Source organism: Mauremys mutica, chromosome 22 (genome assembly GCF_020497125.1).
Source record: "Mauremys mutica isolate MM-2020 ecotype Southern chromosome 22, ASM2049712v1, whole genome shotgun sequence".
NCBI classification, from domain to species: domain Eukaryota; kingdom Metazoa; phylum Chordata; order Testudines; family Geoemydidae; genus Mauremys; species Mauremys mutica.
The window spans coordinates 21,636,970-21,707,142 of record NC_059093.1 but is presented as its reverse complement, the minus strand read 5'-3'; the positions used below and the strand labels follow the sequence as shown (position 1 = coordinate 21,707,142).

Sequence of the window (70,173 nt, the reverse complement as noted above, 5' to 3'; positions counted from 1 at the left end):
AACCCAGGAATTCTGACCAGCAACCCCACCCCCCGCTCTGACCACTAGACCCCACACTCCCCTTTTAGATTTTAGACCCGCTGCCTCTTCTATCCATCCACCCCAGCTGTCCATCCCTTTGCTGCAGGTTTTTGGGGTGTCACCCCTGCTCTGCACTCCCCCAGTGCAGCCCAAGGCTTTTCCTCCCCCCAACCACACATCCTCTCCCCCTCGTGCTGGATCGTCTCGGGGCGCGCTGTGCGGCGTGGCTGGGGATTGTGCAATGGCCCAGCACCAGGCAACGCAGAACGGACACCACACGCCCTGCCCCACCTCATCTGAGCTGCTCTCCAGGTACATCGGAGCCCAGTGCCCCGCACCTTGGCACTGCTGCCCCACAGGGGGTGAGCTGCAGCCCCCACCACACTCCACAGAGGGGAGAAGGGTCAGGCCAGCCAGCCCTTGTAAGATGGGGAAATCACCACCGGGGTCGACGGTATGGGGGCTGTGACATACAGAGAAACGGTTGTTGCACTGAAAGAGGGCAGCAGAGCACACACACACACACACACACAATTGCAAACATACACAAACACATGCATGAATCCAGCCACACACACACACACACTTGCTAATATACACAAACACACGCACAAATCCAGCCAACATCAACACAACTGCTAACAGATGCAAACACCTGCACAAATCCAGCCAAATGAACACACACACCTGCACAGCCACAAACACAACACCCACAGCTGTAATAACACCCCCCCCACACGCACACGCACACACACACACACACACAAAACCCTTACAGAAAACCACACAAACACATGCAGAAATCCATCCATCCACCCCCACACACACACTCCATCCCCATTCTGTGCACACACCTTGGGTCACTGTGACACTGAATACTTCAATTGGATGGGCGGCCCAGCACCATGGCTATTCCCTGCTCCCCAGGGCTCACAGGGGGTGGATTGGGGGCGTACAGGAGGCACGATCCAGTGCCAGCCAAGGGGGGATCAGAGGTGGGGATGGGGCCGTGGTTTCTGCACCACCCGGTTCCTGGCACAGGCTCCTTCCAGGATTTGCATTTCTTGGTAGTTTTCACCCCATCACCGCTTCCTGCCCAGCCCCCTCCTACTGTGCAAGGTGGTTCGGGGGGGATGGGAAGAACCCAGGAGTCCTAGCTCCCAGCCCCACCTGTGCTAACGTATGAGATTCCACTCTATCCCCAGCGCTGGGACTGGAACCTAGGAGTCCTGACACCCATCATCCTTTCCTCTAACCACTAGACCCCACTCCTGCCCTTTTTGGGAGCCAGGACTCCTGGGTTCTGTCCCCAACTCTGGGATCAGAGTGGGGTCTAGTGGTTAGAGCAGGAGGAGCCAGGACTCTTGGGTTCTACTCTCAGTGCTGCTGTGTGACACTGGGCCTCTGATTCTCCTCCCACTTTTTGGGTATGGAGCCTGTAATCTCTCTGGGGCATGGCCTGTCTCTCGCTGTGTCTGGGCAGCGCCTGGCCCAACGGGGGCCTTGATTCTGCGCCGGTCTGTGTAGGTGCTGCTGTTGTACAGATAAATAATCATCATACTAAAAGGTGTGGCAGTGCGTGAGTGCACCACCATTGCTGTGCAAGGGCTAAATGTGATTCTTATCCCTGTGACCTCCCGTGCACCCTTCCCCCTCCCCGATTCTCCACCCTGGGCCCCTTGTGCCGCTGCCCTCGTCAACGGCAGTGCAGGAAGCCACCCAGCCCTAGCCCTAAAACAAGAAGATGAGAGGAAAAAAAAGAAAAAGCTCACACCAACAGGAAACCAGCCCCAGCAGTTTGTGACTTCACTTCCCAAAATTAGATGCGCACACACACACGCAAAGCCCTGCTCAAACAGCCCCCTTTGCCAATGCACCACCTCATCTCGTCCAGGGAGGTCTAGGTGGGGAGCTCAGTGTGGGAGCGGTGATGGACGGCACCATCAAAGTAGGTTCTGGAGATGGTCCTCCAGGTGTGGGCGTCTCGGCTCCAACTGGCACTGGGCTCACACTGGGCTGTGTTCAGTTCTTCTCTCTGGTGTGCGTCCCGGCTCCACAAACGCCCCCGCCCCCTGCTCTTTCCTTCTGGTACAAAAAATATCCTCTTCCTTCGCCCCAGAGAGAGACACCCACGGTGCTGCTCAGCACACGCCTTCCCCCCCCCCATTCCCAGGAGCGTGCGGGAAGGGGGTCAGGATTGGGGAGAGCCCGTGTCCCGAGGGGAGGGTATGGGGGGGGCTTGCCCCCTCCACGGAGTATGGGGGTCCCAATAGGCACCTATGGATGGTCCCCCCAAGCAGGGCCAGGAGGGAAATGGGGGGCCTGTTCCCCCAACATGGAGAATCTGGGGTGCAACCTTACTTAACAGGTCAGTCTGTCCTTTCTCTAACTCTCCCATTCCAGCTTCAACTAGCGCTTGTGGTTCATTCGTTCTTTTTCATTCCTTTCCTTCTCTAGCTTGTATGTTCTTGCTTTCTTTTTTCCCCTCTACCTTTCACGCTCTTGCTTTCTTTCCTTCTTTTTCTTATGTTTTTTCTCTCCCTTTATTTCTTTCTCTGCCTTTCACGTTCTTTTCGCTTGCTCTCTCACAAGTTATTTTTTTCACTTGCTCTTTTTCCTTGCCCCTTCCGAGCCAAGCGGGTTCTCCTCGCACACAGGTTTTGACAGGTTTTCCTCCTGATCAGCAAATGGATTAAGCACGTCTTCAGTGGGGGTTTGGCATAGCAGGGAGCAGGCTGGCCGGGTGTCTTTGTGGCTATCTGCTGTCCATGCATAGGCATGGTCCTGCCATCCTCTGGCCCTGCCCTCAGTTGCTCTGTAGCTTTTAAGCCTTCCCTTGGAGCTGTCAGCACCAGCCGCCTCTGCTCCAGGTGCCCAGAGGAGGAGAGGTGCTGGGCTCCAGCCTGGGACTCTGCCTCCCTCCTGCCTAGCCCTAACTATGAAGCCTGGCCCTGGCCCTCCTTCCTTCAAGTGCAAGGTGGACAAGAGGTAACGTGGCTGCAAGCAAAATGGCCAAACTTGTGGGCATCAGGTGAAGCTGTGAGAATCCCAACCACCTGGTCAAACCACAGGACTGCAGGCATCAGCAACCAGGGTAACAAGTTCTAGAGCCCCAACCCATTGTGGCCATCCCAGCCAAAGACCTGGCTCCAGTGGACAAGTCACCCAGCAGCAGCAGAAAGATTCACTCTTGCATAGCTGGAGACAGGGAAGTTAAACACTTTGAGCTACAGGGCTTTACCACAAGGTCCCACTGAGATTTGAACTCAGATTGCAGAGTCCTGAGTGCTGCCCATTACACCATGGGACCAGCTCATGCTGCTGTGTTTGTGCATCGGTGACCCTCACGGAGTTGGCTCAAGTAAGGGACTGTTGGCCCCTTACTAAAACTTAGTGGGGGTTTGGTTGGCTAGTTCCCAGCACCAATAGAAGGGCGAAGGGCCAATGGGAAATCAGGACCCTGAGACTGACAATCCCCAGGGGCAATGGGGAGAGGCCAAAGCTCCAAGTTAGCCGCACTGACAGGCCAGGCAGTGTAATGAGGGAGTCACCAGGCCAGGGGGGCCCATCCTCCGTGGGAGCTGGAACTGCCTGGGCCAGAGTGGGGCAGAGCTAAGGAGAGAGCAGGAGCCCGAGAAGAGCCGGGGAGCAGAGCTGTGCAGGTGTAGTGCCAGAAACTGCTCCCTGTAGGACTTTGCTACCTGCAGCAGCTACTGACACCTGAGGTTGTTCTTATTTGCTGACTTGTCCTAATTGGCTAAAACTTGACAGTGGTGGGGGATGGAAGCATAAAGGCTTCATCCTCCAAACGACCCTGCCTGGTGTCCATCTGTATCTATTACCTCTTAACACAGGATTGTAAACAACAGAGTGAGGTCATTTAACCATCATTTATTTTGCAGCTTCATTTACTGTGCTAACAATGTAGCATCCTGACACCGATACTTCTGCCCATGTGCTCTGTGGGTTGGATTCATTTTAGTGGGACATGGGACATGTGGAGGATAATTTAAATTCTTAATTTCCTTACGGTTTCCCTTTAATATACTTCTATGCTGGTGCAATTTCTGACCATTGCACATCTATTGTATTTATTACAATAGCACAAGTAAGTCACACAAGTGACAGAGTCTAGGGGCTTGGCTACACTTGCAAGTTAGAGCCCATTAAAGCAGCCCCAGGTACCCTAACTCCTGAGGTGTCCACACTTGCAAGGCACATGGAGCACCTGGGCTCTGCAGGTGGAGCGCTCCTGGTAATCCACCTCCATGAGAAGTATAAAGCTCGCTGAGCCCTGCTGAAATACCCGGGCATCAGTGTGGATGACGTGTTGCATCACTGCACTGTGTTTGGCCTCAGGAAATGTCCCATAATCCCCTGAAGTCAAGTGCCCACTCTGGTCATTGTTTTGAAATCGGCTGCAGGCATGCGGAGATCCCCTTTCAAAGCTCCGTTTCTGACAGCCGGCTGCTTATCTGCTCTGGGACAAAGCAACCATTAGTGTGGAATGCTGCTGTTGTGAGTGTGTATGAGGGGAGGTGGGGGTCTGCTGCTGTCCGAACACACAAGACAGCATGCTGACACACTCTCAGCCCCCCAAACACACTGTCACTCCCCCCACGTACACACAACACACTCCCTGTCACACTCCATCTCCGTCCCCCATTAGAAAAGCACGTTGCAGCCACTTGCACACTGGGATAGCTACCACAGTGCACTGCTCTCTGTGGCATTGCCAGAGCTGCTAATGTGGCCACTCCAGTGTGCTTGCAGCTGTCAGTGTGAACACACGGCAGCGGTTTCCCTGCTGTGGTTTAACTCCCAGTGCTCTACATCTGCAAGTGTAGCCAAGCCCTAAATTTGCCAGACCAACTGAACTAAGTAACTGCCCTCCACCACCATGTGCAGGGAGTAGGGGCACCATGGAGCACACACCACACTTGCTGGCTCAGCCTTGTGCATGCTGGGGTGGCCACCTCCCCGCTGATGAGACCTGGTCCCACCATCTCCGTGGAGCTCCAGTCTGCCCTGCTGCCATCCCTGTCTGTGCTGTCTTCTCTAGCAGTTGACTGGAAGGTGAGCATTGGCCGCATGCCATGTAGCCGTGTTGTCTCGAAGGGTGAAAGCAGGAGGAATGGTGCCTTCATAGCCCACCTAATATTCCATAACATAGTTAAGGAAAATATTTCTCAATGAATTCTCAGTAAAACATCAGAAACAGCCAGTGTCCGCATCAGTCTACGAGCATTGGTATTTTCTTGAAATTTGTCAGACCAACCTATCTAACACCTAACACACATTTGAAGTTCTTCTTTTCACACTGTTGCTCATTCTCATGTTCTGCTTTGTCTCCAGGGGAATCCATTCTCTTTCAGGACAGCCTTGCTCTTTCTGTCTGTTTCACTCACTGAGGTGTCGGAGTAAACACTCCCCTTCCTTCTATTCTCAGACAAACACTAGTATTAAGTGTTTGCTACTGATGGGTCTAGAAAGCATTTGTCATAATAGAAGATGCCATTTCTGGGGGATTGCTCCCAAGATCCAGTACTTTGGGTTCAAACGTCTCCCAGCTTCCTTGGTGAAAATAACACCAAGGCTTCTTTGCAATATACAAGAAGAAGAGAGATTTTCACCCCAGATGAGACTTGAACCCACAATCTGTGGTTTAGGAAGCCAATGCCGTGTCCATTAGGCCACTGGGGCCCTGAAAAACAGTGGAAAGAGGGATGGAAATTCTCTCTCAGGATTGCACATTCCTCACATTCACTCAGAAGCCAAATACCCCATTTAATGGCCTTACATAAACATCTGTATCCCCTGGCAGTGAGGCAACTGGGCAGGTCGCTGACAGAGCTGAGCACCACCTTTCTGCCAGCCATCTTTAGAGAAGAACCCCACCCTAGAGTCACCCCTCCCTCCTTCAGCACCTCCACGGCTGTGGCTCTGAGTGGCAGTAGGATGATTAGGGGGTGAATCCGGGGCTGGAAGGGGGGTAAGGTCGGCCTGTAAGGAGGAACCAGGTGGGGCAGACCCAGGGGGAGGCTGTGGGCTTCTGGTCGGTTGTTGGGATCCGAGCTCTAGATCAAAGCTACACAGTGACCTGACACCCAGGGTTACAGGGATGACATAGTGACCCCCTTACTGGCCTCGGTGACCCCCAAACCCTTGTTACTAAGGGCATTGAGGAGTCTCTGTCCCTTAATAACTTCTGGGAGCTCCCCAGCAGGCTGCGGGCGTCAGCCACCTCCTGCCACACAGGTTAGACCCTTGGTGCTGTGCCAGCCGCCCCCTCGCTTGCAGGCCCAGTGTAAGAAGCAGGAGGCCCGGTGCTGGCAGAAGAGGGTTTTGATTAATCGACCTCTGTGTGATGGGCACAGGACGCTTCCACTCAGTAGCACAGCTGGAGGGGAGCAGGGGAGCAGCTAAGGGTGTCGGGTTCCTCCGGTGGGGGTGTGGAGCAGCTGTTCATTTTCCTGTTTGCACTCCTCTGCGGTGTGAAAATCGGGGAGGGGAGGCAGAAGCCCCACTTCCCTCCCGAAATGACGCCCAGTGGGGGAAGCCAGGACAACAGGGTGGGGCGGCAAGTGGTGGCCAGACTCTCACCGCCAGGGTCTAGTCTAGCTCAGGGTCCAGCTCAACTTCCTCCCCGCGCCACTGGCCCCCAGTCCCCTTCCACCACCAGGTCAACCCGGGCACTAGGGCAGGAACGGGGTGAGGCAGCAAGTCAAGCTGAGCAAGGCAGGGAAAAGCGAGTCTTGTCTTCATGGGCCGCTCCCAATGACGTCCTTTTTGTGTGCAACTGCTGCAAAAATATCTCGGGCAGAGAAGCAACAGGCCAAAATATTACCCTGCAGCTGCTAAGGTAGCTCAGTTGGGCGAGCGTTAGAATGAAGCTCTAAAGGTCCCTGGTTCAATCTCAGGCTTTGGCAGGCCCTTTCATCCCTCTTAGCACAGTGGTGGCTTGTTTTCTGGGAGCACAGTGGTCCCTGCACCCAAGGTGAGTCCCTGAGCTTGGGCTCTGCAGTAGGAAAAGATACTGTGGGCTTCCGCCCCTAATTGGCTGGCCTGACCTTTAACAATGAGGGACAGGAGCTGTCTCTCCTAGGTGAGTTATTGGTGGACCCAATATGGCAGGAAGAGAGTGCGAGAGGGGGTGCTGGGCAGTGACAGGCAGGGATTGGGGATGGAAGCTCCTCTGTGCAGCTGAGGGAGGGCAGTGTCAGGGAAGGGGCATGTGTGAAAGTGGCCCTGTGGAAGGGAGTTGGGGGCCCAGGAGGAGGCACTTGATGTTCAGTGCCTTGGAGCAGCTGGGCTTGGCCATGGTGGGTGTTCAGGAAATCCACATTAACAACTCTAGGGTAGCTTGATGGGCAGAGGGTGATTGGAGGAAGGGCCCATCTCTCTGGTCCTCCGGGCCAGGGAAGAATGATGGGGTTGGAGTCTTGTTCTTCACATTCATGGTGTGAGTACAGAAGGTGGTGGAGCTCCGACCAGGGAGGGCATTACTGGTGGCTTTGTACTCCATGGCACTGGTTATGGCTATATCAGTGTGTATGGTCCCCAGTTAAGGCATGAAAGGAAAGTTCTATGGAAGGAACTGGCTCCCTTCTTCTAGACTGCACGGTGTTTGGTGTCGGGGGGGATTTCAATTGTTGCACCGGCCTGAGGACTGCTGGTCCTGTTTTCCCGACCATCAGAGGAAACTCTTCTATGATGAGCACTACCTGGTGCAGGTCTATAGCGAGGTCGGCTTAGAGGACGTGTTTCTCTGTAATGGAACCAGTGGAGGGCGGGCCGTAGCCTCCTATTCCTCTGACCCGAGTTCACACCAGCCGCAGAGGGGATACACCTTTCTGCGGGGACAGGCCAGGAGTCGCACTGACTGGATTTCCGTGAAGGAGAGCACGTCGACAGCCCAGTGCAGGGTGGTGCCAATGGACTGTTCGGATCACGCAGCTCTCACCCTGTGCTCAATGTGGGCAATTCCCTGACCCAGGGCAGAGGATATTGGAAGCTGAACATCCAGAGTTTGCAAGATAAAGGAGCAGGGGGGCGAGGCCTGGTGGAGTTGGCAGAACGGGAAAGCATCAGAGGGTTCTGTGGTTACCAGGGGGATTGGTGGGAGTCGGTGAGGGAGGAGTTGGCGGCTTTGTTCCAGAGGCTGGGGAAACACCACAACATTAAAGAAACCAACAGTGCCAAGTCCTGCAGTGTCGCCTGTGGGATTTCCACAAGACCATCCAGGCAGGGGAGCCAGTCAGCGTATGACTGTACGATCGGATCAAGCGACAGCTGCCCGAGTTCCAGGAGATGAGCCTGCAGCTGGCCGATTTGAGCGGGAGCATCGAGTGAAGGGAGGAGCAGACTCCCCTGACATTTTTGCAGCCTGCAGGGAATGGAGACAAAGCAGGAGGATGCAGGGACTCAGGGCAGGATCCATGGATCCGGTAGTGCAGGACCACAGTCACTGGAGGAGGAGAGAGAGTCCCGCGAGAGGAAGCTGATGGTGGGAAGCAATAAGTGCAGAGTGCAAACCAGCCAAGAGTCACAGGGGTCTAGAAAGTGAAATAGCAGCAGGTCCCATGGTGTAATGGGCAGCACTCAGGACTCTGAATCCTGGAATCTGAGTTCAAATCTCAGTGGGACCTTGTGGTGATACGGTGCTTTGCTACAAAGCACCGGAGCTTAATGTATTTGGCTACTTTCTCTCAGGGTGAACTAGAGTGAGGTTTTTCCCTCCTGCTGGGTGACTGATGCCCACTAGAGATAGGTCTTTGGTCCGGCTGGTTCAATGGGCTGGGGCTATAGGTTGGGGTCCTAGAACTTAACAGTCTGGCTAGAGAGTCCTGTGGGTTGATCATATGGTTGTTTCTTGCTGCTTCACCAGATGCCCACAATGTTGGTTCCTGCAGCTGCCACACTCTTCCTCTTGCCCACATGGCATTTAAAGGAAGGAGTGCCAGGGCCAGGCTTCATAGTCAGGGCTAGGCAGGAGGGAGGCAGAGTCCCAGGCTGGAGCCCAACACACCTCTCCTCCTCTGGGCACCTGGGGTGTTGTTCCCCCCTGCTCAGGCACCCCTGGAGCCCTGCACTTCACACAGCTCTCCCTGATTTCAGCTGTTAGTGAGGGAGCCTCACTGCTAGCGCAGACTGGGCAGTTTCTTGCATGAGAGACCCTGTCCCAAAGCAGGACTAATGCTTAGAGCTGGTTCTCAGTGATTTCAGATCGGTTGGTCTGCAGCAAGACTCTCCATTGAGTCTTAACCAGCTCTGTTATTACACAGGGAAGAACAAAAGGGTGAAATGGGGCCTGGAACCCTTAAGAAGAATCCACCCCACCAAGTACAACATTTGTCGCTACCTGCTCTCAGCCCCACTGAGAATGTTTTGGGGTCACTCCTCGCCTGTATCAACCTAGGGGTCTCAGAGAAAACTAATTAACAGGTGCTCCAGTGGTGCAATTGGTTAGCGCACAGTACTTATAGGGCAGTGCTGAGAGGAGCTATGCTGAGGTTGTGAGTTCAAACGTCACCTAGAGCACTGGTTTTCATTAGCCAAGTGGCATCACCCCCTTATTGGCCTGTGGAATGTAGAATTCCAGCCCTGGGGACCCTCAGGAGGGGGCTAATAAATAAATGCCCCTTCTCTTATTACCTCCTCTCCAGGTCAGAATCTACCGTCCTTTCTCCCCCTGCAGCCCCTGTGCCAGGATCCCTCAAGCAGAGCCTGGAGTCCTGCCCATGGCGTCTGTACTATTGACAAAGACTAAGTGACAGGGACAAAACACTCAAATCCCGCCTGGTGCGGGGAGCCAGGTTTGCTCTTCAAATTCTGTCGTTGGTACATTTCCAGGCCTGGGAATGTCCCACAACAACATTGAATGGGAAGCTGCCTGCAGAACAGTTACACTGCACAGAGCTCCTGTGGAGGAGGGGTGGGAATTAGTAACATTTTGAGGATCGTTTGGGAAATGAGCCTTTGCTGACAAGGTTTGTCCCTGTTCATATTTCACCTTCAGGTGTTATGTTGAGGGATCTTTAGTGTATTTTTGTGAGGTTAATAACTATCTCCTCAACTTTATTTACTCAACTTAAATATTGGTCACTTGATTTTTGCATCTCCCTGTGACAATACAACTGACACGTGTGGCTTTCTACAGGGGGTCATGATGTTAAAGTTAAGAAATTCAGTCTCTGTACTTCTGGGAGGTGGGGTTGCTTTTTTACAGCTGCCTCATGGCCAGGCACACCGGGCTGTTAGCTGCACCCACTGTCCTTGCCAGGGGCCCCTGCTGAACCCTGGGCAGGTGCACTGCCATGCTGGGGTGACTCTGCAGGTGGAGAAGCTGCTGTGGAGCAATGTAGAGCAGGTGCAGGAAGGAGATGGGGTCACTATTCTCATTCTGAACTGCACAATTTTCCAAATTTGGGACTAGATTCATAGATTCATAGACTTAAGGTCAGAAGGGACCATTATGATCATCTAGTCTGACCTCCTGCACAATGCAGGCCACAGAATTTCACTCACCCACTCCTGTAACAAACCCCTAACCTATGTCTGAGTTACTGAAGTCCTCAAATCGTGGCTTAAAGACCTCAAGGTGCAGGGAATCCTCCAGCAAGTGACCCGAGCCCCATGCTGCAGAGGAAGTCGAATGTCCGAGAACAATTCTAGGGGAAGGTGAACGCAGAGCAATGACACTGGAGATGCCCAGACCTGCAATAGGGGCAATGTGGAAATTAATAATGGGAAGATCATTTGTGAAATTAGTCGTCACTGACAAGATTTGTCTCTGTTCCTATTCACGCTATGGTGTTAGTTAGAGGAATCAGTACAGATTTTTACTATATTAATTAAACACTTAATTTTATTTAATCAAGCCAAAAACTTAGTATCACTTATTTTTTCTCTGTCCTAGCAAGAATGAACTGAATTTTGTGACTTTCTGGAAAGTGCAGCGAGATTAAATGTGGGAAATTCAGTCTCTGTGTTTGTGAGCTGATGTTTTCCTCTCACAGGTCAGTGCCTGCATTGAAATACCAAGAGGGATCTAAGGGCTGGTGTACGCTGGGCACTGAACTGGCAAAGCGATGTCTCCCAGGGTGTGACCCCCCCACAAACCCATATAGTTAAGGTGACCTAAGCCTGGGTTAGATAGTGCTAAAGAAAAGGAAGAATTGTTCTGTCCATGCAGCTATTACAGGGATGGGAAATTCCCTCCAGTCACTGTCTACTCCAAAGTGCTATAGCAGTGCCCACAGCAGCGTTTTAAGTGTAGACAGAGTGAAACTAGATTTATCTCCAGTTCGCACTATGGATGCTCAGGCACTAAGACTACGATAATAACAACAACAGCACAGTGCTTGCGTAGTTGGCAGGATTCAAACCTGCGCAGGGAGACCCCAATGGATTTCTAGCCGACCACCTTAATCACTCGGCCACAACTACTTGACATGCAGCCGTTTTACTGCATGATGATTTTGTTCTCACTGAATTGTCACTTCAACTTGTTTGCTCAGACCAGCTTCCCCAGCACACTCACGGCTGCGCATCAGTGTAAGTGTGTCCTTGGGTGAACAGCGAGAATTCCTGCCCATTTCCCTTCCATCTGGAGCAGCATGAGAGTGTGTTGAACGACATTGCTGTAGATTGTTATTCATTCCCCACTCTGACAATTCAGACAGTCCCTTTCCTAGTCAAATCTCCAGCACATCGTTCCAATAGCAGGGGGCAGGATTTCTCTGGGGCACTGAAATTTTTCAGAGGGCTGGCGCGTGAACTCAGCCTTGCATTCCACCCTTGATGTTTCATGGACTAACAACAGCAGCAGAAAGAAAGAGCGGAGCCAATATCTCCCTGGCAGGGATGCAGGTGCGACGTCCCCTCTGTCTGACCGTCGCCATTGCAGGAGAAAAAGGTTCACTGGCATCGAATGCCCTGGCTCAGACCAGAGAAACAGGGAGGTTTTGCTGTTTATGGATCTGTGCAAAGGAAATTTTGTCTCTGTGTGAAATTGAGGTCAGAAATAAAACGTCCACATGGCGGCCCAATGCTCTATGGAATGTGGGTGAAGGACTTGGGCTGAGAAATGATTTAACAGGGGTTTGTTTCAATTTATTGCCCTGATTAAAATCTATGGCTAAAAGGCAGCCACTGTTGTTAGTACTTGTACCTGTGTAGGGACACCCCAGTGGGTGTCAAGTCCATTGTCTTCACCAGGGGCAGTCGATTATTTTATCAAGGTACAAATTTCTTGGTCAAGGCCTAGGCTCCGGAGAAAACAATACACTGCTGATAAGAAGAAGTACGTCAAAAAATTTTGCAGCCACCATGGGCATAACTATGATGTGTCGTGTTTCACTCTTTATACCTGGCACCACCTCCTTTCCCTTTAGCCTTGTAGTTGACCAAGGGCAAAGCTGAACATCTCCTCAGATACCAGGGAGTGTTTATGTCCATTCCTGTGAGCTACACAGGGGTTTGATGTTGCTGCTTCAGTTCTCTGGCTTTCCCGGGATAAGGAACAATTCAGGCTGTCACTGAACTGAAGGAGGAAGATCAGTTTTTGACAGGGAGAGGGACGCCTCCTCTTAAAGGTGTTTGTCTGGCTGGCAGTCCTGGTTCCCAGGTCTCACCCGTGGAGCTCCAGCAGTTTTGGGACCAGGTCACTCCCTTGGCCCCACCTGCCGCCCCCAGGCGCTTCCCCCCAGGGGCCCCGGCAGTGCAGCAGAGCTGAGCAGCGTCTGCCTGCTCGCTCCAGTGGCTGCCGGCCCCTCCCCATGGCAGGGCAGGGTGGGGCTGTGCCTCCACGCGCTGCCCCCACCCCGAGCCCCTGCAGCCAATGGGACGCTGTGGGGGTGATGCCTGCGGGCAGCAGCACATGGAGGCCTCCCAGGCTGCCCTGCCTAGGAGCCCCAGGTAAGCGCCACACTCCTGACTCCCTCCCAGAGCCTGCACCCCCACCCCCTCCTCACATACCCCCTCCTCCCCCAAACTCCCTCCCAGAGCCTGCACCCCCACCCCCTCCTCACATACCCCCTCCTCCCCCAAACTCTCTCCAAGAGCCTGCTCCCCCTCCCCCTACACTCCCTCCCAGAGCCTGCACCCCCTCCCTCCACACCCCCAGCCCCCGAACTCCCTCCCAGAGCCTGCACTGCTGGGCAGTATGAGTGACATTATTGGCCCACTGGGAGGACTGGAGGACTGGCACTGGCCCTAAGGTAAATTGAGGTTGAGACCCTGCTTTAAGGGATTGGAGCAATGCTGGAGAGACTGACGGGCAGGGAGCTGGGGAGCTGTGTGTGCCCCAAGGAGAGTTGTTGTTGTGCTCTGGTGACACAGAGCGGGGGTGGGGAGTTTGTAAACTGTGGTGTTTGTACAGAGATAAAGTTTACTAACCCCCAGGTTAAAAACTGGCCCTGCTCTGGGCTATACATGACAGTCTCTGTTGAGAGTATAGATCAGTGGGTGAATGTTTCCTTGCAGGGTGATGGGTTCCTAATTCCAATCCAAATGATTCCCTTAAAAAGCTTTTTCAAATGAAAATCGATTTCCAGACCCATCTCCAGTATGTTCAGGAGTTTGCTGAATGGGGGCAGGAGGCTTGAAATGAATTTAAGCACTCAGCATTTTCCTGTGCAAATGAATAAAGACCTAGCAGAGCTGTCCAGCAGCTGAAATCAGTTCCAGTCCTCGGCATCTCTAAGAGGGACACTCGGTAGCTGAGGCATGTGGGACACCTCTGGGACAATGACAGGTGAAAAAATGCTGGATTCAATGAAAGCTGAGCCCATAGGAGGGGAAGGTGAACGGCAGCACCACACAGGGTGTCAGAGTCTACCCTCACTTGAAACTGGGCGGTTTCAAAGTGAGGACCCGCATGTCTTCCCCCCACCCCAAAATCCTAGGGTAGGTTTCCCCTTCGGCTGCCACCACCCGGTCAATTCCGTGGGCCGGGACACCCCTGTTTCCCCCCTTGGGAACACAGATCAATTCACAGAGGAGGAACCTCCCCCCTCTTCCCTCTCTCCCCTGCTCCGGAGACAGAGGTGCCTGGATTCAAACGCCTTGAATCTCTACACACAGGGAAGCAGCCCACTTCCCCCTCCCCTTCCCCTGAATTTCCCCAAGGGAAGGAATTAACCAAGTCCAAAGAAAAGAAAAGAATTTATTAAAGAATAAAAAGAAAATACAGAATCTCTATGAGCCCAAGCTGGACACTCATAGGGTATAACCTTATCAATCTCTGGAGAGAATCCCCTCTCCCCCTTTTCTCAGTAAAAGCAATATCAGCAAACAGGAATAAAGCATTTCCTTTAGCAAACACACAATTGCAAATATAGAAATCAAATCATAAGACTAATTCGCCTTTCTAATTAATACTCACTATTAATTAGTAGAAACTACTCCAGGAGAACTTGGAGACATGACTGTCCTCTGTTAGATCCAAAAACAGTTCTCACCCAGACAAAGGCTTCCCTCCACAGAGATTTGAAAAAATCTTATCTCTGATTGGTCCTCTGGTCAGGTGGTCACCAGGTACTACATGTTAACCCTTTACAGGTAAAACAGACCTTAACCCTTAACTATCTGTTTATGACACGCCCCCCAAATCGCCAACAGTGGGAACTACTGGTGGTGATTTCCTCCTAGCACTGTAACATAAACAGATAAACAAAACACATGCACTATTACATATACTACTAAGTATGTAAACAACAAGATATTTGACACTGAAGAACACTTTGTATGCATTTGAGCGGACATACTTGGCATCGTCCTTGCCCATCCTCCCAGTGGAAGGACTTCCCCAACCTGTCTTTGGTTGTGTTCACCCCAGAATGACCACTGGGATGTCATGGCCCAAGCTTAAGAGCTTGTACCGGTACTTAGTTGGAACTACCAACTGTCTTTGAGGATGCTGGCCTTCCTGGTGTTGACCAGAAAGAATGTCCTTATATAAAAGTCCTTGTTTTACAACAAACTGGAATTGGGTAGAAGAGCTGAGAGGCGGTGGGTTGCTTCGTGCCGCCGCCCAAGCTTTCTTAAGGCTGTCATCGGCTTCCTGCTCTGTCTGGAACTGTTCCCTTGAGGCGGGAGACACCAGTTCCTTTGGGAGCGATGTAGGTGATGAGGTTGTTTCTATTGACTGTGGACCGCTCTCCGCTGGTGCACAAGGTGATATTTCAGGCTCTGGCTGAGCCTCTTGGGTAGAGTTGTCTGCTGCTTCTGCCAGTTTAGGCCCGTTGGCGCCCCCTGGCGGTGGAGTTGCAAGCGCTGGCGTCAGTGCTGGCGCTGGTCTTGCCGCTGGTTGCTTTTCCAGTTCCGGTCCTGGGACTGGATGTACTATGGCTGCTGTAGTTGTTGGCATGAGATCCGGTTCCACCACCTCTGTCTGGGTCTCTGGTAACACAGACAGGGTCCTGGTGGATGGCTCAGGAACAGGGATGGGAGTGCCTGCTTGTTCGGCCTGGCCGCGGGTGACCACTCCCCCCCTCTTGGCCAGCTGCACATGGTTGGCCAAGTCTTCCCCCAGTAGCATGGGGATGGAATAATTGTCATAGACAGCAAAAGTCCTCTTTCCTGACCAGTCGTTGTACTGGTCTTCAGGGATGCTGTACCCATGGCAGGTTCTTTTAAAACTTTTCAAGAAGGCCTCAGTGTTCTCACCTGCCATGTAGGTGGGAAATTTCTTGGGATGGGGAACAGTGCCTTCTGGTGTTGGCCACACCCCTCTGCAGTCAGTGAATTTTATGTGTGGCTTGCTGGTGTTGCTTTTTGGTGCTGGCCACACCCCTTTGCAGTCAGTGAACTGGTTTCCCCAATTCCTAACCCTTTCTATTCACGAAGAGACTGAATAGAAAAAAAACCAAAACTTTGTATTTGCATTTGTGTAGCTGCTGTTTGCTGATATACTGAGAAGACCAAAAAAACCTGGTTTGTCCTGTTTGTAGCACTTGCTAAGTACCTCACAGTGGGGGTCCTTTCTAACAAGCCTCCTAGAAAAACTTGCACCTCTTTCCTAGCTGTTTTTAAGCAGACAGAAAGAAAAAAAAAAGGAGAAAAAAGAAAAGAAGAAGGAAAAAAATCCTTTTCTAACACAGCCTGTTAGAAACCTTATGCCTCAGCTAAACCCAGCTGAAAATCTGTTTCCAAAAAAACAATCTTCCTAATAAGCCCAGCTGACCGGCTGGTGCTACTTAGTACCTGCAGAAAAGTGTAGTAAATCCTCTCAGAGATTTGTATTCCCTGGCTCCAGAGGATTTGAAAAGACACAGGGAAAAAAAATCTGGCTGGAGGGTTTCTGTCTCCCCCCCCCCAAACCTGTTTTCCCTGTTGGATGGGAATGTACTTTGTCGAGCACTTCCCCCCACCTTAGGAATCCTGAGTGATACCTGATATCACAAAGGAAGGACACACCTCTAGGGAAGAGTTTTTCCTCAGCATAGCCAGCAGAGAAAAAAACTCCTCCTAACCCTGAAAACTGCTTGAAACTTGCCTTTTCCTCAAGCTGCCTGTCCAAGCAACAAGAACGAAAATATGCTTCCAACAAAGCCTGCTGGAAAACTAAATTGCCTCCAGCCAACCTGGCTGAAACTGTAAACTGCCTCTGCTCTGAGTTGCTGTACTCAGCAGCCCAGCTGAAAGGCTGCTGCTAACAATACCCCTGAGAAAAATCTGGCCTATTCCTCAGGGATTTGTGTTCTCCTGTCTTCTGATCCTTTCAAAAGACACAGGGAGAAAAAAAAAACCTGGCTGGAGGGTTTCTCTCTCCCCCCCCAAACCTGTTTTTCCTGTTGGATGGGAATGAACTTTGGCGAGCCCTTCCCCCCACCTCAGGAATCCTGAGTGGTACCTCGTATCACAATGGACGCAAGTACCGCTCCACAGGAGGCTTTGTAACAGAAAGCCCTGCAAAAAACTGAAAATACTTCTAACCCTGAAACTGCCTCAGAGTGCCTCTGGTAGAAAAGCCTTGCCTCTCTCTCTGGGTCCGAAACACCGCTGCCACCATGTCAGAGTCTACCCTCACTTGAAACTGGGCGGTTTCAAAGTGAGGACCCGCATGTCTTCCCCCCACCCCAAAATCCTAGGGTAGGTTTCCCCTTCGGCTGCCACCACCCGGTCAATTCCGTGGGCCGGGACACCCCTGTTTCCCCCCTTGGGAACACAGATCAATTCACAGAGGAGGAACCTCCCCCCTCTTCCCTCTCTCCCCTGCTCCGGAGACAGAGGTGCCTGGATTCAAACGCCTTGAATCTCTACACACAGGGAAGCAGCCCACTTCCCCCTCCCCTTCCCCTGAATTTCCCCAAGGGAAGGAATTAACCAAGTCCAAAGAAAAGAAAAGAATTTATTAAAGAATAAAAAGAAAATACAGAATCTCTATGAGCCCAAGCTGGACACTCATAGGGTATAACCTTATCAATCTCTGGAGAGAATCCCCTCTCCCCCTTTTCTCAGTAAAAGCAATATCAGCAAACAGGAATAAAGCATTTCCTTTAGCAAACACACAATTGCAAATATAGAAATCAAATCATAAGACTAATTCGCCTTTCTAATTAATACTCACTATTAATTAGTAGAAACTACTCCAGGAGAACTTGGAGACATGACTGTCCTCTGTTAGATCCAAAAACAGTTCTCACCCAGACAAAGGCTTTCCTCCACAGAGATTTGAAAAAATCTTATCTCTGATTGGTCCTCTGGTCAGGTGGTCACCAGGTACTACATGTTAACCCTTTACAGGTAAAACAGACCTTAACCCTTAACTATCTGTTTATGACACAGGGTCATAACACTCAGACACGGGGCTTCACTGTCACTGCCCCTGTGTTTTCCATCATTTCTATCCTAAGGAACACACCCTCCCCCTCCCCCTCCCCCTCCCCCCCACACTGTCACACACAACCTTCTCCCCTCGAGCCCCATCCCACCCCTCCCCCTCTGCCCCACACACTCCATGGGACACAGCCTCTCGGCGACTCACCCAGATGGGGGCTTGTCTCTGCATCTCCCCAACAGGGGAGCAGAGAGCCGAAAGGGCCACAGGAAACCAATGGAGCTAGGCAGGGATAGAAAAGACTTCCCCTCCCCTCCCCTCTCAAAAGTCTTGTTAATCTCACCCATGGGACGTTCCAGCACCGGGTGGGTTCAAAGCACCAACCTTCCCCTGAGCAACGGAAGGGGGAACCAGCTCTATCACATGGAAGGAGGCTCCCCGCCTCTGCTGCTGCAATTCATATGGATTTGTTTTAGCTAATGCAACCCCCTCAACCCCTAATCCATCCATGAATCAAAGAGACAAAACTCTCAGGTGGGCACCAGCCATGCAATGGGTTAGTGCACAGAACTTCTAATAGCTGTGCTGAGTAGAGTCATGCTGAGGTTGTGAGTTCAAACCTCACCTAGAGCACTAGTTTCCTTTAAGCAAATGGCTTCTGCCAATCATTTTGCCCTGCAGAAAATACAATTGCAGCTCAGAAGACACCGGGGTCCCCTTGCTTTACAGAGAGCAGGGCAGATTCCACAGATCTACCAGGCTCTGCTCTCCACCAGCCGCCTGTGCCAGGAGGGGTCAGGCAGAGCCCAGAGCACTGCCCCCGACTCCCCCTCAGTCTTTGCTCCCCAAACCACCTGTGTGCTCACCCTCTTGGCTGTGAGACTCAAACCCTGCCTGGCTTTCTGTATGTTGGGGGGGGGGGTTGTCTGTCGTGTTGATGTGCGTGTGGGTCCTGTGTGATTTTTGTGGATGCCTTGCATAGTTGTGTGTGTGTGTCTGTGTGACTTTTGCATGCAGATTGGTTTTTGCTAAGTATTCTTTTGCTATGTGGTTTTTGTGATTTCCTCTTGTGGGCTTTTGCTGTACTTTTTGGTGTGGATTTGTTCTATGTTTTGTGTGGCTTTCCCTTATGTGTCTATGGCTCTGTGTGCTGTGTGGGTTTGGTTTTTGTTTATGTCTGTGTGGGCCTGTGCAGTCTGTGATGGTCTCTTTCTCTCTGTTTGTATCTTCATGTGTAAATTCACTGGAACTTTTCAAACTCTCCACAGCTTTGCCAATTTTCACCAGGAATTTTACTCATTAACAAATTCTCACTTGTTCCCTACCAGTTGGTGACCATCGCCCCAGGGGCCTGTCAGTCTCAGGGTCCTGATTTCCCATTGACCCTTCCCCCTTCTATTGGGACTGGGAACTAGCCAACCAAAAAACCCCCACTCAGTTTTAGTAAAGGGCCAACAGTCCCCTTACACAAGCTGGGCCTGTGAGGGAGGGGGAGCTTAGTGGTTTGAGTATTGGCCTGCTAAACCCAGGTGTGTGAGCTCAGTCCTTGAGAGGGCTATTTAGGGATCTGGGATAAAAATCTGTCTGTGGATTGGCCCTGCTTTGAGCAGGGGGTTGGACTAGATACCTCCTGAGGTCCCTTCCAACCCTGGTATTGTATGATAGGGTCACCAATGTTCAGAGAAACTAGCACAAGCTGGGCCCATGGTGTAATGGTTGGCATGCTGAAATCTGAGTTCAAATCTCAGTGGGACCTTATGGTAAATCCCTGGAGATCCAAGCGCTTTCCTATCTCCAGCTGTATAAAAATGAGTTGTTTACCTTGTGCTGAGTGACTCATACCCCCTGGAGCCAGGTCTTTGGTTGGAATGGGGTCTAGAAGTGGCTAATGGTTTGACTGGGTGTTTGGGATTTCTGATGCCCACAAGTTTGGCCCTTGTGCTTTCTACCACACTTTCCTCTTGCCCACATGGCACTTGAAGAAAGGAGTGTCAGAGCCAGGTTTCATAGTCAGGGAAAGGCAGGAGGGAGGCAGAGTCCCAGGCTGGAGCCCAGCACCTCTCCTCCTCTGGGCACCTAGGACAGAGGCGGCTGGTGCTGACAGCTCCAAGGGAAGGCTTAAAAGCCACAGAGCAACCAAGGGTAGGGCAAGAGGAGGGGAGAACCATGCCTATGTGTGGCCAACAGACAGCCACAGAGACACCCAGCCAGGCTGCTCCCTGCTCCCTGGCATGCCGAACACCCACTGAAAACCACCCACAGCCAGCTGCTGATGCTCTTTGGCCAACATGAGAAGATGGTAGGAAAGCAGGGCCAGCCCCCCTGGTGGGGCCTCTTACCATTCCCACTCAAGGTGCTCACTTTGGCAGTGGGGCAGGAGATTTTACCCCAAGAGGCTTTTCCCCAGCTGGTGAGAAGCAGAGAAACACCCAGGCTCCAAAGGTGCTATGTAGCAAGTACCCTCCAGCACAGGGACAGGCGCACACTTGGAAGAGGGAAACTGCTCCACACGCTAGCCCAGGCAGCCGCCCATTTTCTTTGGCAAGTCAGGAAGGGCAAAGGCGAGACTGGAAGCACCTGGGGCTCATGCCCCAGCCTTTGTGACACCCAACCCCCAACTCCTTCCCGGGGCTCTAGCTGAAGGCAGAGCATTGGCCTGAGCAGCCAAGAAGAGGTTCCAGCCCTGAAGGGAGCAGGACGTTCAGGACAAAGGTAAAATTGCACAAGCACAACCACAACCACGAAGGGACTCGAACCCTCAATCACCTGATCCGAAGTCAGACGCCTTATCCATTAGGCCACGTGGTCACAGGAACAAAAGCTTTCCAAGCAGTTATTTGGAAAAGGCAGACACTGTGTTTCTCACGTCCTCTACTGAGTGGGGCCGAGACTCTCTGGGTACAAGAAGTCGAGTTCCCAGTGAGATGTGAGACAATTCTCTGGAGCCAGGTACAGGACTTTGGCAGGGAGGCTCAGGCATGAGGGATTGGGGTGCAGCGGACAGACCAGCTATCTAGGTGCTTAGATTTGGTCTCACTGAGGAGGAGGAGGAACCCTGCTGACAGGCAGTGGCTGTGGAGAAAAAGTGGGATGTCCAGGCTGCTCCAGTCTCCTTCTTCCAGCTCCTCATCTGGCTGAGCTGCTCCACCGGCCTGGACAAGTCCTCTGCATGCTCAGCAAATAGCTCAAGAGCCATTTCTGCCCAAACCTGTGCTGGCGGGTGAGCTTCTGTCTTCCCTGTCCCACCTGCGCTAGAGCAGACCATTAGATTGAGAGAGACAGTCAACAACTATTAAGGCTAAGATTATATAAAGGGGGGTCACAGAATTTGTGACTTTCAGAGATCTCAGTGACATTTTCCACCTCAGCCCTGGGGCAGCAAGACTGGAGCTGTCGGCCGGTGGGGGCCGCACAGCTATCAGCCACCAGTGTCAGAAGGGGCTCCCACAGGCCCATGCCACCACGGATGTACCCCACAGCTCTCAGCTACTGTGGGTGGATCCCAGAGCTCCCAGCCATGGCGGGTTGTGCCGATCGGGTGTCCGCACTAAACTCAGCATCAATATGGTGATCCCGGGGAAGCTTGGGCTCCCCAGGTTGCCTAAGGAGGGGTGAACCGGCCCAGGTTGGGAACGGAGCAGGTCAAAACTCCTGTGCTGATCAGTAGTGGGGTCGCGCCTGTGAATAGCCCCTGCAGCATAGCCTGGGCAAGAGATTGAGACACGGTCTCTTTTTAGACACCCCCCCACCCCCGCAGAGACTTTATGGGGGGATGGGAGCACCCATTGTGGGGATCCTGAACTGGTGGGAGGGAGGCACCATGTACCAGGGATCCCGAAACACAGAACAGGGACACCCACACACCAGGTGTCTTGATTTACAAACTGCAAGTGATGATGAATTCACCACCTCCCTTGCGGAGCTTGTTCCACTAGATAATTAGCCTCCCGGTTAAAAAATGGTCATTTCCAGTTGGGATTTTCTGACATCGACTGCGAGCCAATGGGATCTTGTTCAGTCTTTGTCTGGTGAATTAAAGAACACTTCAAATCACATATCCCCCCCTCTGGGAATTTGTAAAACGTATTTAAACCAGTGATTAACTCGCCTCTTAACCTCCAGTCAATGAAATCAATTGAGCTTCTTCAGTCTCTCGCTGTAGACATTTTCCTTGATTTTAAAGACAAAAATCCTGATCTTTCCAACGGGAGCTGCTGCTTCAATGTTCAGTTTGGGGAGGGATTTGGCTGCACTCAGAGATCTGCCCGCGGGTTACAATCTGCGATCCGAAGGGTCGATCGCAAACAGCGTCTAGATGGGACCGTTAGTGCCGCCCCCGTGTGGCCAAAGATCAGAACTGACGAGCAGAGTTTACAGCTGGAACCTGGGACGCTCCTGAACAAACTGGGCACGAAGCCTCTCGCGTGGGACCCTCGCTGTGCAGCAGGAGGCGGAGGGAAGCTGATTGTCAGGGCTCAGGGCAGCTCCCTGCCAGGCTGAGCCGGTGTCTGTGCTAAGCTCGGCATCAATCAGGTGATTCTGGGCAGTTCGGGGTCCCCGGGCTCCCAAAGGAGGGTGAAGCAGGTCACCCCTGGAGCAGGTTAAAGCTGCAGGGTGACAGTGGGGTCGCTGCCCCTGTGAACAGCTGCTGTAGCACCGACGGGGCAGGACAGGGAGAGCCAGTTATACCCCCCCACAGCCTGTATCGGGGGATGGGAGCACTCACACCCTGGGGACCCACCCACCAGAGATCTGCTGGGGGGAGAGTGGCACCCACACACCCAGGATCTTGTAGCGGGCGACAAGGGCATCCACACTCCGGGATCCTCTGTAGAGGGACGGACACCCACACACCCAGGATTCTGTATGGGGGGCAGAGGTACCCGGACACCTGGGCGGGGAAAGGGGGCACCGAATGATCCGGGATCTTACCTGGCAGGACAGCGGCGCCTGCAGCTCGACATGAGATGTGGGCTGGGGGAGCAGGAGCATTTCCCAGTTCCAGGCTGTCCCCGTCTGGCCCAGGCACAGAGCTCACAAGCAGAGTTTAAAGCTCCAGCTGCCAGGCTGTGAAACAAGCTGGGCTCCGTGGTTGGTGCTTGTGATCCCAGCTCCTGGGGAGGCTGAGGCTGGCGGATCGCTTGAGCTCAGAAGTTCTAAGCTGCAGGGGGCTGTGCCGATCAGGTGTCCACAAGAGCAGGAAACAATAGGGGAAACCTGCTACTCTCTCTGGTCTGGCTGTGCTGATCGGGTGTCCGCACTCAGTTCAGCATCAATATGGTGATCCTGGGGAAGCTTGGGGTCCCCAGGTTGTCTAATGAGGGGTGAACCAGCCCACGTCGGAAACGGAGCAGGTAAAAACTCCTGTGCTGATCAATAGTGGGATTGCACCTGTGAATAGCCCCTGCAGTGTAGCCTGGGTGAGACACAGTCTCTTTTTATGCAGAGCCTGGAGGGGGGGATGGGAGCACCCACACGATGGGGATTCTGACTTGGGGGGAGGGATGCCCCCCTGCAACACGGATCTTGAAAAGCGGAACAGAGACACCCACAGTTCCCAGATGGGGGCAGGCAGGGGAAACCACACACTGGAGCTATTTCATGGGGTGGGGGACAGAGACACCCACCGGAGATCCTGGATGGGAGCACCCACATGATGGGGATCTTGAACTGGGAGGAGGAAAGCACCATGTACCAGAGGTTCTGAAGGGGGAACAGGGACACCAGGTGTCTTGCAGCAAGAGCTGCGGTCTTGATTTACACAGGGCAGTGATGGGGAATTAACCACGTCCCTTGCGGAGCGTGTTCCACTAGATGATTAGCCTCATTGTCAGGGCGGCTTTAGGAAGTGCGGGGCCCAATTCGAACAGTTTCGATGGGGCCCCGGCAGGGATGACTAAAACAAAGAAACACTTAAAAAAACCCCTTTCATTTCTTCCATGTATTATTTACTTTCCATGACCATATAAATAATAATAAAATTATATATTACATACATTGCATCATATATTAATTAGCTGATTTGCACTTTCATATTAGGAAAATAATTTGTTTTGATTTTCTTCACTAATGTTTATTTTATTAAAATTTATAAAACATTTCCTTATTAATATTAAATTGCCTCCTCCTCCCCCCCCCCAGCGCCGCCCGGCCCCATGGAAACAAACCCTCCTTCCCCAGGTCTGCCCCATCAAAACAAGGTTGGGGGGGGCGGGGGGCAGGAAGAAATGGCACATGGGGTGACCAGATCACAGCAGTAAAATAGGACCTGCCCCCTCCCTGCTCCGCCCCACCATCACACCCCTCTTCACCCCCTAGCCCCCCGCTGGCTTGCTGCGTCCCTCCTAGTCAGTCCCCACCCACCACTCGCCTCCTTTCACCTTCTCCCTCCCCTGTCAGAAACCCCCGTGCCTGGCCATAGGTGGCAGGTTTGTATAATTTTTGGTGGGGCCCAAAATGGTGGTGCCCCCCCGCTCCCGCCCTGTAAGCCGATATAAAATGAAGCTACAACGCATCAGCGCCACAAGATTACAAGGGTCAATTAAAAGTGGAAAGTCAGAAGCAGCACTTGCCTGCTTCAATATATGGTATTATATTTTGTTGCACCTGTTGTGATGAAGTGGGAATATTCTTAATATTTTCTCTGAATACTGTGTGGGTGCCTCAGTTTCCCCTGCAAGATGCCATCTGAAGGTGTTGGGGACAAAGAGATCAGGTGGCCTCCTAGTCTGGAAGAGACACAGAGGCCAGAGGAGGGAGTGTCAGTTTGGAGCTGGCTGGGGAAATGAGGAGAGACCCAGAACTTGGTTCTGGGCTCCCCACCCCCCAAGAGGGACCTGACAGAGGGGTTCTGTTTTCTGTACCAACAAGCTCTGTTTAAACTGTGTTCCCGTCATCTAATAAACCTTCTGTTTTACAGTCTGGCTGAGAGTCACATCTGACTGCGGAGTTGGGGTGCAGGGACCTCTGGTTGCCCAGGACCCACCTGGGCAGACTCGCTGCGGAAAGCGCACGGTGTGGAAGGGCATGCTGAATGCTCCGAGGTCAGACCCAGGAAGGTGTAAGCTTCTTGCCCTGGAGACAGTATGCTCCGAGAGAGGAGGCTCCCCCAGAGTCCTGACTGGCTTTGTATGGAGTTGTTCCAAAGCATCCCAGCATCCCCTTCCACACCATGCGCTTCCCAGAAGTCCGCACAGGCACTGACACTCCCTCCTCTGGCCTTTGTCTCTTTTCCAGGCATTAGGAGGCCACCCGATCTCTCTGTTCTCCAACACCTTCAGTTGGCACCTTGCAGGAGAGTGGCCCAGGCCATCAGTTACCAGGAGACAGGGTTGCGGCCATTCTCTGTGCAGACGGCATCACACTGGCCCTCTAGGGCTCTACAACAATCACATCCCCTTATCCCACCATCTAGATCCTTGAGAAATGCAGAGAGGAAACTGAGGAACCCACACAGTATTCAGAGAAAACATTAAGCACATTCCCACTTTGTAACACCTGTATACGACTAGTTATATACTTTAAAGGGGTGTAAAATAGTCAAGTATCGTGCTAAACACAATGATACGCCAACCTGACCACCAAATTTAAGTTGCATGTTTTTCCCCTCAGGTGAGGGTTCTGGGATGGGGCTGGGGATCAGGGGTTCACAGTGCAGGAGCGTGCTCAGTGCTGGGGGTGCAGGCTTTGGGGTGGGGCAGGGCTGAGGATGAGGAACTTGGGGTGCAGACAGGCTGCCCCAGGGCTAGGGCCAGAGAGGACTCCCCATCACCACCACTGGCAGCAGCAAGCTCCAGGGGAGGGACCCCTCCTCTCCCCCCCTGCCCCCCGCAGCACACTCACTCTGCACCACAGTCACTGCACATGCTCCTAGGGCCCCTCTCAGGTCCAGAAAGCTCACTCACCTCCCCTATGATTGGTACTGGGTGGGGGTGGGGGTTGCCATCACAGGTGGCCTTCCATGTTGCTGCCCCTCATCATAACTTCACTGTGGATGGGTGATGGGGCTGCCCCTTGCCCAGCATGGGGCAGAAGTGGGGTAGGCAGAGTGGTGGCTATGGCGGGGGGGGGGGAGCAGGGTGTCATAAAATTCACCCAAGACCCAGCTGCTCAGGTCTAGGAAGCCTCCCTCTTCCATCCCTCCTGTGGCGGGTGAGTCGGTGGGTGCTGGGGGAGAGGGCATTGCCTTCACATGTGGCTTCCTGCCTCCCCTGTGCAGCCTGCTGCCCCTCACCATAGCTTCACTGGGGGACAGTGGTAGGGGATGGGGCTGCCCCTTCCCCAGCATTGGGCAGGAGTGGGGGCTGGGGCAGGGGGGGAATCATAGGGTCAAACAGTCATGGAAGCCCCAGCAGCTGCTAAGGTGAGTGATGTCCATCTCCTGGCCGGAAGTCCCCTTCGCGTCTCCTCCAGGTAGGGGCAGGGGACGGGAGGGCTGCGAAGCACAGCCCTCTGATTCCCGCCGCGGCTGGGATTTAAAGGGCTCTGGGCTCCTGCGGCTGCGGGCAACCCAGAGCCTTTTAATTCCTTGCCGCTGCTGGGATTTAAAGGGGCGAAACCTAGCTCCAAATATTGGTGGAGCAGAGGCCCTGACTGTGAATATTCCTTTAGCCCCAGGAGCCCATATAAGTTGGCGGCCATGCCGATGCCAGGCACTTCAGAGGCAATGTCCAGAGCAGGCAATCGTCAAGTGATCTATCCCTGCGTTGTCTTCTGAAGTTTGGTGCTTGTTTCAGGGGCTAACTCTCAGCCCAGACAAACTCCAGGGAGGGAGCGTTGGTGTTTGTGCCGAGGAGCATGGCTGGGACTCGGAGCCCCTTCCCCGGCTCTGGGTAGCGCCCCCCCCTCCGCCATTTCAGGCTGTGGTCTGCTTAAGGCCACAGAGCCCTTGCCTTTTTTTGCCCGGTGCCTGAGAGTCAGGCCAGCTGCGGGGAATTAGCTCAAGTGGCAGAGCGCTCGCTTTGCATCCGAGAGGTAGTGTGGGGCGATGCCCGCATTCTCCGAGCCTGTCGACTAAGGGCTCCTGATGAGCGTGGTGGACGGGAGAGACGGCCATCTGACTTTTGGCCTTGCTACCAGTCAGAGTGCCATGCCTGTGTCTTCCCAGGGCCGGCTCCCGTGAGGCGCGCATAACTTGGGAGGAAAGGGGTAGAAGAGAAAGCAAGTGAAGCTGACTTCGAGTGGTGGTGCCCCTGGGCGGAGTGGTCCTCCTGCTCCTTCCTGTCGGAGGGGTGGGCTTGGGGGGTCTGGCTGTGGGCGGTGGGAGGATGGTGTCCAGGGAAGTCCCAAAGGTCACCCTGCGCCGGCGGAGTGTGAAGCCTCTCCCCTAGGTTGGGGTGCCGAGTATTAAGCCTTCCTCTGTGGCTTGGGCTGGGGAGCGTGATCCGGCGTCGGGTACATTTGGGTGGAGCTGGCGGCCGGCAAGAATTCGGGCCATCAGGTCAACCCTCTGTGGACAATGGGGGCGAGCCGGCAGGCCTGCGATTTTGGCTTTGCGGGCGGGCAGCTCAAGCCTGGCCTCCTATGAGCCTGGAAGGCAGCCAGCCGGGCTCACCCGTCTCCAAGTTCCTTTCAGGCAGCAGGTGGAGCGAGGAGCCCAGGGACAGGAGCCCGGTCCTGCCCGGCGTCTGCGCCCAGCAGGGCTCTTGCCCGCTCCTGGCCCACCTGGTTTTGGCCTCTGCCACCCCTAGCAGTCAGCCAAAAGAGCAGAGACCACCTTCTCTCTCCCACACCCGGAGGGGCCAGCATAGGGCTTGAACCCATGACCTTGGCATTATTAGCACCACGCTCTAACCAGCTGAGCTAACTGGCCTACAGGAAGTCCTCCCTTGCCTGACCCTTTTGGAAGGAGTCACTGGCTGACGTGGGGAACGATGTGGCTTCCGTTATCGAATGGATGGATCGAGACACCACCTGTCAAGGTAGGGGAATTAGCTCAAGTGGTAGAGCGCTCGCTTCGCATGCGAGAGGCAGCGGGATCAATGCCCGCATTCTCCAGCGGCAAGGCAGCCGCGGGGCCATCTCTTGCCCTTCTTTTAGAAGCCATGGACAGTCAGCCGGCTCAGCTCCTCCAGTGGCCTCCATCCCTCTCCCCGCTTGGCCTCCCAAAAAGCCAGCCCTTGCAGAGCACAAAGCTCTTCCTCCCCGGCCCTTCTCCCCCTTGCGCTGACTGGGAGGCTGGAGACAGCTGGGGGAAGTTAGCTCAAATGGAAGAGCAGGGGAGAAGTAGTCAGACCCAGACACACATTCTCCAGCCTGCTCTGCTCTGCTCTGCTGTGCTGGGCTCTAGTGGGGGACCTGCACCTTTCTTTCTGTGCTCTCACTGGAGCACAATCCCTTTCCTCCTCCTTCCCTGCTAGTCTACGCCAAGGTCATTGGCCGGGAGGGAGAGCCACTCAAATACAGAATTACTCACATCCCAGGGGTCCATGAAGGGAATGAGGAGATGGGCGGGGTGGCACGCGATACCAGCTCAGCTGAGACCATGAGACCTCGCAGCCTCCTGATCTCAGGCAGCATGGCAGCCGTGGAGCAGAGCACCCTAGAACATTAAGGATCTCTGGTGGGTGGGTGTCTCTCTCCCCTAGTCAGGATCTCTGGGGTGTGGCTGTATAAAAAGAGACTTTGACGCACCCAGGCTGGGCTGCCATCATGGAACAGACCAGGTCCTTCTGTGGAGGGTTTGCGTTCCTCCAAGGCCGTGATCTCAGTGTGTGTGGGTGTCCCTGGTCCTTGAACCCTTAACAATCCCTGGTGCGTGGGTGCGCTGGGCCCCATTACAATCCCCTCTGTCTTACCCCCATGAGGGATCCGGTGGATGTGGGTGTTCTCCATGCTACTGGGGGTGTCTGGTGCCCCTGTCCCTCCTGGTTAATAGTGAATTGTGTGGGTGCCCCCCTGCCCGTTAAGGATCTGTGTTGTGTGGATGCCCCCGTTCTTCTCATTAAGAATGGTGCAACGGAGCATATGGGTGTCCCCCCCACCCCATGAACTAGCTCCCGTGTGTGGTTCCCCTGCCCCCATCCAGGCTCTGTGGTGTGTGGGTGTCGCTGTTCCTCTTTTCAAGATCCGTGTTGCTTGGGTGCAAGTCAGATTCCCCAGCGTGTGGGTTCACCCATCCCCCCATCCAGGCTCTGTGGGGTAGGGGTGTCTAAAAAGAGACTGTGTCTCACTGTCTTGCCCAGGCTACGCTGCAGGGACTATTCATAGGTGTGATCCCACTACTGATCAGCACAGGAGTTTTGACCTGCTCCATTTCTGACCTGGGCCGGTTCACCCCTCCTTAGGCAACCTCGAGACCCCCAGCTTTCCTAGGATCACCGTATTGATGCTGAACTTAGTGCGGACACCCAACCGGCATAGCCCCCTGCAGCCCAGAACTCCTGAGCTCAAGCAATCTGCCAGCCTCAGCCTCCCCAGGCGCTGGGATCACAGGCACCAGCCACGGGGCCCAGCTTGTTTTGCAGCTTGGCAGCTGGAGCTTTAAACTCTGCTTGTGAGCTCTGTGCCTGGGCCAGACGGGGACAGCCTGGGACTGGGAAATGCTCCTGCTCCCTCCGCCCCCGTCTCATGTCAAGCTGCAGGCGCCGCTGTCCTGCCAGGTAAGATCCCGGATGTTTCGGTGCCTCTTTCCCCCACCCAGGTGTCCGGGTACCTCTGCCCCCCATACAGAATCCTGGGTGTGTGGGTGTCCGTCCCTCTACAGAGGATCCCGGAGTGTGGATGCCCTTGTCGCCCGCTACAAGATCCTGGGTGTGTGGGTGCCACTCTCCCCCCCAGCAGATCTCTGGTGGGTGGGTCCCCAGGGTGTGAGTGCTCCCATCCCCCGATACAGGCTGTGGGGGGGTATAACTGGCTCTCCCTGTCCTGCCCAGGCGGTGCTACAGCAGCTGTTCACAGGGGCAGCAACCCCACTGTCAACCTGCAGCTTTAACCTGCTCCAGGGGTGACCTGCTTCACCCTCCTGTGGGAGCCCGGGGACCCCGAACTTCCCAGAATCACCTGATTGATGCCGAGCTTAGCACAGACACTGGCTCAGCATGGCAGGGTGCAGCCCTGAGCCCTGACAATCAGCTTCCCTCCGCCTCCTGCTGCACAGTGAGGATCCCACGCGAGAGGCTTCGTGCCCAGTTTGTTCAGAAGCGTCCCAGGCTCCAGCTGTAAACTCTGCTGGTCAGTTCTAACCTTTGGCCACACGGGGGCGGCACTAACGGTCCCATTTAAACGCTGTTTACGTTCGACCCTTCGGATCGCAGATTCTAACCCGCGGGCAGATCTCTGAGTGCAGCCAAATCCCTCCCCAAACTGAACATTGAAGCAGCAGCTCCCATTGGAAAGATCAGAATTTTTGCCTTTAAAAACAAGGAAAATGTCTCCAGCGAGAGACTGAAGAAGCTCAATTGATTTCACTGACTGGAGGTTAAGAGGCGATTTAATCACTGGTTTAAATACGTTTTACAAATTCCCAGAGGGGAGGATATGTGATTTTAAAGGGTTCTTTAATTCACCAGACAAAGATTGAACAAAGCCCCATTGGCTCGCAGTCGATGTCAGAAAATCCCAACTGGAAATGACCGTTTTTTAACCGTGAGGCTAATTATCTAGTGGAACAAGCTCCGCAAGGGAGGTGGTAAATTCCCCATCACTTGCAGTTTGTAAATCAAGACCGCAGCTCTTGCTGCAAGACACCTGGTGTGTGGATGTCCCTGTTCTGCGTTTCGGGATCCCTGGTACATGGTGCCTCCCTCCCACCAGTTCAGGATCCCCACAATGGGAGCTCCCATCCCCCCCTACAGTCTCTGCGGGGGAGGGGGAGTGTATAAAAAGAGACCGTGTCTCACTGTCTTGTCCAGGCTACGCTGCAGGGGCTACTCACAGGCGCGATCCCACTATTGATCGGCATGGGAGTTTTGACCTGCTCCGTTTCCGACCTGGTCTGGTTCACCCCTCCTTAGGCAACCTGGGGACCCCAAGGTCCCCATGGATCACCATATTGATGTCAAACGTACTGTGGAAACCCGATCGGCACAGCCCCCTGACCAGGCCAGAAAGAGCAGCAGGTTTCCCCTATTGTTTCCCGCTCTTGTTTTCTTGACTAGTTTCTCCTCTGCACCAACTTGCTCTTTTGCTTTGTGAGCCTGGCTAGCTCAGTTGGCAGAATGTCAAACTTTCAATCTGAGGGTTCAGGGTTCAAATCCCGAGTCAGTTGATAAACTACTCACCAAGATCTTAAACTGTCTTGCTGGAGTCCTCCTTGATGTTACTTTTTCTCTGTAGGATTTTCCCTTTCCTCAGAAGGGTCTTTTTGTGTTGGGTTTGAAGGGGCAACTTCCTGACAGCCCCTCTGTCCTTGCAGATTGGAGGAATAAAGGCCTCTGGGCATAGAGCATGTTCCTTCCCTGCACACACACACACACACACACACACATACAAACACACAGAATATCCCTAAGGAATTAGAATCACCTGCTGCCTTCCCCTGTCCTGCTGGATCCCCAAATGAAGATGCTCTTCAGCCTAAACCCATGTCCCCTCTTTTCCCAGTGCCCCTCAGACCCAACCCTCAGTCCCTCCTATGCTCACTGCTCCTCAGTCCCAACCAGAGCCTGCTCCTCTTCACCCTTCTCCTCTGTCCCAACCCACAGCCCCCTCCTATTCCCAGTGCCCCTCAATCCCAACCCACGGCTCCCTCCTTCCCTCCAGCAGCAGGTGCTTCAGACTCCTCAGGAAGATTTTCTTGCAAGGTTTCGTGTATGAGTCTGCATGTGAATTTTACAGTATGTTGGAAATAGGTTGGGTTGCTTGCCGAAATGATCACTTGTGGCTGGTGTTGGATTCCCAGTCTCCATGTTACAGGGGCAGGAGAAATAAAGGTTTGTTATCCTTGTTGTGTGAATCGAGGGCAGCACAACTGTGCTTGGCAGACCCTGATTGAGGGACTCACCCTCAATTCAATAGCACTTGCTAGGCAGGGAACAGGGGTTCCAAAGCCAAGTGGGTCAGGGTCTGGGTCCCAATACTAAAATGTAGGTGTTAGACCAACGTTAGGACAGGGGGACTGTGGAGAGATGAGTGAGTCCCTAGACAACATAGTGAGTACGGTGCCTTCTTATTTTCCCCCTTTTCCACCCAGGATGGCAGGTGAACTCTACAGAGGCACCTCTGGGCTTGCACTGACTAAGGACAACAGCTGTGAGTGGGGTGCAGAGAGGGGATGGCTCATGTTAAAGGACTTTTGGTTGCTGGACTTACGAACCGTAGGGAGAAGGACACTGCCCAGCTTATCTGGGGGGTGGGTCTTTCCCTCGTGGTTTATGTTTATGTGTTGGGGCTGCTGACATGACTTCTACTAACCCTGGGCTTACATTGCAGTGTAGACATATCCTGAGAGGGCATCTATACTGTGACAAAATCCCGCTGGCCTGGATGGTCTGATTTGGGCTCCTGGAGCTCAGGTTGTGGAGCTAAAAACTACAGCGTAGACATCTGGGCTCAGACTGGAGCCCAGGCTCGGAGACCCTCACCCCTCGTGGGGTCTCGGAGGCTGGGTGAAGCCCAAGTGTCTATGCTGTAATTTTATAACCCTGCAGCACAAGCCTCACAAGCCTGAATCAACTGACCCAGGGTTTGAGAATAGTGACTTGGGTGTGTTAATGGCAGTGTAGACATAACGCTAGGCTATGTCCACACTGCAATGAAACACCCATGGCTGTCCCGTGCCAGTGCAGGCTCCCAGGCTAGGGCTGTGGGGTGGTAAATTTGCAGCGTAGACATCTCGACTCAGGCTCAATACCTGGCTCTGGGAGCCCTCAAGGTTGGGAGGGAGTTTAGCAAGCAAACAAGGTAAAATGGCAGTGGAGTATTACCCTGGACTCAATGGCATTTCTCCATTGGTCTGTCTGCTTTGGGGCAGGGACAATAACACGTCCTGCTGCATTCGTTATTTCAAAGGGCGGTTTAGGATTTTCATTCTCACACACAGTGCACAAAGCAGGACTCAACCCTCCGTGTAAACTAAATGAGCTGCCCACAGGTTCTGGCAGCCACAACAAGCCATTCAGTGTGAGAGCCCAGATCTGCCCCTGTCCCAGAGGAAGCAGGATCATCTGTGACAGGCTGGAACACTGACCTATCAGCTCTTAACTCCAAAACTTTCAGTAAGTCTGTTATCAGTGCCTGTGAGTATATTTTAAACAACCATACTGCGCTGGACCAAAGAGCTCTGTGTTTTGTCCTCCTACAGTAGCCAATACCAGGTTGCCCAAGAGTTAGTCAACAAGGCACCACTGGGAATTGAACCCAGGATCTCCTGTTTACAAGACAGGTGCTTTAGCCAGCTAAGCCATGGTGCCTGCCTGTGGCAACAACACAGTGTCTGCCCACACCTGACTCCCTGCCATCCCCACTGGGGCCTGAAAAGCTTTGCTTGTGTTTGGATTCTGCAAAGCAGAGGAGCAGGTGAGGTTTTCCTTGCAAGGTGTGTGTGTGTGTGTGTGTGTGTGTGTGTGTGTGTGTGTGTGTGTGTGTGTGTGTGTGTGTGTGTGTGTGTGTGTGTGTGTGTGTGTGTGTGTGTGTGTGTAAATCTTTGGCCAGGTCTGCACTACAAAGTTATTTCAGCCCTCGCTCGGCAGCTTGTGGCTGGTGCACACACTGCAATGCCACGTCTGGTGACAAAATTGCCCTGTTTTGGTGACAAAATAAAACCACCTCGACGAGAGGCCTAGAGCTTTGTGCAGCAAACTTAAAGTGACAAATTGTCAGTGTAAATGCTGCTGGTCATTATATCACCATAACTGGTCTCCCCCAGTATCCCACCATGCCTGCCGTGAACTCGCCTGCCCTGCATTCCTGCTACAGAGGCTGGGCCCCTCCCCTTTCATAGCTCCAGAAAGTTCTGACAGCTGAACTGCTATCTACGCCGGGATTAGGTTGATAGAACTGCATTGCCAGCCTGGTGTAATTACACCAACCTAATTTCATAGTGCAGACCTGTCCAAAGAATCACACACACACCTGGGGAGCAAAACTTCATCTGCTCCTCTGCTTTACAGAAGCCAAACACGAGCAACACTTGTCAGGGCCCAGTGGGGATTGGCAGAGAGTCAGGTGTGGGCAAACACGCTGCTTTAAATAACAGCAGGTACCATAGCTTGGCTGGTTAAAGCACATGTTTTGTAAACAAGAGATCCTGGGTTCAACTCCCGGTGGTACCTTAAGGAGTGGCTTTTGGGGCACCTGGTATTGGCTACTGTCAGAAGACAAGATTCAGAGCTGGAAGGACCTATGGTTTAAATTACACTCGCAGGCACTGATAAAGAATTACTGAAAGTTTGGGTGTTAAGAGCTGATAGGTCAGTGGTCCAGTACCCTCAATGTGGTTTTAGCTGGAAACACACCTGGAGGACAAAGACTGAACTGAACTGATTCAGAAATCAGAAGAGAATAATAACAATAATACTTTCAAACCAAAGTCCCCAACCAGACTAGTATTGGTTTTTCAGTTTGGGGAATTTTGTTTTCTCAGTCAGACCTTGCCAAGGGAAGCAGGGAGAAAATGTTTGAGTTGCCTCCTTCAGAACAGCTTGGCCTAGACACTAGCTCTGGTTCACTGCTCTGGCCTTGCTCGGGTTGAGGGTATTTTAATAATTTGGGCAGGTCCCAGGGTGTTTGGAGGAGATGACGAGGATGTTACCTTTTGAGATATAAATTAAGAAATACAGCACTAGAGAATTTTTCTTTTTTTAAGAAATCTGGGATTTAGACATTTTATTTAAAGCAAGGGAGTTCTGAGTTTCTGAGAAGGTTTTTGTTTGCAAGTAGCAACATCATATCAAACAGGGACATGGTTGTCTACAAAGGAGGAGTAATGACTAAATGCATCCAATAAGGATGGGATTGGAACCCATGCATACAGAGCACAATGGACTAGCAATCCATCACCTTAACCACTCAGCCACCTCATCAGAACTATCAATGAAAAGACAGGAGGAGAAATCTAATGTCAGCAGAGAGAGGGACAATAAGGAGTTTTTATATACTAAGTGGAAGCTGGGGGAAAGACTTCAGGAACAGACCGTGTTTGCATAGACACACCTACTCTGCCTAGGTATGCAGCATGATGGAGCCACTTTCCCAAAATGACCAGTTTTGGCTGGTGGCGGGTTACAAATCACTTTAGGACTGAGTGGAATGAAATGTTATTATCCTTCCTGCATGAGTGAAGGGCAGCAGAACATACCTAGTCAGTCCTGATGGAGGGGTGGGTGGGTGAGGAATAGCTTTTATTGGACTTTGTAGAAGTGATTGAGAACGTCATCCTAAAACAGTGGTCCCCAAACATTTCACACTGTGCCCTCTTATCCAGTTGGGGGAGGGCAAAACCAGAGCTTGAGGGATTCAGCCCTGGGTGGTGGAGCTCAGACTTTTGGCTTCAGCCCCAGGCACCAACAAGTCTAATGCCAGCCTTGGTGACCCCCATTAAAACAGGGTTATGACCCACTTTGGGGTCCTGACCCATAGCTTGAGAACCACTGCTCTATGCTGAGGGGAGAGAGTTTTCATGTGGGTGCAGTTAATCCACTTCCCCAAGAGGTGGCAGCTATGTCAGTGGGAGAAGCTATATCGGTGGGTGTGCAAGCTGTGGTGTTCACCACATTTAAGAAGTTTAATCAAACCCCATTTTTAAAACCACTTCTGGTCTGGGAATGGCAAAGGATCTCGAGGAAGCAGGGTCTGTCCTTCAAAGTCTTGGAGCTCATGAGTCCATGGTCATGGGGGTATATCTTAGTGGTACAGTGCTTGATGGTAGATCAAGTGGTCTTTGATTCAAGCCCCCTATGTTCTCTTATAACCTTCTTTTTTTTAAAAAAAAAAAGGAAAACATTTTCATCCGAAGAAGTGGGTATTCACCCACGAAAGCTCATGCTGCAAAAATGTCTGTTAGTCTATAAGGTGCCACAGGATTCTTTGCTGCATTTTCATTTCCATTCTTCATTATGTTCAGGAGCTCCACTATACAGGGGTGCTTGATATGGATGTAAACACTCAACATTTCACTGTCCAAATGCACAAAAACCTAGCAAAGCTGTCCATCAGCTAAAATCAGTTTCAATCCTCTGTCAATTTATGTTTTCATCAATTAAAAAAGGTATCATATGAATGTACATTTGCAGATCCCTCTTCTCCAGGAGCTATGTTGTGCAGAAGAACAAGAGCCACATCCAGCTACAGTTCAGGAGTCTGATGACCAAAGAGCCAATAAATGTTCTGAGGGCTGGAGAAAAATGCCTTCTAGGGAGCTATTGAACGAGCTCAACCTGTTTCGCTTATCAAAAGAAGATTGAAAGGTGACTTCATTGAAGTGTTGAAGGGCTTTCATTGAGAGAATAGATGGGGTATTAATGGGCTCTTGAATCTAGCAGAGAAAGGCATAACAAGACCCAGTGGCTGGAAGGTGAAAAGAGACAAATTCATATTACAACTAAGGCACAAATATTCAACAGCCAGGATGATTCACCACAGGAACAATCTACCAAGGAAAGTGGTGGATTCGCCATCTCCTGATGTCATTTCTTGAAGACTAGATGCCTTTCTGGAATGTGTTTGCCCCAAAAGTAGCTATTGTGTCATACAGGAGGCCTGTGATATGCAGGGGGTCAGATTAGATGCTCTAATGGTCTCTTCTGGCCATAAAGTCGACTAATTTCTGAAAAACTGAGTGTAGCATTGGGAGCAGCGTCTGATGTTTTCCTGTCTAGCCGGCTTGCTTCCTAGAACGAACGCTCCTTGAGTGGGGTGATCCACAAGGAGTAGCTCAAACCTCCAAAGTGCCTGGCCAGGGGCAGGACATTGGCACAGCAAGGGAGGGGTGTGGCAGTGACATCACAAAGGCCTTTTGCAGGACCTCAGACTATTGGTCAAAGGTGGTGGGGAGGTGGTGACCTCACAGAGAGATGCTGACATCAGCCAGGCAGGACAGGGGCGAGGGGCCAGGGAAACCTCAGAGACCCCTGTGGCTTTGCTTCAGCAAGTCTCCTTCTCCAGGTCTCTCTTTGAGGACGGAGAGAGTATTCGGGTTCACGGACGTGAGCGCCAGGAGGAACCTCTTTTGAGTTTTCTCCTTCCCTTTTAGTGATTTTACTAGAAAACAGCCGTCCCTGTTTAGAAGGTAAGAGCCTCCTCGAGGTTTGAAACCTGTTCAGTCTGATCCATCTGGTGACAGTTGAATTCTAGGCATGGAAAACACAAGCTTAAGGAGGCAGAATTTTATTCCGCACCTGGGATTTTGTCCCTTAAAATCACTGTGGATATTAGGGTTTGTCCTTTTTGTTTCACCTTTTCCTCCATCCCTCCCTCCTTTCTCTTCATCTCTTGCTTCTTTTGTCCTTTCTCCTGTTCCCCTCCCAAAACCAGGAGCAGTGTCGGGGTGTGTTTGGGGCTGGGGCAGAAGAGGGGGATGGGCGGCATCGGGGGAGGGGTAGCTCGGGGGTGTGTTTGGGGGCGGGGTAGAGAGGGGGAGGGGCGGCACTGGGGGAGGGGGAGCTCGGGGGGGTGTTGGGGGCGGGGGAAGAGAGGGGGATGGGAGGCACTGGGGGAAAGGGAGCTCGGGGAGGTGTTTGGGGGTGGGGGCAGAGAGGGGGATGGGCGGCAGTGGGGGAGGGGGAGCTCGGGGAGGGGTGGGGGCGGGGGCAGAGAGGGGGAGGGGCGGCACTGGCGGAGGGGGAGCTCGGGGGGGTGTTGGGGGCGGGGGCAGAGAGGGGGAGGGGCGGCACTGGGGGAGGGGGAGCTCGGGGGGGTGTTGGGGGCAGGGGCAGAGAGGGGGATGGGCGGCAGTGGGGGAGGGGGAGCTGGGGGGGGTGTATGGGGCAGGGGCAGAGTGGGGGATGGGCGGCACCGGGGGAGGGGGAGCTAGAGGGGGTGTTGGGGGCGGGGGCAGAGAGGGGGATGGGCGGCACTGGGGGAGGGGGAGCTCGGGGGGGGTTGGGGGTGGGGGCAGAGAGGGGGATGGGCGGCAGTGGGGGAGGGGGAGCTGGGGGGGGTGTATGGGGCAGGGGCAGAGAGGGGGATGGGCGGCACCGGGGGAGGGGGAGCTAGAGGGGGTGTTGGGGGCGGGGGCAGAGAGGGGGTGGGGCGGCAATGGGGGAGGGGGAGCTCAGGGGGGTGATGGGGCGGGGGCTGAGGAGGGGGAGGGGCGGCACTGGGGGAGGGGGAGCTCGGGGGGGGTGTTGGGGGCGGGGGCAGAAGAGGGGGATGGGTGGCACTGGGGGAGGGGGAGCTCAGGGGGGTGATGGGGCGGGGGCTGAGGAGGGGGAGGGGCGGCACTGGGGGAGGGGGAGCTCGGGGGGGTGTTGGGGGCGGGGGCAGAGAGGGGGAGGGGCGGCACTGGGGGAGGGGGAGCTCGGGGGGGTGTTGGGGGCGGGGGAAGAGAGGGGGAGGGGCGGCAGTGGGGGAGGGGGAGCTCGGGGAGGGTGTATGGGGCAGGGGCAGAGAGGGGGAGGGGCGGCACTGGGGGAGGGGGAGCTTGGGGGGGTGTTCGGGGCGGGGCAGAGAGGGGGAGGGGCGGCACTGGGGGAGGGGGAGCTCGGGGGGGTGATGGGGGCGGGGGCAGAGAGGGGGAGGGGCGGCAGTGGGGGAGGGGGAGCTCGGGGGGGTGGTTGGGGCGGGGGCAGAGAGGGGGATGGGCGGAAGTGGGGGAGGTGGGAGCTCGGGGGGGTGTTGGGGGCGGGGGCAGAGTGGGGGAGGGGCGGCACTGGGGGAGGGGGAGCTTGGGGGGGGGGTTGGGGCTGCTCAGGAGCCGCCTCGCGAACGCCTCAAGGCCACGTGACGCCCTCTCGGAAACTCCGCCTCTCCCGAGACAGCCAATAGGAAGAGGAGGCAGAGCCCTGACTAATGGGAGCGCGAGAAGAAACCTTTCCCCCCCCCCAGTTTCAGTGCGAGGTTGGGGGCTGCACTGACCAGACCCCCCAGCAGGGGGGCTTCCGGCCGGGGGGGTCCCTGCAGCCTGGTGCCATTCACAGGGAGACCCGCAATAGCCTGACCCCCCCACCCCTGTCCGAGCTCCCCCTCCAGCTCTGCCGGTGCCCCTCACTCCCCACCTGCAGCCCCTCCTATCCCAATCGTGATCTCCAGACCCACAGCTCTGCTGGTGCCCCTCACTCCCGACCCGCAGCCCCTGCTTTCCCAGTCCTGACCTCCAGACTCACAGCTCTGCTGGTGCCCCTCACTCCTGACCCACAGACCCCTGGGCTTCCTTCAGCTCTACCGGTGCCCCTCACTCCTGACCCGCAGCCCCCTGGGTTCCCCCCAGCTCTAGTGGTGCCCCTCACTCCTGACCCACAGCCCCCTGGATTTCCCACTGAGCTCCCCAGTTACTGCGCTGCCAGTGCCCCTCACTCCTGACCCGCAGCCCCTACTATCCCAGTCCTGACCTCCAGACTCACAGCTCTGCTGCTGCCCCTCACTCCCGACCCGCAGCCCCTCCTATCCCAATCCTGATCTCCACACCCAGAGCTCTGCTGGTGCCCCTCACTCCCGACCCGCAGCCCCCTGGATTCCTCGCTGAGCTTCCCAGTTACTGCGCTGCTGGTGCCCCTCACTCCCGACCCGCAGCCCCTTAGGTGTCCACCAGCTCTGACAGTGCCCCTCACTCCCGACCCGCAGCCCCTGCTATCCCAGTCCTGACCTCCAGACTCTCAGCTCTGCTGGTGCCCCTCACTCCCTACCCGCAGACCCCTGGGCTTCCTTCAGCTCTACCGGTGCCCCTCACTCCTGACCCGCAGCCCCCTGGGTTCCCCCCAGCTCTAGTGGTGCCCCTCACTCCTGACCCGCAGCCCCTGCTATCCCAGTCCTGACTTCCAGACTCACAGTTCTGCTGCTGCCCCTCACTCCCGACCCGCAGCCCCTGCTATCCCAGTCCTGACCTCCAGACTCTCAGCTCTGCTGGTGCCCCTCACTCCCGACCCGCATGGGTCACCCCTGGAGCAGGTTAAAGCTGCAGGGTGACAGTGGGGTTGCTGCCCCTGTGAACAGCTGCTGTAGCACCGCCTGGGCAGGACAGGGAGAGCCAGTTATACCCCCCCACAGCCTGTATCGGGGGATGGGAGCACTCACACCCTGGGGACCCACCCACCAGAGATCTACTGGGGGGGAGAGTGGCACCCACACACCCAGGATCTTGTAGGGGGGGGACAAGGGCATAGACACTCCGGGATCCTCTGCAGAGGGACGGACACCCACACATCCAGGATTCTGTAGGGGGGGCAGAGGTACCTGGACACCTGGGCTCCTGGACGGGGGAAGGGGGCACCGAAACATCCGGGATCTTACCTGGGAGGACAGCGGTGCCTGCACCCCGACATGAGACGGGGGCGGGGGGAGCAGGAGCATTTCCCAGTTCCAGGCTGTCCCCGTCTGGCCAAGGCACAGAGCTCACAAGCAGAGTTTAAAGCTCCAGCTGCCAGGCTGTGAAACAAGTCGGGCCCCGTGGCTGGTGCCTGTGATCCCAGCTCCTGGGAAGGCTGAGGCTGGCGGGTAGCTTGAGCTCAGGAGTTCTGGGCTGCAGGGGGCTGTGCCGATCGGGTGTCTGCACTAAGTTTGGCATCAATATGGTGATCCTGGGGAAACTTCGGGTCCCCAGGTTGCCTGAGGGGGGGTGAACCGGCCCAGATCAGAAATGGAACAGGTCAAAACTCCTGTGCTGATCAGTAGTGGGATCACACCTGTGAATAGCCCCTGCAGTGTAGCCTGGGCAAGACAGTGAGACACGGTCTCTTTTTATACAGACACCCCCCGCAGAGCCTGGAGGGGGGGATGGGAGCACCCACACGCTGGGGATTCTGACTTGGGGGAAGGGACGCACCCAAGCAACACGGATCTTGAAAAGGGGAACAAACGCACCCACACACTCCACTATTAACCAGGAGGGACAGGGGCACCAGACACCCCCAGTAGCGTGGAGAACACCCACATCCACCGGATCCCTCATGGGGGGTAAGACAGAGGGGATTGTAATGGGGCCCAGCGCACCCATGCACCAGGGATTGTTAAGGGTTGAAGGGACAGGGACACCCACACACACTGAGATCACGGCCTTGGAGGAACGTAAACCCTCCACAGAAGGACCTGGTCTGTTCCATGATGGCAGCCCAGCCTGGGTGAGTCAAAGCCTCTTTTTATACAGGCACGTCCTAGAGATCCTGACTAGGGGGAGAGAGACACCCACCCACCAGAGATCCTTAATGGTCTAGGGTGCACCCACACACCAGGGATTCTTATGGGTGGGAGGAATGGAGACAGCCAGACACACTGAGATCACTTCCTCCCGGGAGCCTGGGCCAGACAGGGAGACACAGTCCCCCTTTACATATCTGCCAGACAACCTTCCTCCCACTCCCTCCACACAATGTTCTTATCTGGAGGTGAAGCCAGGGAAACCACATGGAGGATTCTTACTTGGGGAACTGGGGGGACCCACTGACCAGCAGAGATTCTTAAGGGCAGGAGGAACAGGGACTCCCACCTCTGTAGCATGGGGGTGGGTCGCCTGCTGGGATCATCTGGGCATATTTCACCTTGTCAGTTCCCTGCCATTGTCTTGGGGGGCCTTTGTTCACTGCCTCTGGCACCCAGTTTAGCCTCCTTCCTGAGGGCTGAAACGCTTTGATCTATCTAAGGTCTGTGGGATCAGTGTGTGTCATGGTGTAATTCTGTGTTATTCGGGGGTCAGACTAGCTGAGCCAATGGCCCCTTCTGCCCTTAAACGCCATGAAAACATTTCTCTGGTTTCTCCTTGCACCTGACAGACACCACGGTGAGGGGCCCAAGAGAAGATCCTGGACACAGCGCTCTGGCTCTTACGTTACTTGGGGACGTCAGCGTTTTCCTAGCAAAGCTGCTGCTATAGCGCTGGATTTGGGGAACTGTTCGGCTCCGATTCAGAGATCTGCCTGCGGGGTGTGAACCTGCCACGAGGAGCGGGGAACGCAACCAGCACCGGGAGGCGTTGGCTGAGCTCCAGGCTGCCCCCGTGTGGCCAAAGCTTAGAACTGAGCAGCGGAGTTTAAAGCTGGCGCTGGGAGGGACCTTTACACGCGGGGCACGAAGGCTCCTGCGTGTAACACTTGTTGGGTGGGCAGCTGAGCGTAGCTGATTGCCGGAGCTCAGGGCTGCACCCCGGGGTGCTGAGCAGGTGTCTGTGCTCAGATTGGCCTCACTATGCTGCTTTCTGGGAAGTTTGGGGTCACCAGTCTTCCTAAAGAGAGAGGTGCCAGGTCAGCCCAGGAAAGGAGGCTTTCAAAACTCTGGTACGAATTGCCAGTGGGACTGCCCCTGTGAAGAGCCGCTGCAGCCCTGCCAGGGAGAGCCGGTCTATCTTTATGCAGCCCCCCGCCCCATTCCTCAAGACAGGGTTGTGCTCAAAGATCTGTGCCCCGTGTTTTAACCTCCATGTGAAGTGCGCAGTGCAAATAACCCTCAGAGCATCAGTTCAGTTCCAGGCTCCACTTCCACCGGCTCAGGCAGGATGGTGCAGAGGAGGCCCTGGGTGGCTGTGGGCCTGGGGAGGATGGCTTTTGATTTTTCGGCCTGACCGCTACGGGCAGCAAGGCCAAAAGTCAGATGGCCGGCTCTCCCGTCCACCACGCTCATCAGGAGCCCTTAGTCGACAGGCTCGGAGAATGCGGGCAGCATCCCCCACTACCTCTCGCATGCAAAGCGAGCGCTCTGCCGCTTGAGCTAATTCCCTGCAGCTGGCCTGACTCTCAGGCACCGGGCAAAAAAAGGCAAGAGCTCTGTGGCCTTAAGCAGAACACAGCCTGAAATGGGGGCGGGGCGCTACCCAGAGCTGGGGAAGGGGTTCCAAGTCCCAGCCACGCTCCTCGGCACAAACACCAACGCTCCCTCCCTGGAGTGTGTCTGGGCTGAGAGTTAGCCCCTGAAACAAGCACCAAACTTCAGAAGACAACGCAGGGATAGATCACTTGACAATTGCCTGCTCTGGCCACTGCCTCTGAAGCGCCTGGCATCGGTTACTGTCAGAAGACGGGATAGTGGCCTAGCTGGACCATCGGTCTCACCCAGGAGGGCCGTTCCTATCTTCACCACTTTCCTCTAACCCAAGCAAAGCCAGGAGCAGGCCCAGCTCAGCAACTCTAGCAGACTCCCTGGCCCCTGACCCAGCATACAGCAAAGCGACCCTGCCTCCGCCAGGATAGACAGCCACCGACTCCCTCTTCCAGACCAACGCATCCCTTCCCCGCTTTGGCTGTCTCCAAGCTGTCTGCGTGCTCTGCTCTGCTCCACGGCTGCCATGCTGCCTGAGATCAGGAGGCTGCGAGGTCTCATGGTCTCAGCTGAGCTGGTATCGCATGCCACCCCGCCCATCTCCTCATTCCCTTCATGGACCCCTGGGATGTGAGTAATTCTGTATTTGAGTGGCTCTCCCTCCCGGCCAATGAGCTTGGCGTAGACTAGCAGGGAGGGAGGAGGAAAGGGATTGTGCTCCAGTGAGAGCTCAGAAAGAAAGGTGCAGGTCCCCCACTAGAGCCCAGCCCAGCAGAGCAAAGCAGAGCAGAGCAGGCTGGAGAATGTGTGTATGGGTCTGACTACTTCTCCCATGCTCTTCCATTGGAGCTAACTTCCCCCAGCTGTCTCCAGCCTTCCAGTCAGCGCAAGGGGGAGAAGGGCCGGGGAGGAAGAGCTTTGTGCTCCGCAAGGGCTGGCTTTTTGGGAGGCCAAGCAGGGAGAGGGATGGAGGCCACTGGAGGAGCTGAGCCGGCTGACTGTCCATGGCTTCTAAAAGAAGGGCAAGAGAAGGTCCCAGGGTTGCCTTGCCGCTGGAGAATGCGGGTATTGATCCTGCTGCTTCTCGCATGCAAAGCGAGCGCTCTACCATTTGAGCTAATTCCCCTACCTTAGCAGGTAGCGTCTCGATCCATCCATTCGATAACGGAGGCCACATCGTTCCCCGCGCCAGTCAGTGACTCCTTCCAAAAGGGTCAGGCAAGGGAGGGCTTTCTGTAGGCCGGCTAGCTCAGCTGGTTAGAGCGTGGTGCTAATAACGCCAAGGTCATGGGTTCAAGCCCCATGCTGGCCACTCCGGGAGGCAGAGGGTGGCTTCTGCTCTTTTGGCTGACTGCTAGGGGTGGCAGAGGCCAAAACCAGGTGGGCCGGGAGCGGGCAAGAGCCCTGCTGGGCGCAGGCGCCGGGCAGGACGAGGCTCCTGACACCTCCTTGGGCTCCCCTCCCTGGGCTCCTCGCTCCACCTGCTGCCTGAAAGGAACTTGGAGACGGGTGAGCCCGGCCGGCTGCCTTCCAGGCTCATAGGAGGCCAGGCTTGAGCTGCCCGCCCGCGAAGCCAAAATCGCAGGCCTGCCGGCTCGCCCCCATTGTCCACAGAGGGTTGACCTGATGGCCCGAATTCTTGCCGGCCGCCAGCTCCACCCAAATGGACCCGACGCCGGATCACGCTCCCCAGCCCAAGCCACAGAGGAAGGCTTAATACTCGGCACCCCAACCTAGGGGAGAGGCTTCACACTCCGCCGGCGCAGGGTGACCTTTGGGACTTCCCTGGACACCATCCTCCCACCGCCCACAGCCAGACCCCCAAGCCCACAGTCGAGCCCACCCCTCCGACAGGAAGGAGCAGGAGGACCACTCCGCCCAGGGGCACCACCACTCAAAGTCAGCTTCACTTGCTTTCTCTTCTACCCCTTTCCTCCCAAGTTATGCGCGCCTCACGGGAGCCGGCCCTGGGAAGACGCAGGCATGGCACTCTGACTGGCGCAAGCCAAACGCCCACACCGAGAGTTTAGCACGGGCTCTTGAGGCACTGGAGGAACCCCATGCAGACGCACTGACGGAGCTAAGCTTTACGGCCAAGGGCCCTACCTGTGCAGAAAGCCAATTGCTTGTGAAAAAGACTCCTCTTTCGGCTCCCCTTCCAAATTTCCAAATGCCTCCCAATGGGAAAACACACACACTGAAACACCCAAATGGTCCTAACGCTGGGGCCAGGCGAAAAAGAAAAGCAAGGAAAAGATTTCTAAATGGCCACCCTGCCAGAGTCGTACAGCTCCGCAAGTGAAACCCGTGGGAGGGACATTACACAGAAAAGGGGAATGGAAAGCTGCCAAAATTGAGATGCTGTGGAAAGGTACAGCCCCATCGCTACTCCTACTCTGCACACTTCTTGCAACAGCTGATGAACGGCCAGGTGCTTTTCGCATCCAAGCCCACACCAGGGGAAGACCTTGAGAAGTTTTCCGTGGCTTGCCTGGTTCAGCTGGTCAGAGTGCGGCACTCGTGGAGGCAAGATGGTGCAGAGGAGCCCCTGGGTGGCTGTGGGCCTGGGGAGGATGGCTTTTGATTTTTCGGCCTGACCGCTACGGGCAGCAAGGCCAAAAGTCAGATGGCCGAATTTCCCGTCCACCACGCTCATCAGGAGCCCTTAGTCGACAGGCTGGGAGAATGCGGGCATCGCCCCGTCATATGTTTATTCCCCACTTCGAACTTTAGCATCCACAAGATGGGGACCTGCATGGGCCCCTCTCAACTTAAATCCTAGTTTAGATCTGGTAAAGCTGCCACCCTCTAGAAGTTCCAGTGTCTAGCACACGCCCTGTTCCCCCAAACCTTCCCTGGGGAACACAGATCCAAACTCCTTGACTCTTAACCCTAAGGGAAATAAACCATTCCCCCACCTTCTTCCCCCTCTCCTAGTTGTTGGGAAAGATACCTTGATTCAAACTCCTTGAATCAAACAAAGAGGGATTCACTTTTCCCCCTCCACTTCCCCTGAAAATCCAAACAAGGGAAGAAATCAATCAGGTTCTAAAAAGAAAAGGATTTTATTAAAAGAAAGAAAGAAAGTACACTATCTCTGTAACACCAGGATGGAAAAACCACGAGGCGTGCTGCAGGATAGCCCCTCCCCACCAAAAAGCAATGCCGTAACCCGGATTTGAACCAAGGTTGCTGCGGCCACGGCGCAGAGTATTAACCACTATACGATCATGGCCAGGCGCTGGGGGTACAGGAAGCAACACACTGGAAAATGCTCAGCTCTGTCCTCTCGGGGCGGCCACCTACCTCGCCGGCGGCCACAGGTCTTTCTCAAGTCTCCCCATTACAGTCACAGGTCAAATGCTGAGCAAAGGAAAAAAGACAGGAAGCCAATCCCATGCCTGTCCCTTTTTCTGTCTTCCTCCACCCCTGGACCAGGTCCCTCCCCGTTTGTCTGGGCCATTGTCCTCATGCCCCTGGCCAGCCTATTTCCCTTTGCCGCTCTGAAACGTGCCACACGTGCAGGCCCCGAAGCTGGGCCCGGGGGCAGAAGGCCAGGGAGAGGTTTTGGCTAGGGCCAGCATGTCTTTGCGAGGTAATTGTCTCTCTGGAGGTGAAAGTCATCAGTGCAGGGTGTGAAGGGAAGTGGCCGTAGAAGGAGAATGGAAGGCATGGGGTGGGCAGGCCAGGGATTTCTTTGTTCCCCCCTTGAAAAGGGGTCATCCTCCCCGCCAGCGAATCAAACCCCGGTCTCCCGCGTGACAGGCGGGGATACTCACCACTATACTAATGAGGAAAGGGGCACGGTAAGGGGCCCCAGCTCCTCACAGACCAGCTATGGTCAGCGTACACCTACACCGTCGCATGGGCCCCCAGCAGGCAACAGCACCCCTGGCCCTCTTCTGCTTCCCAAAGGCTTTGGCCGCAGCAACAGCCCTGGGAAAAGCCCTGGCCCTCCTCACCTGCCCTTGCCCAGCAGGACGCCTTTTCGGGCCTACACAGCTCCTCACACAACACCCACCTGGGACCTTGCCCTCACCTACCAGCTCAGCAGCACCTTTTTTCCTCTCAAAACCTCCTCTTGCCACTCTCCCCCTTCCACACTTCACACTCACCTCATCACAAACTCACCCACGGCCCCTTTGGCTTCTCAAGCGCCTCTGGCGGGACGCAGCTTCCCAGGCACGCAGATCCTTCCCTTCAATGCGCACTGTACGGACATTCGAAACACAGCCCTTTCCAGGAGGGAATGCGCTGCTTTTGGACCGTGGCGCCCAGCAAGAAGTCCTGGGACTCTTTTTCTGACGGATGGACCCCACTGACTTGCCTTTACCAAGCAGAAACTAAGGACCGGCTGATGGCTCTCTTTGCAAACGGACGCCATCAGACTGAGCCACGAGGCGTACTGCAGGATAGCCCCTCCCCACCAAAAAGCAATGCCGTGACCCGGATTCGAACCGAGGTTGCTGCGGCCACGGCGCAGAGTACTAACCACTATACGATCACGGCCAGGCGCTGGGCGAGCAGACAGCAGCCCAGCAGAAAATGCTCAGCTCTGCGCTCTCGGGGCGGCCACCTACCTCGCCGGCAGCCACAGGTATTTCTCAAGTCTCCCCATTACAGTCACAGGTCAAATGCTGAGCAAAGGAAAAAAGACAGGAAGCCAATCCCATGCCTGTCCCTTTTTCTGTCTTCCTCCACCCCTGGACCAAGTCCCTCCCCGTTTGTCTGGGCCATTGTCCTCATGGCCCTGGTCAGCCTATTTCCCTTTGCCGCTCTGAAACGTGCCCCCATGTGCAGGCCCCGGGGGAGGCTTTGGCAAGGGCGAGCGTGTCCTTGCGAGGTAATTGTCTCTCTGGAGGTGAAAGTCATCAGTTCGGGGTGCGAAGGGAAGTGGCCGTAGAAGGAGAATGCAAGGCATGTGGTGGGCAGGCCAGGGATTTCTTTGTCCCCCCTTCAAAAGGGGTCAGCCTCCCCGTCGGGGAATCGAACCCCAGTCTCCCACGTGACAGGCGGGGATACTGACCACTATACTAACGAGGAAAGGGGCACGGTGAGTGGCCCCAGCTCCCACAGACCAGCTATGGTCAGCGTACACCTACACCGTCGCATGGGCCCCAGCAGCCAACAACACCCCTGGCCCTCTTCTGCTTCCCAAAGGCTTTGGCCGCAGCAACAGCCCTGGGAAAAGCCCTGGCCCTCCTCACCTGCCCTTGCCCAGCAGGACGCCTTTCGGGGCCTACACCGCTCCTCACACAACACCCGCCTGGGACCTTGCCCTCACCTACCAGCTCAGCAGCACCTTTCTTCCTCTCAAAACCTCCTCTTGACACCCTCCCCCTTCCACACTTCACACTCACCTCATCACAAACTCACCCACGGCCCCTTTGGCTTCCCAAGCGCCTCTGGAGGGACGCAGCTTCCCAGGCACGCAGATCCGGCTGATGGCTCCCAAGTGTGCAAGTCCGTCCCCGCAGAGCAGCCTCATAGTGTGACCTTGAAGAAACTGTGGAAAACGGGACAGGGGTGGGGGGTAATAGGCTCCTATATAAGAAAAAGTCCTCCCGGACCTGCCTGTCCCTTTAAACATGGGACATCTGGTCACCCTGGAGCAGCCCCACACTCCTGCTCCCCGGTTGGTGCGTTTGTAACCCGGGGGCTGAAGCCGACGCGAGAAAGGGAATTGAGCGAGCTCGGAGCTCTCCGGCGCCACCTGTTGGGAGCAGAGGGAAATGACTGAGCTGCGTCCTGGCTAATTTAAATATCACCTGGTTCTCTGCTGGGTGGCTCCACGGCAGAGCTCGGGTGTGGCCTGAGTGTGGCAGCACCTTATTTGCATATTAAAAGCGGCAGTTTGGGGCCATTGGGGTAAAATAGGAGTAAGTTTTGGGGTTGGGACCCACATGTTTAGTGCAGGCTGTGGGGAGCCGGGCTGAGCAGAGCCTGCCCCGACGGGGTGTGTGGTCACCCTGAGCTGGGAGCGTGTGGCCAGACATGGGGAAGGGGCTGCGGGAGACGCTTGGTTGTAGGAAGCAGAAAGTGTTTTCTTTCTTTTTTGGTGAGGTTTTTGTTACCTAATGAAGAGCAGTGGTGGGGGAGGGGAATTGAGACTCTGCTTTGGGGGTTGCTGAGGGGTGTGACACGAGCCACCCGGTGCTGGCTGCTGCTGTGGGGAGTAGGACAGGTGGGGGGGCTGTTTGGGGGCTTGAGATGAGGGGCGGTTCCTGGTTGGCTGGTGCCTTGGCCTGCCTAGTGTTTTTTGACAGCTAATCACCCATTGGCCCTCGCGTGGGGCGGGTCTCTGAAAGCTGGTCTCCCATTGGGCCCTCCCCAACTGATGATGCGGGGCGGAGCCGCCAGGGCCTTGTGCGCTCAGAGCTCAGCGCCGCCCGCGAGAAGCGGTGCGAGGCCGCGCGGGGCCGGGTCCCGCTGCCGGGCGGAGGAACCGAGACCGCAGCAGCGGCGCTGCCTCCCGCCTGGCGAGAAGCCGTAGCGCCGGGGGGAGGGGTCACAGGGTGTGAGGCGCTTCCGGGCGCGGCTGTTTTCTGCCGGTCGCGGGGTGACGGGTCCTGCCCGGGGCGGCCGGGGGGTCCCGATGGCAGCTGGGGGCTCTGGCGTCCGCCCGCGGCGGCTGGGAGCTACGGGGCCACCTGCAATGGCCGGGGGCTGCGGTTTCTCCTCACCGCCCCCACCCCCGGTGACTGGGAGCGCCGGGCTCTGCCTGCGGTGTCTGAGCGCTGGGGGCTCCTCTCCTGCCTGGGGCGGCCGGGAGCTCCAGGGGCTTCGGCGCTGCAGGGTCTGTGAGCAATGACGTGGGGCTGCGGGGTCCTCCTGCCATCAAGGCCTGTTGGGAAATCCTGGGTCCATCCGCAGCGGCTGGGAGCTCTGGGGTCCACTTGTAGGAGCTGCAGGGTCCATAGGCAGTGGGGTGGGGCTGTGGGGGCTCCCCGGCCACCCATGGCTGCTGGGAGCTCCAGGGTCTGCCTGTGGGAGCTGTGGGGAGATGAGGGGTTTGGGGTGGAGGAGGAGGCTGCAGTGTGGGGCTGAGGGATTCGCAGTGCAGGAGGGGGCTGTGAGTTGAGACAGGGGGTTGGGGTCCAGGATGTGGTGATGGCTCTGGGGTGAGGACAGGGATGAGGGGTTCCAGGTGTGGGAGGAAGCTCTGGGCTGGGGCAGGAGGTTGAAGTGCAGAGGGGTGAGGGCTCTGGGGTGCAAGAGGGGGCTCTGGGTTTCGGGGGGTTCAGGGCTGGGGCAAGGGGTTGGGGTGCAGACTTACCTCAGGTGGCTCCTGGTCAGCGGCGCAGCAGGGGGGACCTACTGGCCACTTCCAGGGCACAGTGCGGTGCCCTAGGACACGTAGGGACCAGCCTGCCTGAGCCCCGCAGCACCGCTGACTGGACTTTATAACCCAGTCACCCCACTGGGAGCTCCAGGGTCCCCCTGTCCCATGTGGTGGCTGGGAGCTCTGGGATCCACTCACAGCAGCTGGGAGCTGTGGGGTCCATCCATGGTGGCATGGGCCTGTGGGAGCCCCTTCCGACACTGGTGGCTGATAGCTGTGAGGCCCCCACCGGCCGACAGCTCCAGTCTTGCTGCCCCAGGGCTGAGGTGGAAAATGTCACTGAGATCTCTGAAAGTCACAGTTTCTGTGACCCCCTTTATATAATCTTAGCCTTAATAGTTGTTGACTGTCTCTCTCAATCTAGAGGTCTGCTCTAGCGCGGATGGGACAGGGAAGACAGACGCTCACCCCCCAGCACAGGTTTGGGCAGAAATGGCTCTTGGGCTATTTGCTGTGCATGCAGAGGACTTGTCCAGGCCGGTGGAGCAGCTCAGCCAGATGAGGAGCTGGAAAAAGGAGACCTGAGCAGCCTGGACATCCCACTTTTTCTCCACAGCCACTGCCTGTCAGCAGGATTCCTCCTCCTCCTCAGTGAGACCAAATCTAAGCACCTAGACAGCCGGTCTGTCCGCTGCACCCCAATCCCTCATGCCTGAGCCTCCCTGCCAAAGTCCTGTACCTGGCTCCAGAGAATTGTCTCACATCTCGCTGGGAACTCGACTTCTTGTGCCCAGAGAGTCTCGGCCCCATTCAGTAGAGGACCTGAGAAACACAGTGTCTGCCTTTTCCAAATAAGTACTTGGAAAGGTTTTGTTCTTGTGACCACATGGCCTAATGGATAAGTTGTCTGACTTTGGATCAGGCGATTGAGGGTTCAAGTCTCTTCATGGTTGTGTTGGTGTAGTTTTACCTTTGTGCTGAAAGTCCTGCTCCCTTCAGGGCTGGAACCTCTTCTTGGCCGCTCAGGCCAATGCTCTGGCTTCAGCTAGAGCCCCGGGAAGGAGTTGGGGGTTGGGTGTCACAAAGGCTGGGGCATGAGCCCCAGGTGCTTCCAGTCTCACCTTTGCCCTTCCTGACTTGCCAAAGAAAATGGGCAGCTGCCCGGGCTAGAGTGTGGAGCAGTTTCCCTCTTCCAAGTGTGCACCTGTCCCTGTGCTGGACGGTACTTGCTAAATAGCACCTTGGGAGCCTGGGTGTTTCTCTGCTTCTCACCAGCTGGGGAAAAGCCTCTTGGGGTAAAATCTCCTGCCCCACTGCCAAAGTCAGCACCGTGAGTGGGAACGGTCAGAGGCCCCACCAGGGGGGCTGGCCCTGCTTTCCTACCATCTTCTGATGTTGACCACAAAGCAGCAGCAGCTGGCTGTGGGTGGTTTTCAGTGGGTGTTCGGCATGCCAGGGAGCAGGGAGCAGCCTGGCTGGGTGTCTCTGTGGCTGTCTGCTGGCCACGCATAGGCATGGTTCTCCCCTCCTCTTGCCCTGCCCTTGGTTGCTCTGTGGCTTTTAAGCCTTCCCTTGGAGCTGTCAGCACCAGCCGCCTCTGTCCTAGGTGCCCAGAGGAGAGGTGCTGGGCTCCAGCCTGGGACTCTTCCTCCCTCCTGCCTTTTCCTGACTATGAAACCTGACCCTGACACCCCTTTCTTCAAGCGCCATGTGGGCAAGAGAAAAAGTGTGGTAGAAAGCACAAGGGCCAAACGTGTGGGCATCAAAAATCCCAAACACCCAGTCAAACCATAGCCACTTCTAGACCCCATTCCAACCAAAGACCTGGCTCCAGGGGGTATGAGTCACTCAGCACAAGGTAAACAACTCATTTTCATACAGCTGGAGATAGGAAAGCGCTTGGATCTCCAGGGATTTACCACAAGGTCCCACTGAGATTTGAACTCAGATTTCAGCATGCCAACCATTACACCATGGGACCAGCCTGTGCTAGTTTCTCTGAACATTGGTGACCCTATCATAGAATACCAGGGTTGAAAGAAACCCCAGGAGGTATCTAGTCCAACCCCCTACTCAAAGCAGGGCCAATCCACAGACAGATTGTTATCCTAGATCCCTACATGGCCCCCTCAAGGACTGAGCTCACACACCTGGGTTTAGCAGGCCAATACTCAAACCACTGAGCTCTCCCTCCCTCACAGGCCCAGCTTGTGTAAGGGGACTGTTGGCCCTTTACTAAAACTGAGTGGGGTTTTTTGGTTGGCTAGTTCCCAGTCCCAATAGAAGGGGGAAGGGCCAATGGGAAATCAGGACCTGGAGACTGACATACCCCTGGGGCAATGGTCACCAACTGGTAGGGAACAAGTGAGAATTTGTTAATGAGTAAAATTCCTGGTGAAAATTGGCAAAGCTGTGGAGAGTTTGAAAAGTTCCATTGAATTTACACATGAAGATACAAACAGAGAGACAAATAGAGAGAAAGAGAACATCACAGACTGCACAGGCCCACACAGACATAAACAAAAACCGAACCCACACAGCACACAGAGCCATATACACATAAGGGAAAGCCACACAAAACATAGAACAAATCCACACCAAAAAATACAGCAAAAGCCCACAACAGGAAAGCACAAAAACCAAATACCAAAAGAATACTTAGCAAAAACTCTGCATGCAAAAGTCACACACACACCCACGCACACACACACAAACAACTATATGGCATCCACCAATATCACACAGGACCCACATACACATCAACACGACAGACAACAAAAACCCAACATACAGAAAGCCAGGCAGGGTTTGAGTCTCACAGCGAAGAGGGTGAGCACACAGGTGGTTTGGGGAGCAAAGATTGAGGGTGAGTCGGGGGCAGTGCTCTGGGCTCTGCCTGACCCCTCCTGACACAGGCGGCTGGTGGAGAGCAGAGCCTGGTAGATCTGTGGAATCTGCCCTGCTCTCTGTAAAGCAAGGGGACCTCGGTGTCTTCTGAGCTGCAATTGTATTTTCTGCAGGGCAAAATGATTGGCAGAAGCCATTTGCTTAAAGGAAACTAGTGCTGTAGGTGAGGTTTGAACTCACAACTTCAGCATGACTCCTCTCAGCACTGCTCTGTAAGTACTGGACTCCACTCAACACTGCTACTAGAAGGCCTGTGTATTAACCCATTGCATCTCTGGTGCCCATCTGAGGGTCTTTTCTCCTTGATTCATGGATGGATTTAGGGGTTGAGGGGGTTGCATTAGCTAAAACAAATCCATATTAAAGGCTGCAGGATGGCAGCAGCAGAGGTGGGGAGCTGGTTCCCCCTTCCGTTGCTGAGGGGAAGGCTGGTGCTTTGAACCCACCCGGTGCTGGAACGTCCCATGGGTGAGATTAACGGGATTCTTGGGAAGGGAAGGGAAGTCTTTTCTATCCCTGCCTAGCTCCATTGGTCTCCTGTGGCCCTTTCGGCTCTCTGCTCCCCTGTTGGGGAGATGCAGAGACAAGCCCCCATCTGGGTGAGTCACCGAGAGGCTGTGTCCCATGGCGTGTGGGGGGGAGAGGGGTAGGGATGGGATGGGGCTCAAGGGGAGAAGGTTGTGTGTGACAGTGTGTGGGGGAGGGGGAGGGTGTGTTCCTTAGGATAGAAATGATGGAAAACACAGGGGCAGTGACAGTGAAGCCCTGTGTCTGAGTGTTATGACCCTGTGTGGTGCTGCCGTTCACCTTCCCCTCCTATGGGCTCAGCTTTCATTGAATCCAGCATTTTTTCACCTGTCCTCACCACAGAGGTGTCCCACATGCCTCAGCTACCGAGTGTCCCTCTTAGAGACGCCGAGGACTGGAACTGATTTCAGCTGCTGGACAGCTCTGCTAGGTCTTTATTCATTTGCACAGGAAAATGCTGAGTGTTTAAATTCATTTCAACCCCCCTGCCCCCATTCAGCGAACTCCTGAACATAGTGGAGATGGGTCTGGAAATCGATTTTCATTCGAAAAAGTTTTTAAAGGGAATCACTTGGATTGGAATGTGGAGGCCAAGAATTAATTAATAAAGGTTTGAAGGGATCTTAATGTATGTTAGCTAATTAGCAGAGGTTAAGCTGTTACCCTGTATCTGGTGCAGAGTGAATTGTGTGAAAAGTCGTTACGACCTTGTGAATTGCAGTCTTGTTTTCTGTTCTGGTATTGCAGACAAATAAGATAATGAATAGGCTTATGTATAAACAAATGCAAATGTTTACTTTTACTGTCTGCAAGTTTGCTAGCCACTGTCTGTTAAGAAGGTATAAAGATTGTTATGATTGTTTTACTAATTGAGAGAGATCTGTTCAGGACAAGGGGCAACCCAGTTCCTGACACTCTCTCCCTCTTGTGTTCACTAGAGTATTATAATAAAGTATTTGTTTTTGCTGCACCTAAACATAAGCGAGAACTGAGTTTTCTTCGACAATTTGGGGGCTCGTCCGGGATGGCAACGCCCACGGACACACAGACGGCTGCTACGGATCGTTCCCCTTCGAACCCCATGGCGCCACAATAGAGGTAAGAGACCTTTTGAAATCTCTATTGGGGTATCGGAGGAGGACTGTCTGTGGGGGACGTCTGTTTCTGTTGGGCTCACGCCATCTGAACTTTTTGACTGTGCAGCAGGATCAAATGCAGAGTGGTATTGGGGAGAGGCCCCAAGAAGGTTAGTTTATAGCAGTACTGGGAACTGCTGAGTTGGCCAACAGGTAATGCATAAGGTAATGCATTAGAATGCACCGGTGCTGAGGGGTTTTTACCGCCTCAAGAGGGGTTGTCATACCGCCTCATGGTATTGGTCCGGACCAGGTAATGATGCATCTTGGTTAAAAAAAAAAATAAAAAAAAAATAAAAAGAAAAAAAAAAAAATTTTTAAAAAGGTTAAAAAAGGGTTAAATAGAGGAAAAGAGGCCTTGGTGTGTGTGTGTGTGTGTATACCTGTGTGAGTGTTCGTTGCTGGAAGACGCCCAGATTGCCCTGTGAAGCGATTGCTAATGATCAGGAGTAGTCTAACGCAAGCCCAGTAACTAGTGGATCTTTAGGAGATCCGACCCACGGTGGGCTGACTCAGCTTGGCATAGTCCGGCGAGGAAGCTGCCTGGGTCTAGGAGTGTGTGAACCCATCTTCCCTCCTTTTCCCTTCTGTGTGGGCTACTGACAATCTGATCGTCTCCCTGGAAGCACTTAGAGTATGCGGGTTTATCTCCCGGAAATGGAGTCTTTAGCCGACGCTCTTTGCTGAAAGGAGATGTACGAGGGTCGTAGTCTTTCTTGTGAGTCTCTCCTGTACGTGAGTGCCCTGTAGGGAGGGATTCTTAGATTCTGGTCCGCTAGCGCGGACAGGGACCCCTTCAGTTGGTGTGACTGGAACATGGGGGGGGAACAGTCTAAACTTTCCACTTTACCCCCTAAGGGTACCCCAGCATATTACATGTACGTACATTATGGTCCTAAAACCTGCAGGTATTTAAATGATTGGAATCTGTACACGCGTGAAAATTCATTTAAACAATGCCCATTAGAAGGTACCTTTGAGTTAGATAAACTTACATGCCTCCGGGAAGCCCTTAAATCACACGCCTCTGCTGCGCAGTGCGAGCAGTTTCTGTCTTGGTGGGAGGAAGCAACAAAGAGACTCCATGAGTCTCGGGTGCGGAGTCTGAAGGACTCCCAGGAGAAATTAAAAACTGAAGTACAAGATTTAAAACTTAAATGTCAGACATCCAAATGTCTTCCTGCTTCAGTGCAGCCCTCTGCTTCTCTTTATCCTCAATTAGTTAAACCTGAAAGTGAGGAGGAGACTACAGAAGATATAGTGGATTTTTTTAGCAGCATTCCACAGCCGCAGCAGGCTTCCCCCTCGGCCCCCCCTTCTCGGGCTGTGCAGGCAGTAATTGTTTCGTCGCCGCAATTATCAACTGCACAAGTTGTTCATTCTCCTTCTTCGGAAGAATTATCTTCTTCCCTACTGACTGACACCAGTAGTCCGGTTAACCCTGCTTCTGCTGATAACCATGCCGGCTACTTTCTTAGAAGCACGACACAGGCACTCCAGGCTCCTTTAAGGGACTTGCCTGGAGCTGGAGCGATAGGGGGGTTAATTAAGGTACATGCCCCGTGGACACCTGGAGATCTTAGAAACTTGGTGAAAGAATTTCCTAAAATCAGGGAGGAGCCAGTAAAGTTTAGAGAAGAGCTCCAGACAGTGATTCAGTGCTATAATCCATCTTGGGCAGATATTAATCAACTTTTACGAGCTGTACTGCCCGCCGAAGTACAGCAACGCCTTAACAGACAGGCGGCTTGGCCTGATGCCGACCCTGGTATTGGGGATGCTTTGACAGAGGCTAGGAATCGTCTCTTGACCTCTATTTCAGAAGTTTGTCCTAAGAAAACAGATTGGACCAAGATTGCAAATTGTAAACAAAATAAGGGAGAATCCCCTGCTGATTATCTTGATAGACTGACTAAGGTCTTTGAACAGCATTCGGGAATTACTGATCCAGCTGATAATGCCAGGGAAGCGGTGGGAGCTGCTTTTGTTCAGGGACTCTTGCCAAAAGTTCAGCAACCATTGAGAACTATTTGTATTGGCTGGCAAACTAAACCCCTTTCAGAATTGGTGACAGTTGCAAATCATTGTACAGCTTGCATAGACCAGAAGAAAGAAACCAGTGAAACAAAACTTATGGCTTTACAGTTACAAACTTATCAGAATAGGGGTCGTGGGGGACTGAGAAGAGGACGGGGACGAGGTCGTGGGAGAGGTATGGGACGAGGTTCCTCATATCCTGCCCAGAATCCTGCCCCGACTGGGAGCACTGCATGCCACTTGTGTGGTCAGGAGGGACACTGGAGAAATGAGTGTCCAAATCGATTTGCTCAAAATCCTACTCAGTTCCCCAATCCTGAAGCACCTGTATTCTCCCCACAAGGAACCCCTTACTAGGACAGCCTGAGGGAACGTAACTGCATCATGAATCCTTTAATTTCTATTAATCAAGAAGGCCCGTTTGTTGATTGTAATATTGCTGGTAAATCTGTTGCTTGTCTTGTAGACACTGGGGCTAGTAGGTCTGCTCTGAGATCCTCGGAGTTTCCCTCTGTTCCTTTGTCCGCTTTGTCTGTTAATGCTGTGGGCATTTCAAACTGTCCTGTTTCGCATCCTGTCTCAGTACCCCTTGAAATTTGTCTTGGCCCTCTAGAAGATAAACATTCCTTTCTACTCAGTTCTACTTCTCCTGTGAATTTGCTGGGAAGAGATCTGTTGTGTAAATTAGGTTGTACCATCTACTGTACACCAGATGGCGTATTCTTACAGGTTCCTGATGAGAATACTAACCTGGTGTTGGCTACACTCCATATATCCGAGCCAGCTGCGTCGAAGTCTCCACTCAGCCCTGACCTTGTGCATTTGTTGTCACAAGTGCCCCCCCATCTCTGGTCTCGTCATGCAAATGAAGTGGGACAGATTAGAACAGCCGAGCTGGTTAAAATTCTTGTGGACCCTGCTAAGCTTTTGCCAAGGATTCCACAGTACCCACTGCGTCCTGAAGCAGTGGCAGGCATAGCTCCGGTTATAGAATCTTTATTGCAACAGGGTATTATTATTCCCACTATTAGTTCTTGTAATACTCCTATCTTTCCTGTAAAGAAGCCAGGAAGGAATACCTATCGGTTTGTTCAAGACCTTCGCGCTATTCATGCTGTGGTTTTGCCTTCTTTTCCAGTGGTTCCAAATCCAGCTACAATTCTTTCTTGTATTCCACCGTCAGCCACTTATTTCTCTGTTGTAGATTTGTGTTCAGCCTTTTTTTCCATTCCAATTCACCCAGATAGTCAGTATTTGTTTGCCTTTACTTATAAAGGATGTCAGTATACCTGGACCAGGTTACCCCAAGGGTATACTGAATCTCCCTCCCTGTTTTCTCAGATCCTGAAGAAGGATCTGGATGATGTGGTTTTCCCTGGAAAATCAGTACTTATACAATATGTGGATGACCTTTTACTGGCGTCTTTCTCTTTTGACTCTTCTAAAACTGATACTCTGACTCTTTTAACTGCTTTAGCTGCCAAAGGTCACAAAGCATCCCGAGAAAAACTCCAACTGTGTCAACCCAAGGTTCATTATCTTGGTCATGATATTTCTCATGGCAAGCGTCATTTATCAGACTCTCGTATTTCAGCTATTTTAAATATGCCTAGGCCTAGTACTGTTTCTCAAATGCGTACTTTTCTGGGCATGACTGGATATTGCAGGCAGTGGATTTTAGGTTATGCAACAGTGATTAAACCCTTACAGGATCTGACTAAGTCTGGTACCCCTGAACCTCTTCCTTGGCCCCCAGAGGCTGAGAGTGCTTTTGTTGCTATTAAACAGAGACTATCTACTGCTCCGGCCCTGGGACTTCCTGATTATACTAAACCATTTACTCTTTTCTGTCATGAGCGTAATGGGTTTGCTTTGGCTGTACTAACGCAAAAGCACGGGGACAAACACCGTCCAATTGCCTACTACAGTACTGCCTTAGACGCTGTGGCGGTAGGATTTTCACCTTGTTTACGGGCTGTAGCGGCAACGGCCCTTGCTGTTCAGTTATCTGAATCTATTGTATTGGGTTCTCCTTTGAGTGTGTGTGTTCCGCATGCTGTGGCTGCACTCTTGTTGAAATCTAGGACGCAGCATTTATCCGCTTCTCGTCTTATCAAATATGAACTGGTTTTGCTTTCTTCCTCTCATATTACTTTGGCTCGTTGCCCTGTTCTTAATCCGGCCTCTTTGTTGCCTGGGCCTGAAGATGGAACCCCACATGATTGTGTGTTTGTAACGTCTGTTCTTACTCGTCCTAGAGATGATTTACTGGATGTGCCTTTGCAGAATCCTGATCTCCTTTATTTTGTGGATGGCTCGTGCTTGCGAGATTCTAAGGGTACATTAGTTGCTGGTTATGCTGTCTGCACTACCTGTGCTGTTGTTGAAAGTGCTTTCCTTTCTTCAGTGTTTTCCTCTCAAGTAGCTGAACTGGTGGCTTTGACTCGAGCTTGTGTTCTGGCTAGAGATCAAACGGTCACTATCTATACAGATTCTCGTTATGCTTTTGGAGTGGTTCATGATTTTGGATTGCTTTGGAAATATAGAGGCTTCCTTACATCCACTGGTTCTCCTATTAAGAATGGTTTTTATGTTTCTGCTCTTTTGGATGCTCTTTTGTTGCCTAAAGCTATAGCTGTTGTTAAATGTACTGCTCACAAGACCCCTCATGATGAAGTTACCCGTGGGAATGCTCTAGCTGACTCTGCAGCTAGGACAGCGGCTCTTTCTGCACCTCAGGCTGTACATTCCTGTGTACTGATAGAGCAGCCTTCACTGGCCTCCCTTGACGATCTGGCTAAGATCCAGGAGGCAACATCAAGAACTGAGAAGCACTCTTGGAGTGCTGCTGGCTGCATTTTACATTCTGATAATCTTTGGCGTGCCCCGGATGGTCGCCTGGTGGCACCAAAGATGTTATTGCCCTATCTTGCTCGCATATACCATGGGATGGCACACGTGAGCAAAGGGGGGATGGTTGCTGCAGTTGCCCGAGATTGGTTTGCACCCATTTTCCCTTCTGTTGCCCATTCCTACTGTCAACACTGTGTGATTTGTCAACAACACAACATTGGTAAAGCTGTTAAAGCTATGCGAGCAGCCCACCCTCCTCCTTGGGGACCTTTTGTAAATATTCAGATTGATTTTATTCAAATGTCTAAATGTTGTGGTTATGAATATGTATTGGTTTTAGTTGATGTATTTACCAATTGGGTTGAAGCTTTTCCCTGCAGGAAGGCAGATGCCAGGACTGTTGTGAAACTTCTGCTTAAGGATTTTGTCCCTCGTTTTGGCATTCCTGTGAGTATCAACAGTGATCGTGGAACTCACTTTACTGGACAGATTGTAAAGGAGTTATGTACAACTTTGCAGATCCAACACAACCTTCACTGCCCTCATCACCCACAATCTGCTGGGACAGTGGAACGCCAGAACGGGATTTTAAAAAATAAACTGGCCAAGATTTGTGCTAAAACGAACTTAAAGTGGCCAGATGCCCTTCCATTGGCACTGATGAGTATGAGAGCCATTCCCAATCGAAAGACTGGACTCAGCCCTCATGAGATTTTGACGGGGCGCCCAATGCGACTACCAACTGCACCCCCACTGACCTTAGCTCAGATGGACATTCATTTGATGGATGACATAATGCTTAAGTATTGTCAGGCACTAATGAAATGTGTTAAGTCTTTTTATACACAGGTGAAGGAAGCCTTACCGAAGGATCCTGTACAACCTTGCCACTCGTTGGAACCGGGAGACTGGGTCTACATAAAGGTCCATCAACGAAAGACTGCCCTGGCTCCACGCTGGAAAGGCCCTTTCCAAGTCCTGTTGACTACCAACACTGCTGTGAAGTGTCAAGGCCTACCTGCCTGGACCCATGCATCGCACTGCAAAAAGACCCCTCCACCTCGGGAGGCCACACCTACTGATGATCAACGTGCTCCTTCTTCTAGCCCTGCTGCACCTGCTGGACAGCGGAAGAAGAGGACAAGGTGACGTGCTAGAAACCTCTCCCTTGTCCTCTGACGGACCTACTGTGCCTTTGGATTTTTCTAAAGGTATTCCCACATTGCAACCCTCTTCCCTTTATCATGCTAGACCACGATTGTTTTTGGGGAAGAGGAGAAGATACATTCGTTCTGCAAACTCCTCCAGAGTTCAGGGATTCCTGACTAAAAGAGACATTATGAACTGGCCCTGGTGGAAGAAACGAAGCATCGTTTATTGGCAGGGAGGAAACTGTGGGGAGCGTGCTTGGGCGTGTGGGGTTCAATGGTGGCTTGGATTTCTTCCAGGGGCAGGGCTCTGTGCTTATGGACAAGTACCCTGGGGATGTACTGCCCTCCCTAATTGGCTTTCAGATAATGACTACCAAAAGCACCTTGCTACCACAAAGGTTACCCCCACTAGCCCCTCAACCCTGGCCGTCACTTCTGTAATTTATCCAGATGTAAACGAAATTGTATATTCTAATGAGATTCGTTGGCCCAGACCTTCCCATCTTAGTGATTTATTAGAATATTGCTCAGAAAGCCTATTTTTTAAAGTTCAACAGACTTCATATGAGAGAACCATTGAGTGGAAAACAAATGGCTCAGTGGCAATAGAGATCCATAATATTACTGCAGATCAGCCCCTAGACTTTAGATATGAAATTGATGGATTCCATAGTGAAGTAGATATGATGGTTATTCCTGGACTTTGTGCTATGTTACCTGAAAGAGGCCCTTATTGTTATTTGGTTACCCAATTAGTGAATAATCAAACGACTACCCAAAGAGTTTGTTCTACTACTGGGAATTTTACCTGTCTTGAGACCATTCCAGTGACTGATAATGTGACTTGTACTTTATTGCAATACACTCCCTCTTATGCTATTGATATTAATGCCTCTCAGAAATATATGCAGGTCTACAACCAACAGATGTGGTATAGACCTACGCTGAGGGGAAATGTGCCAGAATATCGGTGGACTGTACTAAACACTACACTAGGAACTGTGAAGTTTACATTGCCTTTATCTAGTTTTCAGATCACCTCTACATATCCAAATTGTTCCCAAGGGGCTGCCATTAGATTAGCACAACTGAGGGCCTGGGTTATTTCCTCTAGAAAGAAGAGGGATCTAGCCGGATCCTTGTGGGATGGGGCCAATTCTGCAGCTGCTGTTTGGAATATTTTTAAGACCCAGGAGCATGATGAGAAATTGGGCCAATTAGAGAAGGCCACTGGCCTGATTTCTGGGGCACAGCTGACACAAGTGCGAACCGGGGTGGGTGAGTTACATGTCATTTCCGCCCTTAGTTCTCTGACCCAGAATTTATTGAGAGAGATGGTACTGAATATAACTGAAGCTGGGAAGGCATTGCAGTGGGATCTAGCATGTTCGGAAATTCAGGATTTCCTGAATGACCAGCTGATGGCCATTCGGAATGATCTAGTGCACCAAGCTTGGCCCACTGCCCTTACAGACACGTCAGGAGTACCATCTGATCTGTGGCCATGGAGACATACTTGGAGACTTTCTGGATGGAAATGTGGACGTTCACAGTGCTCCTTCCAAGCATATGGACCGGTTAAGGGGGTGTGGGCTCCCACATACCGAATCCTGCCGGGTCCATGGGGAGGATGCATGTGGGATTGGGTGATTCACCGAGATATCTGGGAAGTCAGGCCACCTGATTCTCCTAATCGATTTTTAGTTAGTGCTCCTGGGATTACAGCTGATATTTGGATGGGGTTAGGGAATTTATGGACATTTTGGCCGTTAGAACCACCACAGCTTCAGTGTATACGGAAACTGAAGCCAGGGGAAGTTGTCACTGTTTATGACAATATTTGCTGGGAGGGTAAAGGTCAAGGGACTACCCTTACAGGACACCCACTTTTTCAGGCTAATGATAGCTGTGTGTACGTTAATACAACCACATTACAAGATATACATATTAATCTTACCACTGCTGCAGGCAATCATATTATTTACTGGCCTGCAGATAGAATGTTACATGTAACTCTTAGATTTCAGGTATATTTTAATTGGACTAGGATAGTACCTGATCGTTTTCGGAATTTGCTTTCATTGTTGCCAGAGGTTCGCAGAATCTCTGAGTTGCAGGGGCAAATTCACATGCTTCAGAATATATATCATGCTGAGCAGAATGCCTTTCATACAGCTTATAGAGTTTCTACTTTATGTACTAAGTTTGATGTATTGTGCTTTGTTACCAAAACTGTACGACAACCCCATTATTTTATTCCTATGGGGATGTTATTGTTTGTAGTGTTGTTAGTTGGTGTGGGATTATGTTATTGTTGTTGTTGTTGTAAAGGGCGTAATGATAGTAATACTACTTTTCATGTTCATGCTAATCATGCATTGTCCTTACATCCCATGAAAACCCCTAAGGTTGAGATGTCTCCTGTGGACTCTGAAATCCATGGTTTGATGCAAATTGAGATTTGAGGTATTTGTTGTACTAGAAGTACAAAAGGGGGGAATGTGGAGGCCAAGAATTAATTAATAAAGGTTTGAAGGGATCTTAATGTATGTTAGCTAATTAGCAGAGGTTAAGCTGTTACCCTGTATCTGGTGCAGAGTGAATTGTGTGAAAAGTCGTTACGACCTTGTGAATTGCAGTCTTGTTTTCTGTTCTGGTATTGCAGACAAATAAGATAATGAATAGGCTTATGTATAAACAAATGCAAATGTTTACTTTTACTGTCTGCAAGTTTGCTAGCCACTGTCTGTTAAGAAGGTATAAAGATTGTTATGATTGTTTTACTAATTGAGAGAGATCTGTTCAGGACAAGGGGCAACCCAGTTCCTGACACTCTCTCCCTCTTGTGTTCACTAGAGTATTATAATAAAGTATTTGTTTTTGCTGCACCTAAACATAAGCGAGAACTGAGTTTTCTTCGACAGGAACTAGGAACCCATCACCCTGCAGAGAAACATTCAGTCACTGACCTACCTTCACAACAGAGAGTGTCATGTATAGCCCAGAGCAGGAACAGTTTTTAACCTGGGGGTTAGTAAACTTTATCTCTATACAAACACCACAGTTTACAAACTCCCCACCCCGACTCTGTGTCACCAGAGCACAACAACAACTCTCCTTGGAGCACACACGGCTCCCCAGCTCCCTGCCCGTCAGTCTCTCCAGCATTGCTCCAATCCCTTAAAGCAGGGTCTCAACCTCAATTTACCTTAGGGCCAGGGCCAGTCCTCCAGTCCTCCCAGTGGGCCAATAATGTCACTCATACTGCCCAGACCCTGCCCCCCAAAACTCTGCCCCTCACCTGCCTAAGGCTCTGGGAGGGAGTTTGGGTTGGGGGAGGAGGTCTAGGGTGCAAATCCTGGGCTGGGGCTGTGGATTGGGGTGTAGGAGGGGTGCAGGCTCTGGGAGGAAGTTTGGGTTGGGGAGGGGTACTGGTGCAGGCTCTGGGCTGGGGCAGGGGGTAGCGGGAACAGGAGGAGGGGGTGGGGTTGCAGACTCTGGGCGGGAGATTGGGGGCAGGCGGGAGGGGGTGTGTGTGAAGGGGGGGGTGCAGGCTCTGGGAGGGAGTTTGGGGGCTGGGGGTGAGGAGGGAGGGGGTGCAGGCTGTGGGAGAGAGTTGAGGGCAGGGGTGTGAGGAGGGGGGTGCAGGCTCTGGGAGGGGGGTCAGGGATGCAGCGCTTACCTAGGGCTCCAAGGCGGGGTGGGCTGGGGGGCTTCCGTGTGCTGCTGCCCCCAGGCATCACCCCCAAAGCATCTAATTGGCTGCAGGGGCTCGGGGCGCGGGCAGCGTGCGGAGGCACCGACCCACCCTGCCCTGCCATGCGGAGGGGCCGGCAGCCACTGGAGCGAGCAGGCAGATGCTGCTCAGCTCCACTGCACTGTTGGGGCCCGTGTGGGGGGGGGGAGCGCCTGGGGGCAGCAGGTGGGGCCAAGGGAGTGACCTGGTCCCAAAACTGCTGGAGCCCCACGGGCAAGACCTGGGAACCAGGATTGCCAGCCAGACAAACACCTTTAAGAGGAGGCGTCCCTCTCCCTGTCAAAAACTGATCTTCCTCCTTCAGTTCAGTGACAGCCTGAATTGTTCCTTATCCCGGCAGAGCCGGAGGACTGAAAGCAGCAACATCAAACCCCTGTGTAGCTCACAGGAATGGACATAAACACTCCCTGGTATCTGAGGAGATGTTCAGCTTTCCCCTTGGTCAACTACAAGGCTAAAGGGAAAGGAGGTGGCACCAGATATAAAGAGTGAAACACGACACATCATAGTGATGCCCATGGTGGCTGCAAAATCTTTTTATGTCCTTCTTCTAATCAGCAGTGTATTGTTTTCTCTGGAGCCTAGGCCTTGACCAAGAAATTTGTATCTTGATAAAATAATCGACTGCCCCTGGTGAAGGCAATGGACTTGACACCCACTGGGGTGTCCCAACACCGGTACAAGTACTAACAACAGTGGCTGCCTTTTAGCCATAGATTTTAATCAGGGCAATACATTGATACCAATTCCTGCTAAATAATTTCTCAGCCAGAGTCCCTCACCCACATTCCTTAGGGCATTGGGCCACCATGTGGACGTTTCATTTCCCGCCTCAATTTCATACAGAGACACAATTTCCTTTGCACAGATCCATGAACAGCAAAACCTCCCTGTGTCTCTTGTCTGAGCCAGGGCATTCGATTCCAGTGAACCCTTCTCTCCTGCAATGGCGATGGTCAGACAGAAGGTCGTGGCACCTCCATCCCTAGCAGGGAGATATTGGCTCGGCTCTTTCTTTCTGCTGCTGTTGTTAGTCCATGAAACATCAAGGGTGGAATGCAAGGCTGAGTTCATGCACCAGCCCTCAGTGCCCCAGAGAAATCCTGCCTCCGGCTATTGGAACGATGTGCTGGAGATTTGACTAGGAAAGGGACTGTCTGAATTGTCAGAGTGGGGAATGAACAACAATCTACAGCAATGTCGTTCACACAAACACACTCCCATCCTGCTCCAGCCGGAAGGGAAATGGGCAGGAATTCTTGCTGTTCAGCCAAGGACACACTTACACTAATGCAGCCGTGAGTGTGCTGGGGAAGCTGGTCTGAGCAAACAATTTGAAGTGACAATTCAGTGACAACAGAATCATCATGTAGTGAAATAGATGCATGTCAAGTAGTTGTGGCTGAGTGGTTAAGGCGATGGACTAGAAATCCATTGGGGTCTCCCTGCGCAGGTTCAAATCCTGCCAACTACACAAGCACTGTGCTGTTGTTGTTATTATTGTAGCCTTGGTACCTGAGCATCCACAATGCGAACTGGAGCCAGATCTACTTTCACTCGGTTTACGCTTAAAACGTTGCTGTGGCACTGCTATAGCACTTTGGAGTAAACAGTCACTGGAGGGTTTTTCTCATCCCTGTAACAGCTACATGGACAGAACAATTCTTCCTTTTCTTTAGCACTATCTAGCCAGGGCTTAGGTCACCTTAACTCTATGGGTTTGGGGGGGTCAGTCCCTGAGAGACGTTGCTCTGCCAGTTCTGTGCCCAGCGTACACCAGCCCTTAGATCCCTCTTGGTATTTCAGTGCAGGCACTGACCTGGGAGAGGAAAACATCAGCTCACAAACACAGAGACTGAATTCCCCACATTTAATCTCGCTGCACTTTCCAGAAAGTCACAAAATTCAATTCATTCTTGCTAGGAGAGAGAAAAAATAAGTGACATTAAGTTTTTGGCTTTGTTAAATAAAACTAAGTGTTTAATTAATATAGTAAAAAATCTGGACTGATTACTCTAACTAACACCACAGCGTGAAATAGGAACAGAGACAAATCTTGTCAGTGACGACTAATTTAGCAAATGATCTTCCCATTATTAATTTCCACGCTGCCCCCCATTGGAGGTCTGGGCATCTCCAGTGTCATTGCTCTGCATTCACCTTCCCCTAGAATTGTTCTCGGACATTCGACTTCCTCTGCGGCGTGGGGCTCGGGTCACTTGCTGGAGGATTCCCTGCACCTTGAGGTCTTTAAGCCACAATTTGAGGATTTCAATAACTCAGACATAGGTTAGGGGTTTGTTACAGGATTGGGTGGGTGAGATTCTGTGGCCTGCATTGTGCAGGAGGTCAGACTAGATGAGCATAATGGTCCCTTCTGACCTTAAGTCTGTGAATCTATGAATCTATTCCGAAATTTGGAAAATTGTGCAGTTCAGAATGTGAATAGTGACCTCGTCTCCTTCCTGCACCTTCTCTACATTGCTCCACAGCAGCTTTTCCACCTGCAGAGTCACCCCAGCATGGCAGTGCAGCCGCCCAGGGTTCAGCAGGGGTCCCTGGCAAGGACCGTGGGTGCAGCTAACAGCCCCGTGTGCCTGGCAATGAGGCAGCTGTAAAAAAGCAACAGCCCCCCAGAAGTACAGAGACTGAATTCCCCAACTTTAACATCATGACCCCCTGTAGAAAGCCACACGTGTCAGTTGTATTTTCACAGGGAGATGCAAAAATCAAGTGACACCAATTTTTAAGTTGAGGAGATAGTTATTAACGTCACAAAAATATACTAAGGATCCCTCAACATAACACCTGAAGGTGAAATATGAACAGCGACAAACCTTGTCAGCAAAGGCTCATTTCCAAAACGATCCTCAAAATGTTACTAATTCCCACCCCTCCTCCACAGGAGCTCTGTGCAGTGTAACTGTTCTGCAGGCAGCTTCCCATTAAATGCTGTTGTGAGACATTCCCAGGCCTGGAAATGTACGAACGACAGAATTTGAAGAGCAAACCTGGCTCCCCGCACCAGGCAGGATTTGAGTGTTTTGTCCCTGTCACTTAGTCTTTGTCAATAGTACAGACGCCAGGGGCAGGACTCCAGGCTCTGCTTGAGGGATCCTGGCACAGGGGCTGGTGGGGGAGAAAGGATTGTAGATCCCGACCTGTGCTCTGGAGAGGAGGTAATAAGTGAAGGGGCATTTCTGACTCCTCCTCAGTGTCCCAGGGCTGGAATTCTACATTCCACAGGGCCAAATGAAGGGATGATGCTATTTGGTTAATGAAAACCAGCACTCCAGGTGAGGTTTGAACTCATAACCTCAGCATAGCTCCTCTCAGCACTGCTTTATAAACACTGTGCGCTAACTAATTGTGCCACTGGAGCACCTGTCAATTAACATTTTCCAAGACCCCCTAGGTTGATAAAGCCAAGGAGTGACCCCAATCATTCTCAGTGGGGTTGAGACCAGGTAGCGACAAGTGTTGGTACTTGGTGGGGTGGATTCTTCTTAAGGGTTCCAGGCACCATTTGACCCTTTTGTTCTTCCCTGTGTAATAACAGAGCTGGTTAAGACTCAATGGAGAGTCTTGCTGCAGACCAACAGATCTGAAATCACTGAGAACCAGCTCTAAGCATTAGCCCTGCTTTGGGACAGTGTCTCTCATGCAACAAACTGCCCAGTCTGCGCTAGCAGTGAGGCTCCCTCACTAACAGCTGAAATCAGGGAGAGCTGTGTGAAGTGCAGGGCCCCAGGGGTTCTTGAACAGGGGGGAACAACACCCCAGGACTTTTAAAAATGGGAGGGCTCTGCCTTGCCACTTTGTAATGACCATAAGGGCAAATGATGGAGGGAGGTGACGGAGAGCGGTGGGCAGGAGGAAGGGTCTTGGGGAATGAGGCAGTGTAGGAGTGGGGCCTTGGAGAGAAGGAGTGGTGCAGGGGTGTGGCCTCAAGTGGAAGGGGTGGGGCTACTGTTTGGGCTCTGGTAGCCGACACTTTTAGGCAGGGCCACCCGGGGGGGGGGGCAAGTGGGGCTATTTGCCCTGGGCCCCGCAGGGGCCCCGCAAGCCCTGGCCGAGAATCCCTTCCCTGGCTAGAGGCGCCTTTTTAATTTTTACTCACCCGGCAGCGGTCTGGGTCTTCCGCGGCACTTCAGCGGCGGGTCCTTCAGTGCTGCCGAAGATGTGGAGTGACTGAAGGACCCGCCTCCACTGAAGACTGAGATGCCGCAGCGGGTGGCTCCTTTTTTTATGTCCGCTCCCCCGCTTTGCCCCAGGCCCCCGAATCCTCTTGGCGGCCCTGCTTTTAGGGAGCCTGTTCCATTCCTGGTGGGACCACAAGACGTCCCAGAGCAGAGAGGGTGGCCAGCAGAGCGGTGACAGGGGGGAACGGCAAGTGGCCGGCAATGTGGCCAGACAGCGGAGGGAGAAAGGGGCTTTCCCCCCAGGAGGTGAGAGGTGAACTCTGGGTTTTCACTGACACAGGGCAGCAGCTGTGGGTGAGGTGCAGTGAAGGGAGGGGCACATCCACAGAGCTTCTGGTGTCTGGATTTAGGAGCCCGAGGGAAAAGGCCACTGCCCAGCGCGCTGTGGGTGGGTGTTTTGCTCATGGTGTTGTGTTATGAATCCTGATTGTGGTGTTTTCCGAAGTTAATACAAGGTGATTTTCCTCCTTTATCATAAAGTTTCTTTTCTACACTCAGTGGTTGTGAGTGGGGAAAGTATCACCTCTTAGAGGCACCCAGGGGCTGGGGTTAGTTTCCCCAGGTTACTGGGTGGGGGCTTAAGCAGATTGTGTGTTGTATTGTTGAAGAGGAGCCCCAAGCACCCAAACAGGGAATTGTAACTTCAACCTTCAGAGTAAGAGCCAGAGGTGCTGCCAGCTGAGCTAGCCAGGCCGCCTAAACGTATTAACCCCTTTCACCGCAAGAGCAAACACCGGGTGCTTCTGTGCTTCTCAGCAGCTGGGAAAGAGCCTCTTGGGGGAAATATCTCCTGCCCCACCGCCAAAAGGAGCCCCGTGAGTGGGAATGGTCAGAGGCCCCACCTGCTTTCCAACCACCTTGTGATGCTGGCCGGCTTCAGAACGAATGCTGGTCTGTGGGTGGCCTTCTGTCAGGGTTCGGCATGGCAGGGAGCAGGCTGGCCGGGTGTCTCTGTGGCTGTCTGCAGGCCACGCATAGGCATGGTTCTCCCCTCCTCTGGCCCTGCCCTTGGTTGCTCTGTGGCTTTTAAGCCTTCCCTTGGAGCTGTCAGCACCAGCCGCCTCTGCTCCAGGTGCCCAGAGGAGGAGAGGTGTGTGGGGCTCCAGCCTGGGACTGTTCCTCCCTCCTGCCCAGCCCTGACTATGAAGCCGGGCCCTGGCCCTGGCCCTCCTTTCTTCAAGTCCCATGTGGGCAAGAGGAAAAGTGTGGCAGTTGCAGGGACCAAAGGTGAAGCAGCAAGAAACAACCATATGGTCAACTCACAGGAATTTCTAGCCAAAGTGTTAAGTTCTAGGACCCCAACCTATATCCACCAGCACGTTGAACCAGACAGACTAAAGACCTATCTGCAGTGGGCATCAGTCACCCAGCAGGAAGGTAGCCAAGCACATTTGGTTTCAGGGCTTTGTAGCAAACCAACATATTTCCAGGAGGTCCCACTGAGATTTGAACTTAAATTCCAGGATTCAAAGTCCTGAGTGCTGCCCATTACACCATGGGACCTGCTGCTATTTCATTTTCTAGACCCCTGTGACTCTTGGCTCATTTGCATGCTGCATTTATTGCTTCCCACCAGCGGCTTCCTCTCGCGGGACTCTGTCTCCTCCTCCAGCGACTGTGGTCCTGCACTATCAGATCCATGGGTCCTGCCCTGAGTCCCCGCATCCCCCTGCTTGGTCTCCATTCCCTGCAGGCCGCAAAAATGTCAGGGGAGGCCGCCCCTCCTTTCACTCGGTGCTC

At 53.3% G+C, this 70,173-nt stretch overlaps 8 non-coding genes across 8 annotated transcripts; 4 read left to right on the top strand and 4 right to left on the bottom strand.

Moving 5' to 3' along the window:
• The first annotated feature begins 8,597 nt into the window (after positions 1–8,597).
• On the top strand, positions 8,598–8,669 carry TRNAQ-CUG. The gene has a single exon. It is a non-coding gene; the product is annotated as a tRNA-Gln (tRNA).
• An 11,869-nt stretch (positions 8,670–20,538) lies between these two features.
• TRNAR-UCG lies at positions 20,539–20,611 on the bottom strand. The gene has a single exon. It is a non-coding gene; the product is annotated as a tRNA-Arg (tRNA).
• A 6,929-nt stretch (positions 20,612–27,540) lies between these two features.
• TRNAI-AAU lies at positions 27,541–27,614 on the bottom strand. Its single transcript has one exon. It is a non-coding gene; the product is annotated as a tRNA-Ile (tRNA).
• A 112-nt stretch (positions 27,615–27,726) lies between these two features.
• TRNAA-CGC lies at positions 27,727–27,799 on the top strand. Its single transcript has one exon. It is a non-coding gene; the product is annotated as a tRNA-Ala (tRNA).
• A 5,280-nt stretch (positions 27,800–33,079) lies between these two features.
• Positions 33,080–33,153, bottom strand: TRNAT-UGU. Its single transcript has one exon. It is a non-coding gene; the product is annotated as a tRNA-Thr (tRNA).
• A 10,665-nt stretch (positions 33,154–43,818) lies between these two features.
• On the top strand, positions 43,819–43,892 carry TRNAI-AAU. The gene has a single exon. It is a non-coding gene; the product is annotated as a tRNA-Ile (tRNA).
• Positions 43,893–47,551: 3,659 nt separating this feature from the next.
• On the bottom strand, positions 47,552–47,623 carry TRNAD-GUC. Its single transcript has one exon. It is a non-coding gene; the product is annotated as a tRNA-Asp (tRNA).
• An 18,000-nt stretch (positions 47,624–65,623) lies between these two features.
• On the top strand, positions 65,624–65,705 carry TRNAS-AGA. Its single transcript has one exon. It is a non-coding gene; the product is annotated as a tRNA-Ser (tRNA).
• The last annotated feature ends 4,468 nt before the right edge of the window (positions 65,706–70,173 follow it).